The sequence below is a fragment of the Pseudochaenichthys georgianus genome, chromosome 5, assembly GCF_902827115.2.
Source record: "Pseudochaenichthys georgianus chromosome 5, fPseGeo1.2, whole genome shotgun sequence".
Classification (NCBI taxonomy): domain Eukaryota; kingdom Metazoa; phylum Chordata; class Actinopteri; order Perciformes; family Channichthyidae; genus Pseudochaenichthys; species Pseudochaenichthys georgianus.
The window spans coordinates 110,139-182,227 of record NC_047507.1 but is presented as its reverse complement, the minus strand read 5'-3'; the positions used below and the strand labels follow the sequence as shown (position 1 = coordinate 182,227).

The 72,089-nt window shown below is 43.4% G+C and overlaps 1 protein-coding gene and 1 pseudogene across 1 annotated transcript; both read left to right on the top strand.

Annotated features, from left to right (window-relative positions):
- The first annotated feature begins 23,986 nt into the window (after nt 1–23,986).
- Nucleotides 23,987–43,916, top strand: LOC117446105 (nuclear factor 7, brain-like; annotated as a pseudogene).
- A 1,452-nt stretch (nt 43,917–45,368) lies between these two features.
- LOC117446106 (zinc finger protein 436-like) lies at nt 45,369–54,381 on the top strand. The gene is made up of 2 exons (XM_034082104.2): nt 45,369–45,478; nt 53,626–54,381. The coding sequence occupies exons 1-2, from the start codon at nt 45,425–45,427 to the stop codon at nt 54,325–54,327; spliced, it is 756 nt and encodes a 251-aa protein (XP_033937995.1). The 5' UTR covers nt 45,369–45,424; the 3' UTR covers nt 54,328–54,381.
- Nucleotides 54,382–72,089: the final 17,708 nt, after the last annotated feature.

Sequence of the window (72,089 nt, the reverse complement as noted above, 5' to 3'; positions counted from 1 at the left end):
ATGGGAACCGACTGGAAGCTGAGGAGGAACGAGTCCCAGAGGAAGACCACGACCACATCTCTCTCAGCGCTAAGGTGACCAGGACAGACCTCTACCTCTGTGTGGTCTCTCAGGAGGACATCAAGCATCGGGTCTCTGCTCAGATCTTTGTGCACGTCTGTGGTGAGATGAGTTTGGATCTAAAACGATTTCAAATGTTCATGTTTAATTTAGCTTTAGAAGATGTAGATATCTTGAGTGATGTTGTGTTGTCTGTCCTGAACATGTAAAGTTACATTTATATTTTTAAATGTAAAGGTGCATATGTGTGGATGATGTTCTTCAGAGAAAGAGAGCGAGGACTGCTACAGCACAGGAGCCATGGTTATTGTTGGCATCACTTCATTCGTTTTGGGAGCTGTACTTCCTGCTGTAGTTCAGGCTTTGCTTGTATTTGCAAAGTGCATCAAAATACTCCACAACAAAGGTGAGTTCAAAACATAATTTGTATTTATTTTTCATTTGCAGACACCAACAAAGCAGATGTGTCCAGAGTGTTGTCTCTGTGTCTTCTCAGATGTGCTTCATTGCGTTAGTGTTCACATCAGGTTGATTTATTGACCCCACAAACATCAATATATAAACGATGATACGACTGAATGTGTGATCAATTTACAGCAGTGAAAATAGAGAACTACCTGAATGAGAAGTGAATATAGTATAAATAAAAGACTGCTGATGAGAGTCTGATGGTCCTCAGGGTTCATCTGTCAATCACACATTCTTGATGTATGTAATATATGTTTGTATCGTCTCTGCTGCAGGTTCTGCTCTGCGGGAAGAAGAGGAGATCCACACAGGAAACGGTTTCTCTAACGGGACAAACGGCCATGTTAGAGTTCCTTTAGAGGAGCCACTGAATTCAGTCCAGTGTTAGCGTCACATCTGATGAAAAGGTGTGTAAACAATCTGAGTTAGTGTGTGAGGATAGTTTGGCTGATCCTCACCTTGGTACAGACCTTTGTAATATATGTTTTTATTTTCTCTGCTGCAGGGAAGACAGGAGATCTACATCTACATCGATCCTTCAAAGCAGCCACTGAGGTCAGCTGAGTGATAGTGTTACATGTGAAGTAAAGGTGTGTGTCTGAGTTTCCTGAGTGTGAGGACATTGAGGCCGCTCCTCACCTTGGTGCAGACCTTCAGAGCCTTTCTGAGGAGTCAGGTTAGAATTAGGTTTGGTTGCTCTCCGGTGCATTGGATCAGATATTTAATATTAAACTCTCTTTATAAACCCAACCTTAATCCTTTGTTTCCACACAGCTTTGTGTTGTGATTGTAATTCTGTAAAGTATACAGAGAGAGCCCCCTAGTGTTCAAGGCAAGGAACCTGAAGCGTTGCAGAGACAAACACAGGACCAGAAGACCAGAACAATAGAATCATTACATGTATATGAAAGCTTCCTGTTATTAAACGTTGCTTTATGAGGTGCAGGCTGTTAACAGACACTTTAGCAGAGTGCAAGTATTCACCATGTGCTAAACTACTCAACAAGATTATTTTTACTTATTAAATTACAGTTTTATTTTCAACATCGTCAAGCAAATGAATGGAATGAAATAGCATGTTAGCTTATTTGCTAATTTAGCAGATAAAGCTGCCTTCCTGGCGTTCAGTGCACTCATGGCTCTGAAACTTGCTGCTGAAGTTAAGAAGCTTCTAAATACTTGAAGCTCGTTCTAGAAAGATGTTCCCAGAGGAACGAATGCACTTCAGTTTGAGCACATTTATAGACAAAGCTGTGAGGAAACAAGGCTTAAAATAACCTGAAACAAGATATTAAAAAGAAGATAATTAAGTAAAGGTTTTGACAAGATTCACAAATGCCATGATTTGATTTAATATGTATTATTTATTATATCCAGGCTTGGAATTTTGTCATTTTAGGGGCAAGGCCATTTGGCCTTCCCGTTCACATTTTTTTCAAGGGCACAAAGGCCACATGACAGGGCACAAAGGCCGTTTGGTTAAATTACGCTGGTTTTACCTTTCAGATTAATACCGTGACATTCTCATTCACCAAGAAACATTAATGATGTATTAAGCAGGAGTTACAGAATACAGAATACATGCTCTAAAATGTCATTTGTAACATATTCCGTTACATTACTCCATCTAATTACCGTATTCTAAATACTTGGATTACATCAGCGCTGTTTTACATTTGATCAAGTGTGAATCAAGCTGCTATTTCAGAGTTTGAATCACCCACATGATGCCAGCAAAACCCCACAACTTAACTATAGGATAAACTGAAACATTATGCATCATCTCACAGAAATGTCAGAATTTTTGTTCAAAAAGCCCAGAAAATCATATGAGAAGGATTCCAAAAGTAACCCCTACAATTCCTTCAAAGAGAGACGTATCCTCCTAACTAGTGATGATAGCTCACCAGCTATCGCTAGTCAATCAACATGACGGAAAAGTGTAGCACTAACGTCAACGCCAGTCGTGACAGCTATCTGCTAGCTTGTAGAAGCAACACTAGATGTAGACCCCTTGGAGGGAAGACGTTAGCGCTATCCAGGGGCGTTGCCTGGACCTGGAAACATTCGGGGCTTAGCCCACAGTGGCGGCGCTACAGTCAAATGTTCTACTGCAAGACTCCCCACACGCACATACACAATTGCGCCATCTGGTGTCACAAACGTGTGCCTGCATTAGCTTTGTTACGGCAAGTGATTGTGGGAGATTCTCAAAGCACGTGAGGATCTCTTGAGGGTAAGGTGCCTGTATTATCTCGGTGGACAAAATGTATGTTTTTATTTTATAAGGACAATAACGTACTGTTGTGTTTGTTTAGTTTAATGTTAATCGTTTAATGCTCACAGTCACAGCAACATGTTTTTTGTGTGATTGGCTATTTGTTTTATATGATTTATCAACGTGATCATCAATAGCTAATCGCAACAGAACCCAGCTCACGTGTCCTTTTATGCTGTCCATTGAAATGCAGGTATGTGAGTTTTGTACACCAGTTTATTTATGTGTAATGTTTCACATTGCTCCACATGATGCCTTGACTACAAAGATGATGTTTCTACGCTTCTTCCTCTGCGTCACAGTTTCGGGAATATCATGATCATTGCACAAGGCCTTGGTCTTGTCATAGACCTCATGTGCTTTCTCGTTACTTTGGTAATTTTTCAGTGTGTTCTCAACTGCTGTTTTGTAATCTACTGCCTGCACCAAGTCAATTGTTTCTTTCTGCAGGAATTTGTTCAGGCCCTGAGTGGTTGAGAGCAGTGTCTGGAACATGACAGCATGTAGATGGTACTGCATGTTCAAAGCTTGCTTTCCAGTCCCTTTGCTAGAGGGGCTGAAAGGCTCCCTAAAGTCTTGATCAAAGCAGGGAGGTTTTTGACATGCCCAGCAAACAAGTTGTTTGTCCCCTACCTCTAGCTGTTTCTGAAATGTTTGCAATCTCTGATGGTGGACAAGAGATGTGGAGAAGAAAGAGTAGAGACACTCCAGGAGATCAACGCAGGTATGTGAGTTTTGTACACCAGTTTGTATAAGTTTAATGTTTCACACTGCTTGTGAAAAATATACTACCACTATACGATCACTGATGTTTTGTTGTTGACTGGACACTTATTTTGTAAAAGAGATAGCATGAGAGGATCTCTTAAGCAATGCAGCTCACGTGTCCTTTTTATATGCTGTCCATTGAAATGCAGGAAAGTAATCACCAGGTCTGAGTGATCTGTTGCCGAGGGGACACTACACCGGAGTTACATAAGCAGAGATAAAGTGCTATTTTGGGGGGAACTCACCTCCTTTGGGGTCCCCCAGGAAGATTTTTTTTAAATGTTGAAGTTAAAAGCATCAATCTTGTGCACTTTGAGAGCAACATCAAGAGATATGATACATCTCTCAACACCCATATGTCAAAAAGAAATCAAAGAATCAGAATCAGAAACGGGTTTATTATTTAAAAACAATTCATTTTCCAATTAAATCATAAACGATGTCAAATTATTAGAAGTTGTTAGTAATCAGATTAAACAGAAAAAAGGGATGGAAGGAGGAAATAATAATCCCTCTTCTCTTGCTGTTTGCGGTTGAAATTATCTCTTTTGCTGGCCAAACATGCTGGATGGAAAGCAGTGATGTCTCACTTGCCTTGGCCCTGTATCTGCAGTCCCTAAATCAGTCAGTTACCCATTGACTCTTGTCTGTTCTGGTGTTCCTGTTCATTGTTGTCTCCATTGTCGTTCTTGTCTGTTGTATCTCCTTCTTGTGTGTCCCTTTCTCCTGTTCTTCATCCTCTACTCCGTTTGGCTCATCTGTGATGACTGTGTAGGTAAACACAAACAAGTATGTAAGTCAATCAGTTTCCAGCTCTGTCAAATAAATGAATTTCAAGATACACACATTTGTCTTCATTAAAATGAGTGTCACCACACTGTCACAAAATGTAATACTAACCAATTGAAAATAGTTACATTTACATTGGAAACCTCTTGTAGATATCACTATTAAGAGTAGTTATCTGCCAATAGGACAGAATCAGTCCTATACAAATGCAGTTTGAGTAATTCACTTAATATATTCACTTAAAACTGTAATATAGTCATTTTCACTTAATACTCTAATATAGTCATCTTTCTGCATTCAACACTAAGGAAAGCTGTACAATTTGACATGATGATGAGGAAAAAAGGCCTCCGACAATGCAGATCATCTTTTGATCATATGAATTTTAATATGGGGGTCAAGGCTTAATATTTGGGAGCATAGTGTCCCTTGCCCCTTTCAGGAGCCCCACTGGATTAGCTTTGATCTGAAATATGTGTATAACAAGCTTGTTAGCTGGCTGTCCATCTCATAATGTTCACATAGAAACTAGCTGTCAATATGAAATATCAATCAGAAGAATTATATTTTCATGCAACATCTGTCACAAAAAGAGGTTGCACATTTAAATGCAGGTGTTGTTATGGCAACGTCAGTGGCCAGACAGCCACATTTACTGCTGCAAATACGTTCAAACATGCTGTCGACACGTAAAGCAATGGCAACTATGCCTCCATTTCAGCTGACTTTTTCTCAGAAATACCGTCACATAACATCCATATATATTTCAGTGCTAGGTTGATGCTTAGCTAAGCTAACTATGAAACACTTTAACTGGCAGGACTCAGGATCAGAGATGGGGTCGTTACTAAAAAAAAGTAATATATTACATATTACTTTGAAAAAAAGTAATATATTACACTACTTTGTTACTCTCTACATAAAGTAATTCGTTACTTTACTCATTACTTTACTCGCAGGGCCGGCCTGCCCCTCCCTACAGGCAGATAACGCAGACTGCTAAAGTTTCAAATGTTCTCTTTAGTTCAGTTTCCATTGTCGCATAAGACTGATCCAGATCCTGAATGTTTTCATATCTGACCGTGGCTGTCCTCTGTCTCCTGCTATCTGTATATTTTTCGCAGTCTATCTCTGCTCACGCTGTTGCGTCAGCGTGTTCTCCTGCGTGTTGGCCATGTGTTGCACTGGAGCCAGACTGGAGCACACCGCAAAGACTTCAGCCGAGCACGTACGAACTGCGCATGCGTGAGTGGCAATAACTCTCCTTACCAGCAGGCGGCGGTAGTGTGTATTCGTCATTCAAAACAGGCAACAACCGGAAAACAGAGAAGAAGAACACACTACGTGTGTGATATAAATAAACAGCAGCTATGTGCGTTAGCTTCACCTTAGCATGTGTTCTTTGCAGGTGTTTGTTGAGGTTTGATTATGACTGATTTTAGAAAGTAACGAAGTAACGCGTGTCGGGGCGATGTTAGTAACTGTAGTGTGATTACTGAATTATAAAAGTAGCGCGTTACACTACTCCGTTACCGACAAAGTAATATTGTTACACCCAACTCTGCTCAGGATCAACTACTACTGTAAGGTAGCTTCTAGCTTCATGTCGAACACAGACAGTAAGTCAACATTTCCCAGAGAGCTTTCTTTGAAACCACCAGGTAACGCTAAAAAACACAACATTTAGATTGTATGACAAAGTGTTTATCCAATATATCTGGCTAGCTATAGCTACTTGCTAACGGTTTAGCTTACCCCCGCGATTCAAAGTAACGTCAACGTAGCTATAATTTATGCTTTGCTTACATGTTGACATAACTTGTAAGTTTACTGACAGGTACATACCTTGTTCTCCTGGCTCAGGTGGTGGCTCTGGGGTTGTTGTGTGAGCCACCACTTGAGAATTGCCGTCTTTTTTATTAAAGAAATGTCTAATGTCCATCTTCAGAATCTCTGTGTCCGGGGCTGACAGTTTAAAGTTTAAACATTGTCACAGAGGAGAGGTACGTACCGTACCTGTCAGCCAATAAAACACGTTTATTTCCATGCAACTCTCTGATTGGTCTGGTGGCGTCGTCTTGCCTCCGTGTTGCATTCACTGAACATGGGAAATTACAATTCTGCCGTCCGTCCTATAGGTAAAGTAGGTTAATGTATTATATTATTGAGGGAGAATTTGTCCGGGGCTAAAGAAAAAATATAATCAGTGGGCTTTAGCCCCGGATGCCTACCCCAGGCGACGCCCCTGGCGCTATCCAAACTAGCTAGCTAGCTATCGCTAGTTTTCATGACAAAATGTACTAACGAGTCGACTTTAAATAGGCTAATACAATGGTAATTACCTATCAATAGTACATTCTATAAACACGTAAATGTTAAGTCCTTTCAAATACTACCACATCATATCAAAACAGCTTGGTCCTCTTGCTTACCTGTGCTTCTCTTGCTCCCGCGGCTGAGGAGGAGGCTGTCGGGCACCTACAGGCATGGCCGTCGTGGCCGTCGTGATATTCCCACCCTGATTATATCCCTTAGGTTGCAGCTTTTGAAATTAATCATTAATTGTTTTTTCTTCGAATAACATATGTTCATGGTAAAGCCCCTGTCACACTGTCCCGAAATTGACACCCGATGGACACACGATAAAGGAACTGTTCAAATTCGCCTATGATCGTAGCAACATCGGGCCATTCGTGAGGGCATCTTAAGCCATCGTATGACCGCCGGTGGAGTCTCTCAGGCTCCGGCAGCAACTTCGTGAGCGGCATCTTCGTAAGGCACTCGTGAGGGCATCTTGTCAAGTCGTGTCATCTTCGTGTTATCATCGGTGCCATCAGGCATTCGCCCTCACTCTGATCGGGGCGAATGCACCGATGATAACAAGATGCCCTCACGATGGCCTTACGAAGGGCAACATTGACACATGAATTCAACACGAAAATGAACCTTCGCAAGGTCCTTCGGCAATTTGTTGGCATGCCAAAGATTTTCCCACCGCTCACGAAGTTGCTGCCGGAGCCCGAGAAACTCCACCGGCGGTCATACGATGGCTTAAGATGCCCTCACGAACGGCCCGATGTTGCTACGATCAGAGCCGAATTTGAACGTTTCCTTTATCGTGTGTCCATCGGGTTGTTCTGTTGCACAACAAAATCATGTAAACATATTATGTAAATAATCCAATGTGTGTTCTGTGAAACTAAAAAGGATATAATATATTATTTTGCAGGAGAGTTGACAGGAAGTTGTTGTTGCTATGGAAACAACATTACGGAGAAAACGTAATATCTTCTACATATAAAGACGGATAAAGTAAAGAACAAAGTCTGAAGATATCAGTACAGTATCATAGTACTGTAACATAATTGTTTTTGGTACTTTCGTTGCAGTTGTACGTCTTAAATGTAATGTAAATGTTTCCTTCGTGTGGTTCAGGGCCATCTTCGAAATTCACAATTCAATATTCGTGTGTCCATCGGGTGTCAACTTCGGGACAGTGTGACAGGGGCTTTAGGGATTACCAGACTTAATGAAAGTGTCACCAACCAAGGTTTTTCTTGTGTGTGTGTGTGTGTGTGTGTGTGTGTGTGTGTGTGTGTGTGTGTGTGTGTGTGTGTGTGTGTGTGTGTGTGTGTGTGTGTGTGTGTGTGTGTTAACCAGTGGTGTAGTGGGCGTTGGACGCAGGGGTACGCCGTAGGCCTATACCCCCACTTATTTGGAGCATGATCTTTTTTTCTATAGTCTATAAATATAAAATCATTGCCAGTGTTATCAGTTGCAAGTGTGTATTTGTTGTAATAATGACAAAAACACGATACATTTCACAGTAATTATAACAAAAAATAAAAACGATTTCCTTAAAAAATTATGATTCGTCATCACGCTCGTGACCCCCGCTGCCCGCCGATTTTGCGTGCGGCAGCTCTTTCCCTCAAGAACTCTAACGAAAAAGCTCTATAATGGCAGGCAAACATTTTTTACTTGACTTCTTCTTCACACTTCTTCTGTGTGTGTGTGTGTGTGTGTGTGTGTGTGTGTGTGTGTGTGTGTGTGTGTGTGTGTGTGTGTGTGTGTGTGTGTGTGTGTGTGTGTGTGTGTGTGTGTGTGTGTGTGTGTGTGTGTGTGAGCAGGCAAATATAGGTCTTCCCTAAAAGCTGTACCTGTAACCATGGACACCAAGATGGCAGCTGTCTTCATGGTTCAACGGAATACCCTGGTGTGTGTGTGTGTGTGTGTGTGTGTGTGTGTGTGTGTGTGTGTGTGTGTGTGTGTGTGTGTGTGTGTGTGTGTGTGTGTGTGTGTGTGTGTGAAGCAGCGCTGTCTGCTTATTTGCAATGTAGGCTAGGCCTATTCAGAATACTTTCAAGTCCAGATTCAATGTTGTTTGCATAAGTAGGCTATATTTTTCGTTTCGTTTATTTAATAAGTTAATTTCAGGACAACTTTGGGAATTGTCCATTGTTTGGATTAAAATAGCGTCCCCCCAGTAAAAAAATCCCCACTACACCACTGGTGTTAACCATCAGAGGTAGAACACAGTAAAGGTCTCACCAACATCTACATGATGCAAAAACGGGTACAAAACCAGTTTGAATTATTTTCCGTCCAAATTGTTGAACATAAATCTGAGCCTTGTGTGAAAAGGCCTTTAATATCGATCAGAAATAGGTCTAAAATGTAAGTGTAAATATTATAATTGTAATTTTGTTTTGTGAAGAGTTCCCTTATTTTAGGAAGACCTGCATCACTTTCAATGATGAAACAAAGACTGCATCTGTCAGAAAGGTTGCTGATGAAGTGAAGTTTAATGAACAGCCTGTTACTGGTATCGTGTAAAAACAGATGTCTGTCTTTTTAAATGTTTCTTAAATGATCTTTATTTGTGTGCCACTCGGGGAATGTCAATCACAAGGTAGTGTTTGGTTGATTTGAGAAAATGTCCTAAGTTTATCTGTTCTTTGAAAATTAACTCATTGTTTTGTCATTCTGGATTTGTTATGTGACTGATGTTCTGATGAATGTATTAAATATACATGTCTGGGGATAATTTAACTGTAAATCATGTCGTTACACAAGTTTCTCTCCTCAGTGACACTTATTGAGGGGATTTCTTTAAGTTGCAGATGAAATATGTGCCTTTTAATATTCTCAGCTTCTCTTTTCTTTACTCTGTGTAAGCTAGTGCTCCTGAACACGTTATAGTGTCGACATGCTGAGCGTATTATCTGCCAAAAGGAACCTGTTGTAATTGCTGCCGTTTGTAATGCCTGATGCCCATCTAAGAAATGCACTTCTGCTTTTGTTAAGAGAACTGAATAGGAATCACTTAACCCTGTACCTGTGTTATATGAGTGTGTTTCATGTGTTATGGTACTGTGTTTGTTCCGATGCAACACCTGTCTCACTAACGACTACAGAAAAATGTAATTTATATTGAATTGAGTTCGGGAAAACACGGTACATCAATAAAAACATTTACATCAAAGTAATTGACTGTTTTTCAGTAATGTAGTAAAAACAAAACTCTGAAGACATACTCGCACGATCTGTGTAAAGATGTAAGCGTTTTGAGACACAGGACAACCCTCACTAATAATAATACACTTTATTTATACCTTTCATGCAACATGCAGCCCAAAGAGCTTTACAGAGACGACACAACGAGTGAGTTATTAACAACAAGTTATAAACAAACAAAGGGTTATATTTCATTTGTTCCGTTCATGGTATGAACACTTCATGTATAATAATAAACATAGCATGTCTCTGTAAACACACCGTTAACCGAAAAGGAGCAGGGAGAAGAAGATAATCTCATATGACCCGCCCCTTTCTAAATAAATAGAAATAGATGGTCTGTCCTTCATATTTCTTTTTCACAGCCAAACATAACGGTATCTTAGGAGAATAAGAGAAACACAAGAAATACTGATTTCCCACTTGACAGTTAACGGAAAGAACACACACCAACACCGAAACCTCACATGTAAGGGAAAGGAAACACCCTCATCTGAGTCCTGCTGGAGACGGTGGAGAGCGGCGCATAATAATAATCATAATAACAACAATGAGACCTGAAAATAAAGAACAGACATCACATCAAACATGTACCGAAGCAGGACCAGAGTACATCGACTTCGTCACATTCTGCTTAGTCCCATTATTCTTAATTTATACAATTCCTTTAACTGAAAAATACAGTTTGATATCACAGAGCCATCAAACATGATCAGTGAGACCAATACAATGACCCCAACATAAAAACATGGGTCTTTAATCTACTTTAAAGGCTCCAATGGGAAGCTGCTCCATAGAAACAGAAAGCAGCCTCCCCAGATCTCTGTGAACATAAGGTTAGGAATAATAAGGTTACACTGAACGTCTACTTTGTTTATTCATACAGCACATTTCAACACAAGGCACCTCAAAGGGCTTTATAAAAGAAAGACATTAAGAAATACATTATTACATGTCATTTAGCGGAGGCTGTGGCGCAGGTTCAAACCCCACTGCAGTCAGCATGTCGTTGTGTCCCTGAGACACTTCACCCCAAATTGCTCCTGTGGATTGTCCATATATAGAAACTCTGCACGATGTTTTCAAGTATGATGCCGGCATCTCCTACAACAACAATGGTCTTCCAGGTCAGAGTGAGCCGTTCAAACAACCCACTCTCTTCAGTCTGCGTACAAATGACACGACTTTACACATTGGAAATGCAATAGAGACGCAGAAGTTTTGCGTGCATATGATACGCCACGTTTTGAGCTGTCATTTATATAGCCCATTATGGATAAAAGCATAATCTACGAAACAAATTATCTAAAGACATACTAACTATGGATGGCATTAATTTGGCCTCCAGTGAGACTGTAAGGAATCTTGGTGTTATATTTGATCAGGATTTATCCTTTAACGCCCACGTAAAATCAATTTCAAGGACCGCCTACTTCCATCTACGTAACATTGCAAAAATCAGGCATATCTTGCCTCAAAACGATGCAGAGAAACTAGTCCATGCATTTGTTACTTCTAGGCTGGATTATTGTAACTCTTTATTATCAGGGAGTACCAAGAAGTCAGTCAAGTGGCTTCAGCTGATTCAAAATGCTGCGGCTCGTGTACTAACCAGCGTTAGGAAAAGGGACCACATTACTCCTGTTCTGGCTGCCTTACACTGGCTCCCTATAGAACACAGGAGAGAATTTAAAATTCTTCTTCTCGCCTACAAAGCCCTTAATGGGCAGGCGCCATCTTACCTTAAAGAACTCATTATACCCTACTGTCCTACTAGGGCATTGCGTTCCAAGAATGCAGGGTTGTTGGTTGTTCCTAGAATCTCTAAAAGTACAATGGGAGCCAGAGCCTTTTCTTATCAAGCTCCACATTTGTGGAATCAGCTTCCAGTTTGTGTTCGGGCGGCAGACACCCTATCCGTTTTTAAGAGTGCGCTTAAGACCTCCCTTTTTGATAAAGCTTATAGTTAGGGCTGATTAGATTCAGCCCCTAGTTTTGCTGATATAGGCTTAGTTTGTCGGGGGACATCTTACTTCTTCCTTCTCTCTGTCTATACCCGTGTACTCTCATGTTCCGATTAACCCAGCTTCCCCACGTCTTTCTTTTTGGTGTCTATATACGCCGGGATCCGGAGTCATGGATGATCCTGCGGTCCTATGTCCTGGATCGCGAGCGCTGGATCTTGAGTCGTGGCTGTGGTCCTGGATCATAGGTCCTGGATGGATATCCTCGTGGATTCATCTTCCTATTATACACACATGCATTTCCAAACATTTGGACTACCTATGTTGCAAATGTATTATCTTTTCAATTTACACACGGCATCTATTGCACGTCTGTCCGTCCTGGGAGAGGGATCCCTCCTCTGTTGCTCTCCCTGAGGTTTTCTCCCATTTTTCCCTTTAAACTGGGTTTTCTTTGGAAGTTTTTCCTTGTACGATGTGAGGGTCTAAGGACAGAGGGTGTCGTATTGTCATACTGATATTCTGTACACACTGTGAAGACCACTGAGACAAATGTAACATTTGTGATATTGGGCTATATAAATAAACATTGATTGATTGATTGATTGATTGATTGATTGATTGATTGATTGATTGATTGATTGATTGAAAAGCGATTTTCACCCATTTAGTAATTACATGTTTTAAATGTGTCCACACCAATTTGTTTCCTATCGCCTAAACCTCCAGTACACAGTTTAATACTGTCAACTTCTAATTTTTCGGAACAACGAAAACGTCTTTTAAAACTACAATTCCCAGTAGAGACGTGCCATAGAGAACATGTTGCGAACTGCGACAGCATGTGTAGTTCTCAGGGGGCGTTCGAGTCCAGTTTTGAATAGTCTGCCGTGGTTTCGTTCCATTTCAAATAGTTTGACGCTCGGCGTAACCTTGGCGCATTGCCACTCCAACATCCAATCCCAGAGCTTGAAGATTAATCACGGGGTTTGTCAACGGGACTGTAGTCCCAAACAATAGCTGGGGATTATGGGTAGTGTAGTGTCTTCGGCCATCCTAAACTCAGATTTTTTTTTTCGGATATCATATCGCATTAACACCATATCCCAACGTGCATTGTGGCTAAAACATCCCGAGCTTCAAGCTGAGGATCTTGGGTAATCAGTTTACCGTCTACGTCTATTTCCGGTGACTTTATTTACGGCTAAAAAGCCCAAGATTATAGAAATAAACGAATAAATAAAAGCAAGGATAATTGTGTGTTATTTTTGAGTAAATAACAGTGTGTTATTTAGAAAAGAATAACAAATTAGAAGGAAAAAAAGATTTTTAAAAATACAGATTTCAGTATTCTGAGGCTCTGAGCTCCATTTCTTTTCCTCACAGACGGCAAAAAAAGTACGACATTATACGATTTAAAATAAAAACAATAATCGTGGCTTGGTATTGAGTAAGACGACAGCAGCCAAAGTGGAATCAACAGCTGAATCTGCAGCCTACTCAGACATTCTACTTTGAGCTTGATATTGGTGAGTACTTTTGTTGGACCTACGTGTGTCTTGTCTTTGTGGCAATAAAAGACGCTGCATTTGAATGGCCCTTAAGAATTGAATACTGAGCGTAACCATGGTTACGGTATGGTTGTAAAAATCAGCGTGACGCTATAAACATCCAATTAATTTTGCTGCCCTTCTAAATACAAATGGAAACATGTAGCTCCTTTATTTGTGGCCTGTGTGTGAATGTGTGTCTCTGCTGGTGTTTTCCCTGCTCCATTCAGAGCGTAAAACACCATTAGGAAGCAGGGAATATCTGACCAGAAATTAAGGATTTGTATTGGTCTTTCAGATCTCGTACCGATCAGGAGAAATCTCAGGTGATGTCTCTGAGCAGTGTGTGCTGCAACTCCTGTTCAGGTTCAGGTTATTTATTTGTACCCGTAGGTAGATTCTGTTTGCAGAGAAAAGACGAGGGATCCATCCTGACACTAAAAACAAACACAAACAGACACATCTCTAATAAAGGACTAGTAAAAGTACAAGTATACCCTGCTCAACCAAATCTCAAAATATTTAAAAAACATTTTAAGAAGAAAAACACTAGTACAAACATGGACATTCACAATTCACAATTAAATAAATTAATAAAATAGGCATCTGTGTGACGCTCCTATGATGTGTTAATTTGTGCAATAGCTGCTGGGATAAAACTGTTTTTATAGCGCTTCGTTCTACTCCTTGGGACATAAATGTTGTGTTTTGAGAAAGAAATACATTTTCAACAAAAATGTATGGAAAAACAAGCAAAACATGAATCCTTTATCAGTTAATGCTGAAGATGCCAAATATAGTAGCATTTACCAACGCAAATGTTATGTTGATAAAGTCTGGAAACATATTTCTGCTAATTTTCTTTGTTTGTAATGTGCAATAGGAAATGACCCAATGTGCTTCATCCTGCTCCTCCACCCGCAGCAACAGCAAAGCCTGCTAGGATCATCTGTTGAGACGCAAAGTAATCAATATCTTCAGATAACCCACATTGCAGATTTGGGGTCAAGGAGACCCATTCCAATTTTTGACTAAAAGGCCAATTATATAAGGACACATGTGTTGTGGTCTTTTATTATTTTGTCTGAAGAAAAGATTTTCTAAATGATTAAATCTGAGCACAGAGGAGCCACCTGCTCCTTCGTCCACTCTCCTTTCCCGCTGTGGAACGGCAACCTGCACGATGTCATTACAAAACATCAATTTAAGCGTGGTTCTCATGGTTCATCACATGTATTAGCTTTACGCTACTGTCAGTTACAGAAATGTAAGAACCTGTTCTATTTGGTCTGGTCCTGTGTGAACTATTCAGATATACCTGTGTATGTGTTTCGAACAGGTGTCAGAAAGTGCAGTGTGCCAGGCAGCTGCTCATCCTATAAAACAGGAGGTGGAATATACCCCAATAAAGGCAATCGTTTTTACCACATTCTCAAAATCAATGTCTGTTGTTGTATCACAAAACACATTTACCTCACATACATCTCAGCAGATAATGTAGAAAGGAAGAAAGCTCTGATTGATTTGAGCAGAATTATTTTCCCTACACAACATGCCCACAAACATTATATCCAGAATAAAATGTATAATTATTATTTCTCCTTTTTTTCAAGGTTGAACATCCATTTGAGCTCATTGGCATGGACTTGATTGGCAGGTTTAAAACTACCAATAGTGGGAATGTATACATTTGCGTTATGGGCGACTACGTCATCGAATGGCCGCAAGCATATCCTCTGAAAAACCAAACAGCAACTGAGGTGACAGAATGCATTGTGAAGATTTTCCATCAGTTTGAGGAGCCGACAAGAATCCTGTCTGACCAAGGAAGAGAGTTTGTCAATCATTTTGAAAATGGTTTAAATATTTTTTGCAAAAATATTGTGTTTTCATCTATATAAAACGTTACAGTATACAATGTTCTTTATATTTACAGATCAATATGTGCCAAGATGGGGATTGTCTCTGTTCGCCCTATCACCCTCAAACCAATGGGCTGGTAGAGAGGATGAACGGCACCATACAAAGGTGAGGCAAATGCCAGTCGGACCATATATATATATATATATATATATATAATATACAGTATATATAATGCCTATTATCAGTACTATTATCAGTACAATTCTGTTATTTTTTTTAGAGCTCTCAGGAAGCTGGTGGCAGACACACCAGAAGACTGGATGAGTACCTGATGCAGTCATGTTTGGCTTGAGAACAAAAAAGCAGATGACAACTAAGTTCTCACCATACTTTCTGATGTTTGGCCGAGAGGCTCGGTATCCAACCGAGGTGCCAGAACACTTCATGGTTGGTAAACACGTCTCAATATAACTTAAGGTATATCAAGTTAATGTTGACAACATTTACTGAAGGAATATCAAGACATGTATTCACAGGTAGACAGCAGTGCTGAGGATGTTGTGGCTGAGGAAAAGGTTTCCCAGGGCGTTAAAAACCTTGAGGAAATCAAGGACATTCTCCATGGCAATATTTCCAAGCAGGAAAAAAGCACCAGGGAGCGCTTGACAAAGGGCATTCCTAAATGCGGGTGTGGCGACAGGATGCCCCACCTGCTGCTCCATCAGCCCCACCCGCTGCTCCATCAGTCCCACCCGCTGCTCCATCAGCCCCACCTGCTCCATCAGCCCCACCTGCTCCATCAGCCCCACCTGCTGCTCCATCAGCCCCACCTGCTGCTCCATCAGCCCCACCTGCTGCTCCATCAGCCCCACCCGCTGCTCCATCAGCCCCACCCGCTGCTCCATCAGCCCCACCTGCTGCTCCATCAGCCCCACCTGCTGCTCCATCAGCCCCACCCGCTGCTCCATCAGCCCCACCCGCTGCTCCATCAGCCCCACCCGCTGCTCCATCAGCCCCACCTGCTGCTCCATCAGCCCCACCTGCTGCTCCATCAGCCCCACCCGCTGCTCCATCAGCCCCACCCGCTGCTCCATCAGCCCCACCTTCTGCTCCATCAGCCCCACCTTCTGCTCCATCAGCCCCACCCGCCGCTCCATCAGCCCCACCTGCTCCATCAGCCCCACCTGCTGCTCCATCAGCCCCACCTGCTGCTCCATCAGCCCCACCTGCTGCTCCATCAGCCCCACCCGCTGCTCCATCAGCCCCACCCGCTGCTCCATCAGCCCCACCTGCTGCTCCATCAGCCCCACCTGCTGCTCCATCAGCCCCACCTGCTGCTCCATCAGCCCCACCCGCTGCTCCATCAGCCCCACCTGCTGCTCCATCAGCCCCACCTGCTGCTCCATCAGCCTCACCTGCTGCTCCATCAGCCCCACCTTCTGCTCCATCAGCCCCACCCGCCGCTCCATCAGCCCCACCTGCTCCATCAGCCCCACCTGCTGCTCCATCAGCCCCACCCGCTGCTCCATCAGCCCCACCTGCTGCTCCATCAGCCCCACCCGCTGTTCCATCAGCCTCACCTGCTGCTCCATCAGCCCCACCTGCTGCTCCATCAGCCCCACCTGCTGCTCCATCAGCCCCACCTGCTCCATCAGCCCCACCTGCTCCATCAGCCCCACCTGCTACTCCGTCAGCCTCACCTGCTGCTCCATCAGCCCCACCTGCTGCTCCATCAGCCCCACCTGCTCCATCAGCCTCACCCCCTGCTCCATCAGCCCCACCTTCTGCTCCATCAGCCCCACCTTCTGCTCCATCAGCCCCACCCGCTGCTCCATCAGCCTCACCTGCTGCTCCATCAGCCCCACCTGCTGCTCCATCAGCCCCACCTGCTGCTCCATCAGCCCCACCTGCTCCATCAGCCTCACCTGCTGCTCCATCAGCCTCACCTGCTGCTCCATCAGCCTCACCTACTCCATCAGCTCCACCTGCTCCATCAGCCCCACCTGCTGCTCCATCAGCCTCACCTGCTGCTCCATCAGCCCCACCTGCTGCTCCATCAGCCCCACCTGCTGCTCCATCAGCCCCACCTGCTGCTCCATCAGCCCCACCTGCTGCTCCATCAGCCCCACCCGCTGCTCCGTCAGCCCCACCCGCTACTCCATCAGCCCCACCCGCTACTCCATCAGTCTCACCTGGATCCCAGACGTCCCAAAAAACAAAGTCCAGCAGGGTGGGTGGAGGGGGTCTGGAGGACGGGTCTCGGGCGGACGGCCCGGGGAAAAGGCAGAGACCATGGATGGGGTCTCGGGCGGACGGCCCGGGGGCAAGGCAGAGTTCGAGGAGGGGGTCTCGGGCGGACGGCCCAGGGGAAAGACAGAGTTCGAGGCGGGGCGAAGACCACAGCGGGCGAACTCAGGGGACCGGGCTCGAGGGCGAAGACCGGACAACTCCGGAGGCCGGGCAGGAGCCGGTGTCGACCGGACAGGATCCGGAGCCGGTGGGACAGGTGTCGGCAAGACGGAAGAGGACACAGGGCCGGCAGGACCCCCGGCAGGAGAGCAGTCGGTGGAACCTCCAACTGCACAGGACATAGGGTTGGCAGGACCCCCGGCAGAAGAGCAGTCTGCGGGACCTCCAACGGCACAGGACATGGGGTTGGCAGGACCCCCGGCAGAAGAGTAGTCTGTGGGACCTCCAACGGCACAGGACATAGGGTTGGCAGGACCCCCAGCGGAACCTCCAACGGCACTTGAGTGGGAACTCGAGAGAGGGCTTGAGAGTTGACTCGAGAGGTGACTTGAAAGGGATCTCGAGAGGGAACTTGAACGGAGACTCGAGAGGTGACTTGAGAGGGGACTCGATAGGGAACTTGAGAGGAGACTTGAGAGTGGACTTGAGAGGGAACTTGAGAGAGGACTCGAGAAGAGACTCGAGATGGGACCTGAGAGGGGACTCGAGAGGAGACTAAAGAGGAAACTTGAGAGTTGACTTGAGAGGGAACTCGAGAGGAGACTTGAGAGGAGACTCGAGAGGTGACTTGAGAGGGGACTCGAGAGGGGACTCGAAAGGTGACTTGAGAGGGGACTCGAGAGGTGACTTTAGAGGGGACTCGAGAGGGGACTCGAAAAGGTGACTTGAGAGGTGACCCAAGAGGGAATTCGAGAGGTGACTTGAGAGGGAACTTGAGAGGAGACTCGAGAGGGGACTTGAGAGGTGACTCGAGAGGTAGCTCGAGAGGAGACTTGAGAGGGGACTTGAGAGGGAAGTCGAGAGGGGACTTGAGAGGGGACTTGAGATGGGTCTTGAGAAGGGTCTTGAAAAGGAACTTGTGTCGGTCGGTACAGGGATACAGGGAGCTGGTGTCGGCTGGAGAGCCAGCAGGAGACGAGGTGTTGGAGTCGGCCAGTACGCCGACAAGACTCGGGGAGCCGGCGTCGGCTGGGGAGCCAGCAGGAGACGAGGTGCTGGAGTCGGCCAGTACGCCGACAAGACTCGGGGAGCTGGCGTCGGCTGGGGAGGCAGCCCTGTAGCCGAAACTGGAGTCGGGCCCATGGCTGCTGGGGCCGGAACTGAGGCCGGAACCATGGCTGCTGGGGCCTGTACTGGAGCCCGAACCATGGCTGCTGGGGCCGGAACCAGGGCTGGAACCATGGTTGCTGGGGCCAGGACTGGAGCTGGAACCATGGCTCTTGGGGCTCGGGCTGCTAGTCTGGCCTTGCGACTCCTTCTCTTAGCAGCCACCTGAATACTCCGTGGACCTCCATAAGCCAGACGAGTTCCAGAATACGACTCCTAGACAGGAGCAGGAACTGGGGCAGAAGCATGGGTTGACTTCAGACGGAACCCACCGAGGCGTATGGTACCAGGTTGGGAATTGGGAGACAGGGAGCTAGCATGCCTGGGGCTAGCAGGCCGGGAATCCAGCCAGGTAAGAACTTCACCAAACCTGGTTTCTCTCTAGCCATCTGGCGCGCCTCCGACAACACAGCCTCTCGCTGCTGAACTCCGGGTGCTCTCTTCCATCGATCCGAGCAGTTAGCCAAAAAAAAGAAATAATTCAATAAATCCAGCTCGAACGGATCTGCTGGGCCCATTTCTTGGTTGGTGCTTTCTGATACGCAGAGTGAAGCAGGTAGGACCCAAACGCAGATAACACTTAATAATACCTTTATTTCAAGGTCTTGAGTAAACTTGGAACAAACAAAACACTCTACGGTGAACTCGGTCACAAACAAAAGAAGCACCAACACTGAACACAGGAGGAGCCAAGACTAAATACAGGGAGGGGTAATCAGGAGACGAGAAACAGCCGGGCAGGGAGGAGAAACACAAGGCCACAGGGGAACACAATCAGACAACTAGACACACCAGGGAAACTAACGACGGGAGCAAAACACAGGGAGGAGGACCAGACGATACCCAGGAGGAAAACATGACAGCAAACATTCAAAACTACGAGTGTGACACAAACCTAGGAGTGTGACATGTAGGTGTGTTTTGATATTGAGTGTTACATTTGAATAGTAATTATGTAAACATGAACTAATTCTTTAACTATATCATGGTTGGTGCATGAATGTATTTTTTTCATCATGGGCTGGGAAGGACGTACACGTCCTCCTTTCAAAAATAGGGCCATCCAAACACTGGAACAAGGAGCTGGAGAGTGAGGTATTGCTTTGTCACATTATAATTTATCTTTTTATATTTTATATAATTCCGTTCCCTAATGGGCAATATTGTTTAAATTAAAATCACAAAACATTGTATTACAGTTTTATTGACTTAAATCATAAAAGGAAATTCAGTGACGTTACAACAATGTAGTTGATAATATTACAGTAAACATGCCTCTTTTTAAATGTGATCATTGTTCTCAAAGGTGATCAATGCCTACCTTGCTCTCATTGTAAGAACATTCATCCAGTTATTGACAGCTGCGCTATGACCGCCATCTGGAAACACACATTTGGAAAAATCCGGGTGTGTACATGATTGGAATGACTTTGCATTTGTAAATGTTGCAAATGTGAATTTAACAGGAATGTAATACTTTTGCAACTACTCTCAGGTTGATCCAATGGCACCCAGTCATCGTGGGAATGGTGAACGAGAACCGTCACTGGATGTTGGTGGTGAGAATAGGAGCATATTGTAAGCTCCAGTCTGATCTATAGTGCTGTATACACCATATATAATTAGTGATTTGCAAGATAACCGGGCCACACATACATGCTGTCACTTATTATTGATAACATCTAAACAATACATCGTACCCGCCTAATGGTTCCTGCCTAATGCATGTTGTGTTTCCATGTGAATAATAAATGTCCCCCATGAGAAGAAACCCCTCTTCTTGGATCCACTTGGAGAAGGGAAAGGCAACATGAGGGTGTGCCCAGTCTACACGGTACATTTGATACAGTGTACTAGTTCCGGAGTTGTATGAGTTTTTTGACAATGATGTGCTGCATCTTGACACATGTACTATCTACATACCGTAGAGCCTTTATGAGGATGAAAGGCTGCAAGGCGTCAAGGTGGACATGCAGCACCCTCCCCCATAATCGCCAACAAGACAGCACGTCCTGTGGTGTCCTGGCCTCTCAAACTCAAATTCAGTAGCAATTAGACTGAATATCTTGACTTGCTTTTATACATCTTGATCAAAGATGTATTGAATTGTGTCAAACTACACATATGCAACATGTCATTCTTTAAATCTGTTGGGTCATTCGTCTGTATTCCATTTGAGGGTGAAATCATAGACCATGCCGTCCAGATACTAATCAGAGTTCTCTTCAGTTTGCAGAGAACATTTGACTGGGGGAGGCACTTGAGTTTGGAAGCTCCCAGAAGGCAGTGCACGAGCTGAGGCTGGGCATTGCTACTTCTCTCCTCGGAGAATCTGGTTTGTTACCTTTTCTCAACATACATGACTTCATGTAGTTACTTTTATGAATTGTATCTCATAGGTATGCATCAATAACCTAGTATATGAATAATGTGCCAGGCAAAGTGTTGTATTGTATCACTGCTTGGACCATTGGTACTGTTGGGTTCATGTTGACCAGGGACGTTATCGGGTTTTAAAAGCAACACAGTGGCTTAAGTATAGATTAGGGTAAAAGTCACCATACAGTATATTGTGTATCTCAACTCCAAACAGATAACATATGAAGCATCGCAGGCATCTTGAACTGCAATTTCATATAGGCTGCACACGTCACACTCCAACACACCCTTTCAATTCTGCGGTTTATTTAAGATGTGAGAGTTCCCCATCGTCCTCCTCTCAACGTGCTCATTGGTGTGTATTACTTTGAACTGATATCCTCAGTTAATGTTTACCTTGAACTTATTATAATCAAAGCTGTAAAGCTAATGCATGTGATGAACAACAAAATAACCATGAGAACCAAGCTTACATTGATGCGTACAGTGCGAAATAAGTTTTGGATGTTTTGTAATGACATCGTGCAGGTTGCCGTTCCACAGCGGGAAAGGAGAGTGGACGAAGGAGCAGGTGGCTCCTCTGTGCTCGGATTTAATCATTTAGAAAATCTTTTCTTCAGACAAAATAATAAAAGACCACAACACATGTGTCCTTATATAATTGGCCTTTTAGTCAAAAATTGGAATGGGTCTCCTTGACCCCAAATCTGCAATGTGGGTTATCTGAAGATATTGATTACTTTGCGTCTCAACAGATGATCCTAGCAGGCTTTGCTGTTGCTGCGGGTGGAGGAGCAGGATGAAGCACATTGGGTCATTTCCTGTTGCACATTACAAACAAAGAAAATTAGCAGAAATATGTTTCCAGACTTTATCAACATAACATTTGCGTTGGTAAATGCTACTATATTTGGCATCTTCAGCATTAACTGAAAAAGGATTCATGTTTTACTTGTTTTTCCATACATTTTTGTTGAAAATGTATTTCTTTCTCAAAACACAACATTTATGTTTTTGAAAGATTTCGATAATTGAAGGAATGGTTAGAATGTTAGTGGGAAATACATTAGAGATATTCTATTATCATAAACAAATCCCATAATGCAAGTATTTATTGTTTTCTCAGATTTGCTGTGACATGTGTCAGCGGTGGAACCACCACCAATGTGTACAAAGGCCTCCAGCGGATCAACCGTACTCGTGCCCTGGATGCACATAATGCCCCGAAGGGACCATCATTAACTGTCCACTGTCATTTCAACCAATGCAACTACTGTTTGGCTTGTCATAAAATGCCCCCCCCCCCCCCCCCCCCCCCAAAAGAGGTTTCTATGAATCCCATCAAGCATTTTTCAGGGTATGGTTCTAGGACTGGTTCCAATAAATGGAGCAAGTTTCATGAATGTGACACTTTTATTTTGTACGCATAGCGTATATATAATAATATGCTGACAAAGACTATGTAACATTTGTAAACATATATTTTGATTATTAGATGACAACTATGTAAAATTAAACAATACAAATACAAACGAATAAAAGAACAGGGGGAAGACCAAGATGCAGCCGTGCAAATGTCTTCCACTGTCTTCCAATTGTGCAAATAAACTTTTCTGAAGCGTTTTTGTTAGTTTAACTTTTATTGGTTCAAGCTAATTTTTCTTTGTACAAATGATATGCTTTGAAAACGTGATCCAGAATCAGATGTTTCCATCAAGCCGCTTTAATGACATCTCTAACTCGTTATCTGTTCATTGACTTGTTGTGATGACTTGTTTGGCTTCTGTTGATGTTGTGAGACTCGTGTTTAACCAATATAAAATGAAAAGCTTTCTACATATTGTGATGGGAATTCTTGAAATAAACTAGTCAAAGAGTTGTCCTGAGTCTTTAATCATGTTTTTCAAAAGAGGCGCACAGCATACCGAGAGCAATGTCTCCACAGCGGAGTGCAACTACTCAGACTGAAGAGAGGGCTTTCATCCAGTTACAATGGATACGCTTATTCATGAGATAACTGACCCTATCAAAGTGCAATAGAGCCATGATCACTGGTCACCCCCTGTGTGGTCACATGACTGATCATGTAGTGATGAGACACACAATGTTATTATTTATATGTTATATATGTAACGTCATAGTATTCAATTCTCTGATAATCATAATTCCATTAGAATATAAAATAGACCTTGACAACAGTCTAACAAAACCAAACAAAGATGCAAAACTCAAATAAAAGAATAAACAACTTCTTTCTTTATCGTTGCATTATATAACTTTAACGGTTATACTCTCTGTGGTGTCTGTCTCTTAAAAGGCAGGCGCCGTGGGAAATGTAGTCTTTAAAGTCTCTCGACTACAGAACCCCCCTTTAGGGGTGACAGTATTTTCCCTTTTTCTACTAAAACAAGAGCCTGGCTGTAGCATTAGTCACTTCATAAAGTTGTGGCATCCCAGTGTAAATCACTTTTGTATTAATTAACAAAAATAATACACAGATTCAAAGGAGCTTTAATGGCATCACCATAACAAACAAATTCTTCAGAATCAAGATGAAATAAGAGTTTGAGAAATAAATAAAAACTCAGTTATGCAAAAAAAGAATGTGACGAGTCGACGTGATACATCAACAACATTAAAATAAATAAACAACAATAAAATAAAACAATAAGAAAAAACAGTGTTCCTGACGCAGCACACAGAACGAGATTTGGTCACGTGAACACAGAGGTTCCACGATATTTAAGGAGGAGGAGCACAGGGTTTATTTCACACACACAGCCGGAGCATTGAACGCGGAGTGGAGGAGGACAGCAAGACCCCCGGAGAACAAGCAGCAGCCTCGGACTCTCAGGTGAGTGTTCAACGCTTCATCCGGGGACAAAGAACTTTAAAACTAAACTTAAAACACGAGGAGAGGAAACAGGAAATACGAGAAGCGTTTTATTTTGAAAGTCAAAGAAACGTTCCTCTGTTTGCTTCGTGTCTACTGGTCTGAATTGTGAGCATTATTTATTTAAAGTTAAAGGTGAAACCTTCTTTTAAAATAATGACAGTAATTGTGCATTGTGAGCACGTGCCTGTGTAGTACATTGGAAATGAAGTCACGTGTGTACACCGAAAAAGACACAGCTAAATTCAACCAAAACAAGGTAAACATTTAACTTTATATAATATTTATAACAATGCATTAAATACTGAGGTGGGATAAGTACTCAGATCTTGTACTTGAGTAAAAGTAGAAGTACTCAGATGTTGTACTTGAGTAAAAGTAGAAGTACTCAGATCTTGTACTTGAGTAAAACTAGAAGTACCAGAGTGTAGGAATACTCTGTTACAGTGAAAGTCCTCATTCAAAATGTTCCTCAAGTGAAAGTAGAAAGTATTCTCATCTAAATATAGTGAAAGACAGTGAAAGTAGTCGTTGTGCAGATTGGTCCATTTCAGAATAATATATATGATATGTTTTATAATGATTGATCATGAAAGTGTTCTCAAAGCTGGTGAAGGTGCAGCTAGTCTGAAGTACTTTGTAGACTGCAGGGTAGCTGGTGGAGGTGCAGCTAGTCTGAAGTACTTTGTAGACTGCAGGGTAGCTGGTGAAGGTGCAGCTAGTCTGAAGTACTTTGTAGACTGCAGGGTAGCTGGTGAAGGTGCAGCTAGTCTGAAGTACTTTGTAGACTGCAGGGTAGCTGGTGAAGGTGCAGCTAGTCTGAAGTACTTTGTAGACTGCAGGGTAGCTGGTGAAGGTGCAGCTAGTCTGAAGTACTTTGTAGACTGCAGGGTACCCAGATAGCAAAAAGTAATTGAATCAACATTGAGATATGGTCACGCTGAAGATCGCAATCAACATTGATGTCAGACATTGAAAATAACATTGAAAGTGCTCGCTATGATCAGCATTGAATTTTCAATCAATCCCAACAATGAACTTCGATTCAATTACGATATGATCAACATTGAAAGAATGCAGCATTGCAACAACATTGATTCAACTATAGTATGCGTTGCATTATACATTGAAACAATGTTATTATCAGAGAGCAAAAAGTCTTTGAATCAACATGGAGATATTGTCACGCTGAAGATTTCAATCAACGTTGATGTCAGACATTGAAAATGAACTAAAATGAACAAACAAAAAAAGAGCCGTTAATTATTACGATATAATTCAATTATATGAACATTTTGTACATCTTTAGCACACAAGACATTCTCTCCCCCTTCTGTGTTATGTAGCTTTTTCTGCATGTAGACGGTCTGCAGAGTCACTGTGACGGAGCGGGATACAGAGTGACTGACTCCGCCACACACACACACACACACACACACACACACACACACACACACACACACACACACACACACACACACACACACACACACACACACACACACACACACACACACACACACACACACACACACACACACACACACACACACACACACACACACACACACACACACACCAAACATTTCCTGCTGTCTTCCGTCAAATGAACCATGCAATTTCTTATTTATAATTATTGTTGTTGTTAATTATGGGGAATGATTGTGTGAAGAGGTAGATAACCTGTTTATGTTTGGGTCTGATTTTTATGTTTAAATGTGGTTTTGAGTTGATTGTGTCACCTGTTGACCGTGAGCCTGTGGGAGGGGCCATGGGTTCAAAAGGGACGGTGTTGGTTCCTTGTGGGTGGGTTGTTTTGGACTGTGTCACTCTGAAGCATGTTGCAGTGAAGGCAACAGCTGGGACGTGTTCGGGGGTTTGTTGCAGAGAAGGCAACAGCCAGAACACGTTTACTCTGAATGAGTGAGGGACGGCCTGTTTGTGGATTTTATTTTGTTGTCTAACTTGCGCTGGTTCGCTATTTTTTTGTTTGTTGCTGATATAAATAAAGTGTGTTTGGAGCTTAAACAGCCGACTAAGCCATGTATCGAATGGACGAATTGAACCCCGTCACAGTCACAAACTCTCAAAGTGCACCCTGTAGCGAGTAAAACTCTAACACAGAAACACTGGGGTCTGTGCTGCCCCAGAACGCCTCGTTGGACATTTCTCTTTTTCCATTGTTTACTTCCCGAGTACAGTGACTTAACGGATTTACACACACACACACACACACACACACACACACACACACACACACACACACACACACACACACACACACACCAAACATTTCCTGCTGTCTTCCGTCAAATGAACCATGCAATTTCTATTGCAATTACTAAAAGGTACACAAAACCTATTACCGCCGCAGATGGACCAAAAAAGCGTTTGAAAAAAAATCGCGGGTCTGCTCGCTCTGAAACAATAACAACGAAACATGGAGGAACAAATCGCGTGTGTGTGGTTAAAACACATCAGCCTGCGGTCGCTCTTTAGCCTTACTAATGATTATTTCTGAAGGTAAACACAGCGAAGGCGGTGCGTGAAAGGTACTGCGCGGCACGCTCGTCTTCTCAGAGGCTGAGTTAACCCTCCCGCTGCCTCCTGGCGCTGCAGAGAGGTCATGAAGTGAAGGAGGTTTTCCTTCTAAAACAGCTGTGGGCAGCAGATACTGTGAGTGTCACGGATATGAATACATAGATCAAGGCAGATTGGTGCACACACTCTGCTGTCCTGTTTCGCCAATCCGGTGCTTAAACAAATCTAGCGCTACACCCCTGGCCGAAATGTCCTTAACATGAAGTCCGAGTTCGACATTTTAATGCATGACCTGCCAACACTGGCAGGACAGAAGGCGACACGCCCGTTCTAAGCCGTGTCCTCACTCCTCACATCCCAAGCTGCATCTCCAAAACGTGTATTATGTTGTTGCATCGTTTCAGATGTGATGTTTCAGGTGTGTACAGTAAACAGTAAAACACGTTCAGTTTCCGTTTGCTTTTTGTGTCTCCTGTTCACCAAAACATTCCCATCCGTGATGGAAAAAGAAAGTAATCCAAAAGTACTCTAAAAGTAATCTGATTACGTTACTTTTTTAAGACACGTAACTAACTGTATTCGGATTACTTTCAGAGCCATGTAATCAGTAACTGATTACATTTACAAAGTAACCCTCCCAACCACACACACACACACACACACACACACACACACACACACACACACACAAAAAAAAATCACTTGACATTTTCCAAACCCTCAAAAAAAGAAAAGAAACCTGAAACTGGTCCCCATGGGGGGAGGGATTTCAGGTTATGTTCGTTCAACAAAAAAAGCAATACTTGCTTGCCTTTTCAACATTAAAGATGTTCTCTCGGCACAATGTTGACCTCTATACCATACAATCAATTAAAACAATACACTACCTTCCACTGTTTAGATTTCAATAGCCAAAGGTTGAGGAGGATCATTCGACTTTTATATTTATTTCAATTTGTTTGCACTGTTTATGATTTCAAACGTTGCAAATAAAACGATAAACAAATTAAATACCCACCAGACCTGCTTTATGACTTGTTACGTTCTCTGATGATCCTAATGACCAGAAACGATGTTAAAGAATGTTACAGCTATACCTCCTGTACAAAAAAGGAGATACAAATTGAGTTTGTTTTCACAAAGCTTTTATTTCAAACGGCTGTTGAATTTTATTTTAAATATTTGTCCCCTAACATCCGACATGCCTCTCTCGCATGTATTTTAAATGATAAAAACAAAGTTACTTTTTAACTTTGGGACACAAAAAAACCAGGGTGACAATTCAAGATTAAAACTGAAAACAACAGATCGAAACGGGTAGCTACCTGTTTCCCTCTATGCCTATAGGAGGATAAAATCAGCAATGATTTAGAACCATTATTTGAAATTTGGCCATACAGCACAAACTTGTGCCTCGCCAAATGCATTAATACAACATTGCATTAAACAAGCCTACTCACCAACTGGTGTAGGGCGGTACATAGGAACTCTGAGGCTCAGAAGAGCTGGAGAAACAACACGTTTTTTAAAACACGCAGTGTAACAGTTACAACAAATCGGGTTAATGTTACGATCCGTTTATTTTCATTTTGAATTGTCACAGTCTGTCGGTTTCCTGTTTTACTTTGAAAGGTGTTCACCCTGTCTGTCATGTCTGTATTAGTTTCCTGTCTGTGTTTTCCCTCCTGTCTGATGATCTGATTCTGTTCACCTGGTCTCTTTTGTGTTCTCCCTCCCCAGCTGTGTCTTGTCGTCTTGATTGGTCTGATATACTGAATATATGTTTTGTGTAGAGTTAACTCTACTAAGAGTATAACTTTCACTTTTAGCTATCAACTGGTGTGTTGGCATTAAGGAGATTGATAGTAAGATAAAAGAACTAGATAAATGCACCAAGACAGACAGTGAGTCTCTCTCTCCAAGTGAGGTTCGTACCCTCATTACCTCTGCCCGTCCTACCACCTGTCCTCTGGACCCTATGCCTTCAAACCTCCTTCAGACTATCGCTCCTGATATTCTACCTTTTCTCACCCATTTCATCAACACTTCTCTAACTTCTGGTCACTTTCCAAACAGTCTCAAGGAGGCGAGAGTAAACCCTCTCCTAAAGAAACCCACTCTCGACCCGTCTGATGTTATAAACTACAGGCCTGTCTCTCTCCTCCCGTTCCTGTCTAAAACACTTGAACGCGCTGTCTTTAAACAACTCTCCTGTTATCTCCATCAGAACAACCTTCTGGATCCGCACCAGTCTGGTTTCAAGGCAGGGCACTCCACAGAAACTGCTCTCATTGCTGTCACTGAGGAACTGCACACTGCTAAAGCAGCCTCCCTCTCCTCTGTCATCATCCTGTTGGACCTGTCTGCTGCATTCAACACGGTGAATCATCAGATCCTCCTTCACTCTCTCCAAGAACTTGGAGTTTCAGGCTCTGCACTTTCCCTCCTCACCTCATACCTCAAAGACCGTACCAACAGGGTAACAGGGTAACGGTCGGTGTCCGACCCTTGTCAATTAACTACAGGGGTCCCTCAGGGCTCTGTTCTCGGTCCCCTCCTCTTCTCCCTGTACACAAACTCGCTCGGGTCAGTCATTAGCCCGCTTGGTTTTTCATACCACTGCTACGCTGACGACACCCAATTAATTCTGTCCTTTCCCCGCTCAGAGACCCAGGTCGTCGCACGCATCTCTGCTTGTCTAGCAGACATCTCTCGGTGGATGTCTGCTCACCACCTCAAGCTCAACCTTGACAAAACTGAACTGCTTTTCCTTCCGGGAAAAAATGGTCCCACTCTTGACTAGGGTTGGGTACCGAGAACCGGTTCCGGTTCCAACATTTCGATTCCAATGGTATCATTTAGACATGTGCATTTCGGTTCTGCTTTTCGATGCCTGAGGAAATGTTTCTCGCCGCTCTCCGTAGCCTACTGTATGGCTGCGGCAGGGCGGGAAATGTAGCGTTGTACCTACACTTCCTACAGCATAACCAGGGCCAGCCCATCCGGGACCGTCGCACTGGCGTTATAGATGTTCGCCTAGGGCGCCAGATCTGGGGAGGCGCTGCGCTGGCAGCTCTGGGAGGAAAAAAAAAAAGTTGACCGTTGGTGCTCATCCTAATTTTCGGCCTTGATGTAACAATATTCATAATTAAGTAAATGTAACACCCTTTTCATCCCGGTTACACTTTTTTTTTTTTCATTTGCCCTGTACGATGGCCGCTGTAAGTGATGAAAATGGGGGATGTTGGCTTATCTGGCACCCGCAGCTCACAGCCAAAGGGAGAGTCCTCTCCAGTCAGACTGAGAGGCTGATAACTACAGCTCAGTGAGGTAAAGGACTCTGAGTGTTGAGATAGTTTAGTCTAAGTTATCTCAGTGGGTCTCAAACGTTTTGATCACAATTTATGTAAACGCATATTTCCAAGGCACTCCTTTTTAATTATTGGGATAAACAGGTTTGAAATCATTCCAATGTATACTATAGGACAGTAAACCAGACATATCGTTTTAAACTGGAGAGATACAAAAAATGCATAAATAAAATAGTAAGATATGAATGAACAACACAAATAAAATACGTTCCATGTATTTGTTATTGGCTATGGTAGGTTACTGGTTATGTTCACATACTTATTTGATTATTCAAATGTAAACCAATCTTTTTCATATGGGTGTTTAGAGTTGTACCCCCTAGATCTAGTCTCTAGTAATTCTGCTTAAAGTGCACCAGATTGAAGCATTTTACTTTGAAATGTTCAAACATTTCTTGCCCGAGAAGGCAGATATGCTTATTTTTCTCAACAAGAACTGTTTTTAAATGGGGGGGGGTTTCCTTTAAAAGTTGGACTATTGTAGCTAACAGCAGACAGTTTACACACCTTCCGGCGCAGACTGAAAACTCATCTCTTTCGACTCCACTTCGAGCGATAGAACTATTAACAAAGCACTTGTATACTAATAAAGGACTGGCTTATCTAAAGCCAGTTGAGTAGCACCTGAAATGTTTTGCTCTATGAAACCTGATGTACTTTATGATTCTGTTTTCTTCAAGTTTGTATTTTTGTTGGTCGAACGCACTTATTGTAAGTCGCTTTGGATAAAAGCGTCGGCTAAATCCAATGCGAATGAATGACAGGAATATGTGTGTGAAGAAACCAATTGTCAATATATGTAAATAGCTCATATTTTGTAAGTTGTCTCATTTAATTATGTAGGTCACATGCAGACATCAGAAGTGAGACAGCTTTATGACGAGTTGAACGTTTCTCAATGAATTATTATTTTTTTTCTCTTTTTTTTCCAATTAAATACTGACATATTGTATTATGTTTTAATACTTGATTAACACTTACTAATCTCTTGGAAGCTGCAGGTAGCTCACATGGTAGTTCTGGTGTTGAGGATGTCTCCCCCTCTTGGTTTGGACTTCCTGTAGGCTAAACATCACAGATGGAAGCATTTATCACCATTTCTCCAGAACATGAGGTTTACAAAGAGCCTAAGAGCATTAACACTACACTCCTAAACACATTTTCTTTATTGAAAACTCAAAAATATGATGTAAGAAGCCCACTTGTGATAATATTGAATCGCATTTGAAAATCAGACCCATCATCCTTACCTGTTTTAAGTGTTCCATGTGCCCGGATAAGCATTTCTTGTGATGCTCCCTCAGGCGTGTTCTGCGTGCCTTCCACCTGGTGGATTGTGCTCTCCGACTGTAGGTGTTAAATAAAAAAACAGTGGATGTAACATCTGTGTCCTGCACCTACAGTACAGAGCTTAATCCTCAGCAAAGCTAGACTGAGAGCCAGGGGCGGACTGGGACTAAAATTCAGCCGTGGAAACTGACCCAGTCTGGCCACATGAAATGTCAAATGTTAGAAATCCGCTGTTTATTATTTAAGGTTTTACGTCCGATTCGCTCCTTTTTCCCTCTCTGTACACAGCTCCAGTTTGGGCATTGGCCTGTCATCAGATTTCATTTTTAGTTGCTGCTGTAGCGGAAGTTTAGTAAAATTATTTTTAATGAATTACTCCAAATCTCCACCCTTCATAATTGCACTTGCTTCAGTTGCTTGCTACTTTTTAAGGGCGGTGATGACAGTTACAGTATGAACTGAAGTTGATGCGATTTGATTGGATTGTGAGGCATGACGTGAGCCTCATCTGATTGGTCAATTCCTAAAAAAAAAAATCACCAAGGGAAGCCAATTTCGGCGAGCCTCCTCTCGCAACAGAGTGCAATCTATGTTTCACCATAACATCTAGAGGGGCGCTGTTTCACTCTTTGTAAAATACTCAGAGAATGGGGGAGAGACGGGCCGGCAGAATAATTACCGAAACTAAACGAAGTGTTTTTATTTATTTATTAATATTATAACTACAATGCAAAAAAAACAGGGGAAGCCTGGCGTCCCTTGGCCTCCAGGAGAAAACGCCACTGAGTTCAAGGGATAATTCTCACCCACCTCTTGCTCTTGTCCTGCACGTGTGCCAGTTGAGCTGGTTCTTCCAGCAGCTCAACTCTGTCCCTCATCATGAACGCAGGAGGCTGGCTGTATATCTGAACTGGCGCCCTCATCATTCTCTTCATCATGTTGCACTTGTTCTAAGCTGCTGCTGATAGTGCTTGTAGCAGCGCTGCTGCCAAAAAGGTCTGTCAATTTGCGACATTTATATGCGTCACCTGCGAGTGACTTAACCTTTTTTTCTCTTGCCTTCTCGGCCCCACCTTTTTTCTTTTCGTTTTCTTAGATTTGTATCCATGTGTTTTCATTCTCCCTGTCTGCCGCGGCGTCTAATCCCTTCTCTTCCTGTGGACGGTGTTAGAGCTGCTGAATTAGCGGACGATTTTGTGTTGACACATAAGGGCAGTTTTACTGAGAAGTGTTCTAGGGGTAATTGGAAACGTGGAGAAGATGTTGGCTATGCCCGAGGGGGCCAAAGTGGGCCTATGTCATTATTGCAGAGGAGGGGGTCATTGGAAGGAACAGTGTCCATTGCGGGAACCTAAGGGGAAGCCTCGTTTTTCATCACATGCTCCAGCCATGTGTTGTTCTGCCGTGTTGGATAAGAAACCGTTAGGTGTAGGCTCGGGCATGGTGCCTGATAAGAAGCCGGTTTATGCCGACCCGGATGTGGGTTCTGGTTTTGAGCCGTTCATCACGGAAGCTGTTGTATCAGTAGTCGGTAGTGACAAGTATGTTCCGATTAAGGTGTTGCTAGATACTGATTTATTGTTGAGTCAGTGTTGCCTTTTTTTGTCAGACAAACGGGGGATTTTGTGCTGATGAGGGGCATGGAGATGGGCTTGATCCCTGTGCCACGGCATACAATAAGTGCTGGATTGTGAGCTGGTGCGGGGAATTCTGTCTATTGGCGTGCGTCCTGTGTTGCCACTTGATGGGATACATATGATTTTTGGCAACGATCTCGCTGGTAGTGCTGTGTGGGCTGGTGTGCCACCGCCTGTGGTGGTTTCCAGGCCGGTGGTATCTGGGGAGCCAGATGAGAGCGCTTTGCCGTTTCCAGTTTATGCTGCGACACGTGCACAGAGCCATAAAATGTCTGCTGACCCACCTGTTTTGGATTGTAGCAAAAGTAATGTTGTACATGAGGTCTCACTGCCTGATCTCCCTTCGTCGGTGTCTAAGGAGGACTGGATGAGGAGTCAGAAGGACGATTAATCTCCTTCTGCTCTGTGGACTGAGTTGTTGCCGGCAGAGAAGGTCAGAGACATAGCCCAGGGTTACTTTGTTCAGGGGGACTTGCTGGTGCATACATGGGTGCCCTGTGTTGGTGATGCTATGGGGGAGGCAATTTTTCAGATGGTGGTGCTGAGTAGCTTTCGTGATGTGGTATTGCAAACTGCGCATGATAGTGGTGGACATTTGGGGATAAAAACGACCTATGACCGTGTCCTACGCTATTTTTTTTTTCTGGCCTCTGTTAAAGCGCAATGCTGCAAGTTATATTAAAGCATGCCACATATGCCAGTTCACTGGTAAACCAAGTCAGCTGGTGAAGCCTGCGCCCCTCAGTCCCATTCCAGCCCTTGGTCAACCTTTTGAGCATTTGATCATATATTGTGTGGGGCCGTTGTCTCCATCTAAGTCCGGTTGAGCGTACATGCTTACTATAATGGGACAGACTGCAAGGTATCCTGCAGCGTTTCCCTTGCGCTCCATTTCAGTGAAGCCAGTAGTTAGGGCTCTAACCCAGTTCATCTCCACATTTGGTTCAAAGCGACCAGGGTACCAACTTTACTTCCCATATGTTCAAACAGATCCTACAGCAGCTGGGGGTCAGGCATAACCGTGCGTCGGCCTACCATTCCCGAAGCCAGGGGGCGCTAGAGCGGTTTCATCAAACATTGAAGTCCATGCTGCCTGCTTATTGTATAGAGATGCGGAAGGACTGGGAGGAGGGACTTCCATGGCTCATGTTGGTGTCCAGGGAAGTCGTTCAGGAAAGTACAGGGTTTAGCCCTAATGATTTGGTCTTTGGGCATACGGTGCGTGGTCTGTTAGCTGTTCTCCAGGATGGCTTGGTTGAGGGTGAGCCACCTAAGAATTTAGTGGACTATGTACAGGGCTTTCGTCATCGCCTGTATGTAGCGGTGGAAATGGTAAGGAAAAATGTAGCTGGTGCTCAGGCTAATATGAAGAGATTCTATGACCGTAAAAGCAGAGTACCGTGAATTCAGCCCAGGGGATCAGGTGTTGGCTGTAATGCCACTGCAGGTCTCACCATTCAAAGCTAAGTTTTCCGGCTCGTACACTGTTGAAAGTAAAGTGTCAGATCAAAACTACTTTATTGCTACTCCAAATCGGACAAAGTTGTCTCAACTGTGTCATGTCAACCTCCTTAAGCCATACTATGCGTGTGATACCGTTGGGGATAGCTTCATGGCTAAAAAGTTGAGTGTTGGCCCTATAATGATTGTTTCTGTGCTTTCCGGTCCAGGGTTGGCTGAGGAGTGTAATGTTAAGGCGCCAGATGAACCTGGTAGGCTGAGGAATTCGGAGTCGTTACGCCAGTTGGACCTCTTGTTGAGTCACTTACCTGCAGCACAGAGAGATGAGTTGGCGGCTTTAATCGGGAAGTTTGTGGTACTGTTTGGCCATACGCCATCGCGCACTAGTGTTGCACGGTGTACCGATACTTGAAAGGTACCGCGATACCCTGCCGTTAAAAACGGTACGATTCCTCCGTTTCATTAGTATCGGTACTTTAAGAATGACGGGGAAAAGTACTCCTGTGAAAAAGCGCCGTTTTAATAAGAGCCGTGTGTGTTTAGCGCTCTGCTTCCACTCCCTGCACTGCAGCTGTGCCTGCAGTCCCGCTCCTCTCAAGCACGTTCTAAGTCCCTCCCCTCTCTCTCGTGCATGCGGCCACGCGCTAGCTGCCAGAGCATGTGAGAAAACAAGAAGCATGGCCGCTGCGCCTCGGTTTGTTGACAAAAAAGACGCCAGAAGTCTGTGAACGGGCCGTTCAGGTGTTCAGAGCAGAGCTCCCTGTCGGAGCGGCAGAGGGTGATGTGCACTGAAAAGTTTTTCTGTCGCAATATATCGTTGAGCAAATGTAACTAGCAAACTAGCATCACTATCTGCTAACGTTAGCTTTAGCCTTCGTTTTCTATTAGTTTTTTTCATAGGCTATAAACGGAGGTGGTATAAGTATATATCTTGTACTTGAGTAAAAGTAGAAGTACCCAGGTCTTGTACTTGAGTTAAAGTAGAAGTACCAGAATGTAGGAACAATCCTGCAATCAAAATGTTCCTCAAGTAAAAGTATTAAAGTAGCGACAGTAAAAGTAGTCATTGTGCAGATTGGTCCATTTCAGAATAATATATATGATATGTTTTATAATGATTGATCATGAAAGTGTTCTCAAAGCTGGTAAAGGTGCAGCTAGTTTGAAGTACTTTGTATATATACTGCAGGGTAGCTGGTGGATTTACTCCAGGTGGAACTAAAGTCTGATTCAACACTTGGTTAGATTTCACATCATTCATCCAGATCTGCAAAGTAACTAAAGGTATTAAATACATGTAGTGGAATAAAAGTACACCATTTACCTCTGAACTGTAATGGAGTAGTACCTCAGAATTGTAATTTAAGTACAGTACCTGAGTACATTCAATTTCACCTAAATCAGGTTTCACTTTAAACCAATCACAGCCCTGATTTGACCTACATTACATTTAGCTGACGCTTTTATCCAAAGCGACTTACAATAAGTACATTCGACCAGGAAGACACAACCTTGAAGAAAACAGAATCATAAAGTACATCAGGTTTCATAGAGCCAAGTATTTCAAGTGCTACTCAACTGGCTTTAGATAAGCCAGTCCTTTATTAGTATATAAGTGCTCTGTTAGCAGTTCTTTGTTAGTAATTCTATCGCTCGAGGTGGAGTCGAAAGAGATGAGTTTTCAGTCTGGAAGATGTGTAAGCTTTCTGCCATCCTGATGTCAATGGGGAGCTCATTCCACCATCTTGGAGCCAGGATAGCAAACCCACGTGTTTCTGCTGATGGGAACTTGGGTCCCCCTCGCAGCGATGGTGCAGCGAGTCGTTTGGCTGATGCAGAGCGTAGAGCACGTGCTGGGGTATACAGTTTAACCATGTCCTGGATGTAGGAAGGGCCAGATCCATTCGCAGCATGGTACGCAAGTACCAGTGTCTTGAAGTGGATTCTAGCAGTTACCGGAAGCCAGTGGAGGGAGCGGAGGAGCGTGGTGTGGGAACATTTAGGAAGGTTGAAGACCAGACGAGCCGCTGCATTCTGGATGAGCTGCAGAGGTCGGATGGCACATGCAGGTAGACCAGCCAGGAGGGAGTTGCAGTAGTCTAGGCGTGAGGTGACGAGAGCCTGGACCAGAACCTGCGTCGCTTTCTGGGTCAGCTGGGGACGCATCCTCCTGATGTTGTAGAGCGTGTATCTGCAGCAGCGGGTTGTAGCAGCGATGTTTGCAGTGAAGGACAGGTTGTTATCTAGGATCACACCCAGATTCCTTGCAGTCTGGGTCGGGGAAACAACAGAGGGGCCGATGTTGATCGTCAGGTCAAGAGAGGGACAATCTTTTCCCAGAAGGAAAAGCAGTTCAGTTTTGTCAAGGTTGAGCTTGAGGTGATGAGCGGACATCCACTGAGAGATGTCAGCTAAACAAGCAGAGATGCGTGCGACGACCTGGGTCTCTGAGCGGGGGAAGGACAGAATTAATTGGGTGTCGTCAGCGTAGCAGTGGTATGAAAAACCATGCGGGATAATGACAGATCCGAGCGAGTTTGTGTACAGGGAGAAGAGGAGGGGACCAAGAACAGAGCCCTGAGGGACCCCTGTAGTTAATTGACAAGGGTCGGACTCGGACCCTCTCCAAGTAACCCTGTAGGTACGGTCTTTGAGGTATGAGGTGAGGAGGGAAAGGGCAGAGCCTGAAACTCCAAGTTCTTGGAGAGTGAAGGAGGATCTGATGGTTCACCGTGTCGAATGCAGCAGACAGGTCCAACAGGATGAGGACAGAGGAGAGGGAGGCTGCTTTAGCAGTGTGCAGTTCCTCAGTGACAGCAAGGAGCGCAGTTTCTGTGGAGTGCCCTGCCTTGAAACCAGACTGGTGCGGATCCAGAAGGTTGTTCTGATGGAGATAACAGGAGAGTTGTTTAAAGACAGCGCGTTCAAGTGTTTTAGACAGGAACGGGAGGAGAGAGACAGGCCTGTAGTTTATAACATCAGACGGGTTGAGAGTGGGTTTCTTTAGGAGAGGGTTTACTCTTGCCTCCTTGAGGCTGTTTGGAAAGTGACCAGAAGTTAGAGAAGTGTTGATGAAATGGGTGAGAAACGGTAGAATATCAGGAGCGATAGTCTGAAGGAGGTTTGAAGGGATAGGGTCCAGAGGACAGGTGGTGGGGCGGGCAGAGGTAATGAGGGTAAGAACCTCACTTGGAGAGAGAGGGGAAAAGGAGGTCAATGTGGGGGTGAAAGGAGGGTCTGGTGACCCAGCGGTGAGTAAAGGTGAGTCAGAAAAAGAAGAGCGAATATCATCAACCTTTTTTCAAAGTGGTTAACAAAGTCGCTTGACAGAAGTGAGGAGGGGCTTTGGGAGGGTCCAAGAGGGTGGAGAAGATGGAAAATAGTTTTTTAGGATTGGAATAGGAAGATTGGATCTTATCTTGAAAGAAAGTGCTTTTTTCCTGAGAGATGGAAGCAGAGAAAGAGGAGAGGAGAGCCTGATGGGTTAGGAGGTCGTCGCAGTGTTTGGATTTCCACCGTTTCCGCTCTGCTGCCCTAAGGACGGTTCTATTAGCACGTAGTGCGTCATTTAGCCAGGGAGCAGGAGGGGACTGACGAGCCTGCCGAGATGTGAGATGTGAGAGGACAGAGAGAATATACATAATAACAATATACATATAAAAGAGACATCACATGCTTCTTTAAAGGTGCCATGTTCTCAAAGCCCATGAGTGTCTTTACCCCTTTGTCTGCACTGATGAGTTTTTGGCAACATGTTCCCTCTATACATGGAAAACAATGGTTACAAAATAGCTTATCCAACAGGTTTAATCAATATAAAACTGGTTTACTGTCAGCAGTGTAAAATGTGTTGTTTTCCAATGTTATGTGATTTACACACGCCTATATGGTTCCAGAATTGGCCGTTCTGAGGAATGAGTTTTGTGCTTCTATACTACACTGAACAAAAATATAAATGCAACACTTTTGTTTTTGCTCCCATTTTTCATGAGATGAACTCAAAGATCTAAAACATTTTCTATAAACACAAAATAACCATTTCTCTCAAATATTGTTCACAAATCTGAAAGAATGTGTGATAGTGAGCACTTCTCCTTTGCCGAGATAATCCATCCCACCTCACAGGCGTGGCATATCAAGATGCTGATTAGACAGCATCATTATTGCACAGGTGTGCCTTAGGCTGGCCACAATAAAAGGCCACTCTGAAACGTGCAGTTTTGCTTTATTGGGGGGGTCCGAAAACCTGTCAGTATCTGGTGTGACCACCATTTGCCTCACGCAGTGCAACACATCTCCTTCGTGCTCTGCTATGATTAGAAGGCCAGGGTGAAGAAGTGAGTTTTTAGTTTTGATTTAAAAACCCCTAGGGTCTGGGCCGACCTCACATGGAGGGGCAGAGTGTTCCAGAGCCTAGGGCCAGCCGCCGCGAAGGCTCGGTGCCCTCTGGTTTTTAGCCTGGTTTTAGGCACTACCAGTAGCAGCTGGTCAGCAGACCTTAACGCTCTGGCTGGGGTGTAGCGCTGGAGGAGTTCAGCTATATAGGCCGGAGCCAACCCATTTAGTGCTTTAAAAACAAATAAAAGGATTTTAAAATCAATTCGGAACCGAATTGGAAGCCAGTGCAATGAGGCCAGAATTGGGGTGATGTGGTCACGCTTTTTGTGGCCAGTGAGGAGACGTGCCGCTGCGTTCTGCACTAGCTGCAGGCGTTTAATTGAGGCCTGGTCCATACCCACGTATAGAGCGTTGCAATAATCGAGTCTCGAGGTCAGAAAGGCATTGATAACTCTCTCCAGGTCTTTGAAAGATACAAAAGACTTGGTTTTGGCCAATACTCCTAATTTAAAAAAGCAGGATTTCACTACGCTGCTGACCTGCTTGTCGAATTTAAAAGTGTTAGTAAAAGTCACTCCAAGATTCATGACCGAGGGGAGGATGTTTGTTTTAAGAGGACCCAGAATGTCAACAGAAGAGGCTGGAGGTTGGGGTCCAAAAAAGATGACCTCAGTCTTGCTCTCGTTGAGGTTAAGAACATTTCTGCTCAGCCAGGACTTCATTTCTGTCAGGCAATCCATCAACTGCTGTAGTGAGTGTTTGTCATTTCCTTTGAGAGGCAGATAAATCTGAACATCGTCAGCGTAGCAGTGGAAGGGAATGTTACGTTTTCTGAGGATTGAACCTAGGGGCAGTATATACAATAAAAAGAGGATGGGGCCCAGGATAAAGCCTTGGGGAACCCCACAAGTAAGAGGGGCCTTTGCAGAGGAGAAGGCACCTAGCTGCACTGAAAAACTGTGGTCTGTCAGGTAGGACCTGAACCATGCAAGGGCAGAGCCTGTGATGCCAGCGGACTGTTCAAGCCGTGACAACAGGATGCTATGGTCCACAGTGTCGAAGGCAGCTGTTGGGTCTAATGGCACCAGGACAGCTGGGCTACCTGAGTCGGCGGCTAGGAGCAGATCGTTAAAAACTCTTAAAAGGGCTGTTTCAGTGCTGTGCATTGGTTTGAAGCCAGACTGAAACTTTTCATGGATTCCATGTGAGATTAAAAAAGACTGCAGATGGGCGTAGACTACTCGCTCCAGGGCTTTGGATAGAAAAAAGGTAGCTGGGCGATGGGCCTAAAATTTGCGAGAATGGAGGGGTCGAGATTTTTCTTTTTTTAGCAGTGGCTTGACCACAGCATGTTTGAAGGCAGCTGGGACGCAACCTGAGCTAAGAGAGGTGTTTATGACTAATAAAATACTTGCTCCAACTGAATCAAAAACATCTCTGAGAAGGCGAGAGGGAATGCTGTCTGAGGTGCAGTCTGTCGGCCGCAGGTGCTTGACAACATCCGAGAGAGAAGTGAGGGATACAGGCTCAAAGTGGTTGAGGACAGCAGGGCACAGAAAAGGAGCAGAATCTGGGGTAGCACTAGTGTGGGCTAGCCTAAGAGCAGATACTTTGATCACAGAGAGTAGTCGATGGCACAACCAAAGAAGCATCACAGGGATTTATGATCGAGTTGAGGACATTAAAAAGAACCTGAGGTTTCTGGCTGTTTTTAGAGATTAACAGAAAAATGTGCTCTGGTAGTCGGAAAGACAAGCACGAAGGATTTCTAGGGAGACATGGAGTTTATCCTTTTTCCATTTTCTCTCTGCACGCCTGCAAGCGCGTCTGAGAGGATATTGGCAGGAACTGGAACACGCTGTCGTATACGCCGATCCAGAGCATCCCAAACATGCTCAATGGGTAACATGTCCGGTGAGTATGCTGGCCATGCAAGAACTGGGATGTTTTCAGCCTCCAGGAATTGTGTACAGATCCTTGCAACATGGGGCCATGCATTATCACGCTGCAACATGAGGTGATGGTCGTGGATGAATGGCACAACAATGGGCCTCAGGATCTCGTCACGGTATCTCTGTGCATTCACAATGCCATCAATAAAATGCACCTGTGTTCGTCGTCCATAACATACGCCTGCCCATACCATAACCCCACCACCACCATGGGCCACTCGATTCACAACATTGACATCAGAAAACCGCTCACCCACACGACGCCACACACGCTGTCTGCCATCTGCCCTGAACAGTGACAACCGGGATTCATCCGTGAAGAGAACACCTCTCCAACGTGCCAGACGCCATGTGAGCATTTGCCCACTCAAGTCGGTTACGACGACGAACTGGAGTCAGGTCGAGACCCCGATGAGGACGACGAGCATGCAGATGAGCTTCCCTGAGACGGTTTCTGACAGTTTGTGCAGAAATTCTTTGGTTATGCAAACCCATTGTTGCAGCAGCTGTCCGAGTGGCTGGTCTCAGATGATCTTGGAGGTGAACATGCTGGATGTGGAGGTCCTGGGCTGGTGTGGTTACACGTGGTCTGCGGTTGTGAGGCCGGTTGGATGTACTGCCAAATTCTCTGAAACGCCTTTGGAGACGGCTTATGGTAGAGAAATGAACATTCAATTCACGGGCAACAGCTCTGGTGGACATTCCTGCTGTGAGCATGCCAATTGCACGCTCCCTTAAAACTTGCGACATCTGTGGCATTGAGCGGTGTGATTAAACTGCACATTTTAGAGTGGCCTTTTATTATGGCCAGCCTAAAGCACACCTGTGCAATAATCATGCTGTCTAATCAGCATCTTGATATGCCACACCTGTGAGGTGGGATGGTTTATCTCGGCAAAGGAGAAGTGCTCACTATCACAGATTTTTTTCAGATTTGTGAACAATATTTGAGAGAAATGGTTATTTTGTGTTTATAGAAAATGTTTTAGATCTTTGAGTTCATCTCATGAAAAATGGAAGCAAAAACAAAAGTGTTGCATTTGTGTTCAGTGTAATTCTACTGTGGTGCAATTTAACCAATAGAAACTAACAAATACTAATAAAATGGTGAGGAATAGTTTCTGATGTACTGAAATAAGACCGTCTTTTAAGGGATATATTCTGGCAAGAAGGTTAAAAACAACACAGGCCGTCTGCAGAGGATTTTATAGAAACATTTTGGACTAGAATTTTAAGAAAACTATATTTTAATTTAAATCCGCCCTGGTTTCCTCAATTAAAAGCCAATTGGGTTTTTCCGTTGGATTATTGCAGAAAATAATCATGTTAAACAAACGTTTAAGATACTTACACATTTTGTTCATCAGAATTATCTCCACATATTAAAACCACTTATGATTTGTGAAGTAAAAGTTGGGCTATAAGGAACTCCAGCACGGTCACATGACTTCACGTCACCACCGCTAAGCTAAAGGCGGCTAATGTTCCAAGTCACAAAAAACAAAGGTAATTCTTTTGAGGAGCTGAAAGTCCTGCTACACTTTAGAGGCTTCATTAAGACTGTACAACTGAATGATACTCTATGAGCTACTTTAGGGTTAAACTGTCCCGTACTGCAGAGATGAAATCAGGTTAAACCAGTTTACAGAGGGCTGATGAGTGGTTGGTGTTTGTGGAAGGAGACTCACCTGTGTGTTGCAGGTGAACAGAGATACTAACCAGGAAACACTTTTTTTTTATTCTTCCTCACTGCAGAGAGACAGACGGACTGAGAGTCAGACGATCAGACGGTGACTGACTGAACTTCCTGTCTGCTGTGTTTCAGCTTCACTCTGAGACAACATGGCTTCCAGGTTAGAGGAAGATCTCTGCTGTCCGGTCTGTCAGGACGTCTTTAGAGATCCTGTTGTTCTGTCCTGCTGCCACAGCTTCTGTAAAGCCTGTCTGCAGACCTGGTGGACGGGGAAAGAAGTAAAGGAGTGTCCAGTTTGTAAGACAAGATCATTGATGGATCATCCTCCCTGTAACCTGGTGTTGAAAAACCTGAGTGAGACCTTCTTACTGGAGAGAGGTCAGAGGCCTCCAGAGGCTCTCTGCAGTCTGCACTCTGAGAGACTCAGACTCTTCTGTCTGGACCATCAGCAGCCAGTGTGTCTCGTCTGCAGAGATTCAGAGAAACACACCAACCACAGATTCAGACCCATGGATGAAGCTGCTCAGGATCTCCGAGAGGAGCTCCAGGAAGCTCTGCAGCCCTTTCAGGAGAAACTGAAGCTCTTTGAAGAAGTTAAAGTGGAGTTTGATCAAACAGCAAGACACCTGAAGGTCCAGACTCAACGCACAGAGACACAGATTAAGGAGCAGTTCAAGAAGCTTCACCAGTTTCTAGAAGAGGAAGAGGAGGCCAGGCTGGCTGCACTGAGGGAGGAAGAGGAGCAGAAGAGGAGGAAGATGGAGGCTGTGAGCAGAGAGATAGCAGCTCTTTCACACACAGTCAGAGCCACAGAGGAGGAGCTGAGAGCTGAAGACGTCTCCTTCCTGCTCAACTACAAGGCTGCAGTGGAGAGGCTGCAGCGCCCCCTGCTGGAGGATCCACAGCTGCCCTCAGGAGCTCTGATAGACCAGGCCAAACACCTGGGCAACCTCAGCTTCAACATCTGGAGCAAGATGAAGGACATGGTGTCCTACTCTCCTCTCATCCTGGACCCAAACACTGCTAGTCTATCACTCATCCTGTCTGAAGATCTGACCAGAGTGAGAGTAAGAGGAGAGGAACAGGAACTTCCTGATAATCCAGAGAGGTTTGATTATGAATGGTCTGTCCTGGGCTCTGAGGGCTTTGACTCAGGGACTCACAGCTGGGATGTCCAGGTTACAGACGGTACATTCTGGTCACTGGGTGTGTTAGCAGAGTCTGTCCAGAGGAAGGGACGCATACGGTCTGGATTATGGAGAATAAGTTTATATGGAGGTGAATACTCAGCATGGTCACCATCAGGTCCAGAAACTCCTCTCCGCCTGAAGAAGGAGCTCCAGAGGGTCAGAGTGGATCTGGACTGGAACAGAGGAAAGTTGTCGTTCTCTGATCCTGACACTAACACACACATACACACCTTCACACACACTTTCACTGAGAGAATGTTCCCATACATTAACACTGTGGAGGAAGTGAAGATATTACCACTGAAGGTGTGTGTGAGACAGTGGATCAGAGCAGGTAGAGATAGAGAGGATCATTAACTCCATATTTCTTATCTCTTAAAGGGAAAATAAACTGCATGTAACCTCTGCACCTCCTGCTGTCTCATTATAACAAACATGTGTGTATCTTTGTCATATTTCCGTTTATCAGAATCAGATTGTTTCAGTCCCACAGGGGGCGGAAATGGTGTGTGGGTAACAATGCACATTCCTTTATTCTATATTTACATTGAATATCATGTTTTACAATTGTGCAAATAAACTTTTCTGAAGCGTTTTTGTTAGTTTAACTTTTATTGGTTCAAGCTAATTTTTCTTTGTACAAATGATATGCTTTGAAAACGTGATCCAGAATCAGATGTTTCCATCAAGCCGCTTTAATGACATCTCTAACTCGTTATCTGTTCATTGACTTGTTGTGATGACTTGTTTGGCTTCTGTTGATGTTGTGAGACTCGTGTTTAACCAATATAAAATGAAAAGCTTTCTACATATTGTGATGGGAATTCTTGAAATAAACTAGTCAAGAGTTGTCCTGAGTCTTTAATCATGTTTTTCAAAAGAGGCGCACAGCATACCGAGAGCAATGTCTCCACAGCGGAGTGCAACTACTCAGACTGAAGAGAGGGCTTTCATCCAGTTACAATGGATACGCTTATTCATGAGATAACTGACCCTATCAAAGTGCAATAGAGCCATGATCACTGGTCACCCCCTGTGTGGTCACATGACTGATCATTTAGTGATGAGACACACAATGTTATTATTTATGTTATATATGTAACGTCATAGTATTCAATTCTCTGATAATCATAATTCCATTAGAATATAAAATAGACCTTGACAACAGTCTAACAAAACCAAACAAAGATGCAAAACTCAAATAAAAGAATAAACAACTTCTTTCTTTAACGTTGCATTATATAACTTTAACGGTTATACTCTCTGTGGTGTCTGTCTCTTAAAAGGCAGGCGCCGTGGGAACGTAGTCTTTAAAGTCTCTCGACTACAGAACCCCCCTTTAGGGGTGACAGTATTTTCCCTTTTTCTACTAAAACAAGAGCCTGGCTGTAGCATTAGTCACTTCATAAAGTTGTGGCATCCCAGTGTAAATCACTTTTGTATTAATTAACAAAAGGAATACGTAAATTCAATTTCAAAGGAGCTTTATTGGCATCACCATATCAAACAACTTCTTCTGAATCAAGATGAAATAAGATTTTGAGAAATAAATAAAAACTCAGTCATGCAATAAAAGAATGGGACAACGTGATACATCAACAAAAGAAAAACAAATAAACAACCATAATAATTAAAAAAATAGTTGTTGCAGCCCAGTGTAAATCACTTTTGTATTAAGTAACCCAAATAATAGAAAAACAGAAAAAGAAATACCAGTGTTTCTGAACGCAGCACACCGAACGAGATTTGATCACGTGAACACACAGGTTCCACGAGATTTGAAGGAGGAGGAGCACAGGGTTTATTTGACACCACACACAGCCGGAGCAGGAGCCCTGCACGCGGCATGGAGGAGGACAGCAAGACCCCCGTAGAACAAGCAGCAGCCTCGGACTCTCAGGTGAGTGTCCAACGCTTCATCCGGGGACAAAGAACTTTAAAACTAAACTAAAAACACGAGGAGAGTAAACAGGAAATACGAGAGGCGTTTTATTTCGAAAGTCAAATAAGCGTTCCTCTGTATGCTTCGGGTCTACTGGACCGCGGTGAAGTTAGTTTTAGGTTTGATATTCGACAGTCATTCGCGGACCCGCCAGCAGCGTCAGTTTCCCCTGCTGCTGGCTGTATTGCGACAGGGAGATCTTCTTCGCGAAAAGAGGCTTTCACTTAGGGACCATCAACAAATGACTTGTACAATTACACAAGAAAAATGTTCTTTTTTAAGGGTGTGTTCACACCTAATAGTCCGCTCTCTGGTGCGCACCAGACCACAGTTTGTTACATTGTTTCATTTTTCAGAAGGTTCGGTTTGCGTTCACATGGGCAAAAGTCAAACAGACTATAAACTTTAAACACAAGTCATGTGCTCGGAAATGCTGTTCAACCATTGGTCAGACATTAAGGGGGTACAAACGCAAATCCCGGCAATTTCTAGCGGAGCCTCCGCCATGGAGCATCGGCACTTTCGGCAGGTTATTCTCATGCTGCTTTTAGTCTGGAGATCAACAGACACTAGCGGCCCGCGCATATGATTTATAATCAGACCACGTCCGTTAAAAAACATTATTTCATGGCATTGTTGAATACTCGATTCTGATTGGTCAATTCAAAACACGTGACACGTTTTTAATCCAGAACAGACAGACCGTTGTTAAGGACGCTCACATCTGCACAACGAAGTCCGTTCGATTTAACTGTATACAGTTTGGCTGAAACTGACAAGACAAGAGCGACAAGAAAACAGCGGAGAAGTAACGGGCAGAAACCCTCCTTTTTACGCAGCAGTCCAGACATAGGTCAGACGGCGACACATATTCAGTTGCCAGATCCTTTGGCATTAGGGCAGGGATATCTAGATACTTTCCAAGGTTTGACATCATGAATTGTGCTACTTTTAAAGCAAGCAACGATGTTTTCAAATCTGTAATCAAAAAGCTCCTCAAAAACGCTATTGAAGCAGTTCCTGCCGTTGCTACTCAAACAGTAACAACGGACTATTTTTCTTAGCGGATGCATGTCAATTTAAATCAATACATACAACTATTTTTTAAATCAATACAATCATTTTCTAAATCCACAAAAGCATTTCAATTAATATTGGGAGTCATGTCGTTACTTTGTTGAGAATGTGGCCGTGTAATAAGCGGGATAATGTGCAGCAGCGCGGTCATTATGGGGAATCCGACAGGATCTAGATCCCTCCGCTTCGCGTCGGGCTCCTGATCAGCCTGTCGGTGTTCTTTTCCCCATAATGACCGCGCTGCTGCACATTATCCATGAGAGACGTTCTGCAGAGGAGGGGCATTTCACCGAGGACAGGTGTTCTTACTTTTATGTAGCTGACGGAGAATTTTTACTTTACACGACACTGTTCAACACTTAATTCTGCTTTACTCTTTAACTAAACAACCGCGGATGTCTTGAAAGACTCTTTCGCTAAAGATTTTTGAAGATATCCGCGTTCTTGTGACGAAATGTTTTTGTTCCTATGTTTTGGTGCGGACTGCGTTCACACCAGCAATGAACCGCTCCAGAGTTCGCAAGCAAGCGCTCCGAGACCACCTATTTTAGCGGACCAGAGTCCGGTTGTTTAGTTCACTTAAGAGGTCTCGGACTGCGTTCACACCGACCCAAATGAACCGCACCAAGCGGCTAAACGCACCAGGGTTCGATTCAACCGGACTATACAAGGCAGGTGTGAACGCACCCTAAGAGTATTTTCTCGATTTTTAAATGTTTTCTTAAATTACCTTTTTTAATGTATTTCTTCTAACATGGCACCCCATTTGTTACATATCAAAATGTTCAGGGCAATCTCTGGTCTTGCTATATATACATATTACTCACCTTAGAGCACTGTTTGATGAGATAAGTAGCTCAAAAGCTTAAAATTTGACATCCGATTTTCGGAATATCTTCAAAACTCTTGTGAAAACACAAATTTACTCATGTGATCGAATTGTTTTGGTCTTTTAGATTTGGTTACCAAAGTTCTAGGATCACAAAAGTAGTAAAATATTTGAATTACACTGTATATAAATGTGTTATTCATGTCTAAAATGAAAACAAATTATTTAGAATTTTGAGTAAAATAGGTGTTTATCACTCTACTTTCACCACAGCAGGGACTGAGATACATTAGGACTGAATAATGACTTCATATTACATACCAAGGTTCATGTGATGTGTACAAATACAAATTGAGCATTCAACCTTTTTTTTTTCAACCAACAATTTATTATAAATATGTTTTTTTCAACCAACTATTTATATAAATATAAGAAACTGAAAAATCTAACTATTTACAATATTGAACATCAGAACTTTCAACCAACTATTCATTATAAATGTCAAGACAGTGTCATGGTCTTTGTCTGTCTTCCAAGACAGTGGGTCTGGCTGCTGTGTAGGTGGGCGTGATGGTGCATGGGCTGCTGTGTAGGTGGGGTGTACAAGTGCTATACGAGACCTCCACGAGACCTCCTTGCTGCATGGGTTGAAGGTGATGGCTGTGGTGGAGCCTTTGTGCTGAGGTGTATCTTGACCTGGTGGCAGCCGCAGATGGAGGTGGAGGCAGCTGTAGTGATGCTGGTCTGCTGGTCCTTGGTGGTGATGGCTCTGGTGAAGGCCCTTGAGCCACAGTAGATCTTGACCTGGGGGCCGGCACAGATGGATGTTGTGGCTGCTGGATAAACGCCGCCTGTGGGCCACTAGGCCCAGGCAGCTGTGAAACATCTCTGTAAAACAAATTAAAATGTAGGACAATAATTACAACTAATTTCATTGAAATAAAGTTCGAGTAAAATGTTGCTCAACCACAAATAACAATGCACACATAAAAATAAAGTTTGGGAGGTTGGAGAAGGAGTCTCTCTCGATCTCTCACACACACACACACACACACACACACACACACACACACACACACACACACACACACACACACACACACACACACACACACACACACACACACACACACACACACACACACACACACACACAGGTATTTCCAGTTACTTTACATTCAGTATAAAATCACAGACACACATATACATAAGCTACATCTGATTACAAAGTCTCATCTGTACAGGATAATAACAGGCACACATATAAATAAATCGATGACAAAGTCTCATCTGTACAGAACAGTATGATAAAATAATCGATGGCAAAAACATGTCACTGTAAATGTCTCTGTTGTGGGACGAATAAATGATTAATTTAATCATCTACACATGTAATCTCACTTTTACACACCAAAATAACGTTAACACAGAGTAAACGTTTGCTAATGGTGTCTATTTTGTCCCAATAAAAAGTTCATGACTCTCGATAAAAAATATATATCAATAAACCTATTGTTCATTTTCGCGGTATTCCCCACACATTGCCAGTACACTATTACTGTAATATTTACACCTACCCATGTCCAAATGGATCCTTGTTGTTGTCTTTGTATTCTTCTTCTTCAGAAGAGTTGAAAACTTCAGGTTCTGAGGCTCTATCTTCACTGCTGCTAGCGGAAAAAATCTCTAGCGAAGTCGGCAACTGTAATATTTTTTTTTAGCCATTTTCTCTGTCTCTCTCGCTCTCTCTTCATAGACGTAAACTGATGGGAGACACGTGGTTTATGTTTTTTTTACTTGGTGGGTAGGTCCTTAGTGATTTCTCGATGTCCATTGGTCATTTCAGACCATGATGGCTGCCGGCCGAGATTTCCTTGACGGACACGTGAATCCACCAATCCCACACAGTGTAAAGTCAAGCTGCTTTGAGCGGCCATATTGGCTGCTGTGCCCTGGTTACAGTCTCACAGGAGATACCACTGGAAAGCTACTCTTCCAGTGATTCCGCGGATATCTGAATCATATTTCTACTCCTTATAATTAAAAATATATGATTAATTACGTAAAATTATGCGCACCTGGACGCGCCGGCGCGTCCACCGACTCCAGAGGGTTAATAAATCGACACAACTGGTGGTTCACGACCAAAAAGTGGGTAGCGGACCCGTTCCGTGGGTCATAGATGTGTGAGTGAAGAACAAATATATTGGTTTTTTTGGGAAAAAGTCAAACTTTTATTTTGAAGGCACGATTTTCCAACTGTGCATTCACTAGGCGTTGGACTGGAAGTACCAGAGACCATAAACGGTTTTGAAAACTTCTGTCACGTAGTTTCATCTTCTCAATAAAACATCTTTGCTGATTTGTTTGAGTCTTCTGGCCAATCAAGATTGTTGCTGGAAGTCCCCACGGAAAATAACTTTGATGTAGAACTACTCTTTATACATCCATGGGTACAACTTCAGATAGAAATGAACACATAATGAAATATGACTCCCGGTCTGATGATTGACAGGTCACAGAACAATGGGGGCTATCTACCCTTACCCACAATTTAAAGTAATTCACACAGACTATCTCCTCTTTGCTCCTCTCTCTGTGAGGAGCAACAAGCTGAACAAAGTGAAAAACAAACAATGGCATAACATATTATTAATATGTCGGGTAGTAATAGATTTATTTATTTTCTTCTCAGAGTGTACCATAATGCTTAGTTTATATGTTAGTATTTCTAAAAAGCTCATTTTAATTAATATTGTATGCTGAAAAGCGTATAATTAATGCACGATTTTTTTGTTGAATAGATTTGAGTGGTTAAAAATGTTGGGTCGCGACCTTTTGACAAAGGAAAAAGTGGGTCCTGAGGCCTGACCAGTTGAGAACCACTGCTCTAGAGCATACATGTATTGAACACACCTCTTTTTATTGCATTTTAATACTTTTTAAATAAGTTTTATTAATATTTTGATGGAACCATTTGCATATTTCTTCAATAACTGCTAGGTCATGTGACCTAATCACTCAAACTCAATGCTGGATCAAAGAACTACACTGGCTGCATAGGACACACCTCTTTCTATGGCATTTTAAAACTTTACATATTTTTATATTAATATTTTGATGGGAAATGAGCATATGGGTTGAAAAGATGATGTTGATGCACAACTCTGCATCTTGCACAGTTGATACCAGTTAAAAAGTAAGAGATAACTAAACTGAATTAATTATCAGTGGATAACTAAATCAGTAGGGATAAAGATCCACTGATAACTAGTGGATCTAGTTATTAGCTTTTATTTATTATTAGCTGTTGAGTTCGAAAGACTTCAAACTCTAAATTTCGAAGAACTTGATACAGTTGAAAAGATGCACAACACTCCTATGGGTTGTGCAGCACGTGGCTGGTCTGAATTGTGAGCATGATTTATTTAAACTTGAATGTGAAAACTTCTTTTAGAAAATAATCACAGTAATAATTGTGCATTGTGAGCACGTGCCTGTGTACATTTGAAGTTAAGATAAGGTAAACATTTTACTTTATATAATATTTATAACAATGCATCAAATACTGAGGTGGGAGAAGTACTCAGATCTGGTACTTGAGTAAAAGTAGAAATACTCAGATCTTGTACTTGAGTAAAAGTAGAAGTACTCAGATCTTGTACTTGAGTAAAAGTAGAAGTACCAGAGTGTAGGAATACTCTGTTACAGTAAAAATCCTGAAATCAAAATGTTCCTCAAGTAAAAGTAGAAAAGTATTATCATCAAAATATAGTGAAAGACAGTGAAAGTAGTCGTTGTGCAGATTGGTCCATTTCAGAATAATATATATGATATGTTTTATAATGATTGATCATGAAAGTGTTCTCAAAGCTGGTGAAGGTGCAGCTAGTCTGAAGTACTTTCTAGACTGCAGAGTAGCTGGTGGATTTACTCCAGGTGGAACTAAAGTCTGATTTAACACTTGATTAGATTTCACATCATTCATCCAGATCTGTAGAGTAACTAAAGGTATTAAATACATGTAGTGGAGTAGGGGTGTTGAAAATAATCGTTTCTACGATGCATTGCGATGCGGACCTGGACGATTCGGTATCGATGCAGTGACGGAAGATAATCGATTATAGCGTAGTAACGTTGCTTCCTGATTTTCCGGCGGCGGCTTTACTATAACGTTTTTTTTTCTGTCACTTTAATTTCAAATCGGTCGGTGACGTAGAGATCAGGGAACAGACGTGACAGCGGCACAGCAACACCAAACACGGAGCAGTCTGCTTTATCCACCAACACAAGAACACCAGTCCAGAACCAACAGCAGAAGGACCCGCTCTGGATCAGTCCGTGTCGCCGCGGCTCAGAGACACAGGGATTTATGTTTTTCAAAAATAATCGCGTAACAATCATGTCAGGTGTTTGGTGGATTTAATTAAGTCTTGTATTGCAGAGTATGAATGTCCTCTAGCAATTTTCAGACGATACGTTTGTGAAGGCAGGAGGAAAAAAGCTTCCGTGATCACCGTTTCCTCTCCGTTCCTCCAAACCCCGCCCCCTCCCTGAAAATAATGAGTGACAGGCTGATAGTGACCCGATAGAAACTTTATTATTCACTTAATCACTGAGATATAATGAAGCTAACTTAATCTCATACATTCATGGGATTTATGTAACAGTAAGACAGAGAATGTAAGTGTGCACCCACATGCAGTATTTTTGTTTATATGCTATTGTAAATACTCCTGTGGTCTGCTGTGTTCAAATTCAGTGTCCTTTTTTTAACAGAAGACTGTTGCTAGAAGCTGCAGCTAAACTGCAGAAGCATTATTTTTTTGTTTTTGAGGATGGAACAACTTCACACACGGAGGCTAGACCTATACAATTCATTTATTTTGGTTTATAAATGTATGTCAAGACATTTATGTTATTGATTTCTGAAGCACTTTCTAAATAATAAAAAGAGAGTTCATATGTATTTACTGCATGTATGCATTGATGACAAATAAGCCATGTGCAGTAATATAGAAAATTGAGGATGCAACGCATTGGTATGAATCGTGATGCATCGTGATATCGAATTGAATCTAATCGTTGACAGGATAATCGTAATCGAATCGTGAGACCAGTAAAGATGCACAGCCCTATAGTGGAGTAGAAGTACACCATTCACCTCTGAACTCTAGTGGAGTGCAAGTATAGAGTAGCAAATAACTGAAATACTCAAGTGAAGTAGAAGTACCATAAACTTGTACCTGAGTACATTCATCCATCAATCTTCTCCCGCTTATCCGTGGTCGGGTCTCGGGGGTAGCAGTTCCAGCAGAGAGCCCCAAACTTTTTTTCCCTGGCGACATCAACCAGCTCTGACTGGGGGATCCCAAGGCGCTCCCAGGCCAGCGAAGAGATATAATCCCTCCACCTGGTCCTAGGTCTACCCCTTGGTCTCTTCCCAGCTGGACGTGCCTGGAACACCTCCCTAGGGAGGCGCCCAGGTGGCATCCTAACTAGGTGCCCGAACCACCTCAACTGGCTCCTTTCGACGTGAAGGAGGAGCGGCTCAACTCCGAGTCCCTCCCGGATGACCGAACTTCGATCAGAATTATCTCCACATATTAAAACCACGTTATGATTTCTGATGTAAAAGTTGGGCTATAAAGGAACTACAGCACGGTCACATGACTTCACGTCACCACCGCTAAGCTAAAGGTGGCTAATGTTGGGCTATAAAGGAACTACAGCACAGTCACATGACTTCATGTCACTACCGCTAAGCTAAAGGTGGCTAATGTTGGGCTAAAAAGGAACTACAGCACGGTTCGCTTATGCAAATATTGATAGTCGCTGGTACTACAACACTTTTATAGCGCTTATTTGAATCATTAGGTTTTAAAAGTTATCAAATGTTTTTAGAGCTGAATCCATGTATCTTCTCTCCATTAATTCTACAGGGTGGGAGATCGGGGGCGGGGCTTACGGGGAAACTCAACTGCGCATGCTCTCGAGAGCAAGGCATGATGGGTAATTTGTGACGATTTGCTCTCGAGAACGTCAGGCCATTTTGGCTTACTGCACCAATGAGCAACTCTCATAGGATCGAATGAGCTGTTTCCAGTTCTTATTATACATCCATACTTATATTACACTGACATTCTCTAAATGTTATTTCTGGCACCTAACTGAGTCTCTCTCTGTCTGTTTTCTTTAGAAACCGAGAACAAGAGAGGGTCCCCGAAGTCACAGCTGTCAGCACTGTGACAAGTCCTTTGCAACGTCTGGATATCTATTGATTCACCAGAGAGTTCATAGCGGAGAGAAACCCTACAGCTGTGACCAATGTGGGAAAGCTTTCAAACAGAAGTGTCACCTCAACAGACATAACATATCCCACACTGGAGAGAAACCACACATCTGTGGCCAATGTGGGAAAGCTTTTTCATTAGCTGATGATTTAAGAGCCCATTATGGTATTCATACTGGAGAGAAACCATATAGCTGCGACCAATGTGGGGCGGCTTTCTCCAAAAAATCTCATTTGAAAACTCACAATTACATTCACACTGGAGAGAAACCATTCAGCTGTGACCAATGTGAGAAATCTTTCACCACCAGTAGTGACCTGAAGAAACACAGACGTATTCATTCTGGAGAGAAACCATACAGCTGCAACCAATGTGAAAAATCTTTCCCAAGGCTATGTGCACTAAATCGTCACCAGCGTACTCACACTGGAGAGAAACCGTACTGGTGTGACCTTTGTGGGAAGACCTTTGCTCGGGCCTACATCCTACAGGTCCACCGACGCCTTCACACCGGAGAGAAACCCTACTGGTGTGAGCAGTGTGAGAAAACCTTTATTACGAGTGGTGCGCTGAGTGCCCACCAACGCATTCACACTGAGTCCATCTAAATAGCTTGTTGTTATGTTAATGTGCTGCTATTAAAGGTATTATTATTATTACAATGTTTTCCATCAATATATTATTGGTCTCACATATATACAGAACATGTCTCTGGAGTGTTTGTCTGAAATACCAAACAGATCATTGCAGCATCCCATAATCCCCTCTGTTTCAAAAGTGATGATTCTCTGTCCGTTACTTTAGATGAAAATAAGGAGCCACTCCCCACGCCCCTCTGAGAGATATTTGGTTAAAAATAACTCAATGGTACTCTAGGAGGAGATTCAGGGGGGCGTGGGAGGGGTTACCTTGGTTGGTGATTGGCTAATGGTTACTCAAGCGGCCAAAATCTGATCAACTGATTCTCAGACAGGTTTTTATATAAATGGATCTGGACAAAAAGAGAGAGAATCTTTGTTCCTGAAACTTTCAGAGTCTCTTTCCACAGAGGGGACACATGTTGATGTAGAAGATACATGGAGAAGATGATTATGCACAATAGGTCCCCTTTAAGTCATGTGGTTACTACTGAGAACATCAAAGTGCTACCTTTGAAAGCAAAGAGATGCATTTAAAGATGGTGCCCGCTGAAGTGAAGACGTGTCAGATTTTTTCTTCATCAATTAACAGAGAGTAAACGTAAAAAGCGTGAAAACCGAGGGGAGAAATTGAGTCCTTGTCAAAACTGAAATCAAAGTTTGACATATTTTTTATTTACTTTGAGACACGTCATGTCAGTGAGGAAATAAACATGAATAGAATGAGGAAAATAAGCAACTTGTTTTCAGTCTGAAGAATCCTCTGTTCTTGTGGAACTAATTTAATCAGAAAGTTTGTTTATTATTTGACAGCTTTGTAACATCTGTTTGCTCTTTTCTCATTACATGTGATTGTTGCTTCTTTAATAATCTGAGTGATATCATTATTAATATTAATGCACAACTCTATTGTAATCAGAGGTTGCGCTAGCATTTTTGACGGGCAGGATCGTAACATTTCCGTCAAAATCCATTATTACCCGTCGGTCGGCCTGTACACAACTCTGCCGTGGGGGGGGGGGAGCACGCTCGTGAACTGTCAACAGGGGACTGTTAGCGCCGTGTAATGCATGTCCACTGCACCTCGCGGGAGCGTGCACAGCGTAAAGCAAATACTCCCAGACATTTCAATTAACGGTATAATTTCCTTTTGGGCGGGCATGCATAACACGGCATAACACCGGAGCCTCGCTGCGGGGAAACTGTGGCGCTGTTCTGAGTTTGTTCTAATCCGTCAAAATGACGGACAACTTTCAGATTTTTCCGTCATTGTTAAAAAAATCCGTCATAGACGAAAAATATTCGGTTAACGCAAACTCTGATTGTAACATACATGTTTTTATATATTCATGTAGTGCACACATTACTTTATCTTCTCCATTACATATTTTACCTTACTATATATTATTATTTTGTATTAAACATCTTAGCTGAATACTAAATTCTGATTGGTCAAATTAGAAGTTTAAGAGGTTGTTAAGACTCGATAACACACCGCTGCCAAGAAATCAGTATTTTAGATTGAGATTAAATCCTTTAGAGTTTATAAATGTGTGCATTTGATAATCCACGCTAAACAGCAATGGGTCGTCCTCTCTGTTGTGGCTTCTCCTGGGACATTTGTAGAAATGCGTGTGTGCACCACGACAACAGAGCCTCATTCACTTTACATTGTTTGTTTTTGGTGCCGACATGTAAATGTAGCAGAATGCGTGACTCCACCACGCAATGCGGTGTTAAGGAGTCGTGGTGGAGTCACGCATTCTGGTGAGATCAGGTTGATTCAGACTGCTGCAATAAGTACATTAATTAACTGTCTCGTCGATGTTTGTCTAAATGAATATGATACTATTAACAATCATATTATTCCTATCGGCTGTCAATCACTGTTATGATTCACATATTCAGTGTTATTATTAAATAAACTATATTTTTTGGAGGAGTTAATGATGAATGTTCCACAAGATGCTTGCTCACCCTCCTTCACATTTGAAAGACAAGTAATTACTATCATATATCAACAGAATCAAAGGAACAGTTCAGTGCCCCACAACTTCATTGCAAACACTTGACTTTACATCAGAAAGAACAAACATTAAAGAAGTGAGTAACTGCATCAGTTAGGGTTAAAAAACGTATATCCAGCTAAAATATATACATCGCTGCAGTTATGATCCAGTGGAAAGTCCTTACCTACTGGCCTAGTTAAATCAAAGTGGTTACCTTTTTTTGGCTGGGCAGTGAAGTTGTACGTCTTATTTGACTTTCTCAGGACTTAAAACTGTTTTTTGGGGGCAGACCCCCACAAAGATTTTTTTTTTTTTACATGTATGGTCATCGTCTTAACAGTTTATTATGCTCATCGAGTCATCCGTGAGCAGAGCATCAAGTTGGCATGCCTATAACAGCTGAATGCGGCGATTACCATCTTGTACCAACTTATTAAGATTTAAAGCTGGTGCGTTTTGATTCAATGCTGAGTACAGCCTGAATAACATATCGAGGATTAAAAAACTAATGTCACAACAGGACTTAGAAAAGCTTGTCCATGCTTTTATCATTAGTAGACTTGACTACTGCAATAGTGTATTCACAGGGCTGACAAAACAATCCATCAGAAAACTGCAGCTGATTCAGAACGCTGCTGCACGTGTCCGCAGTTCGATGTGTGTAGAGCTGTGTGTGGGGCGGACTGGCCATCTGGAGAATCACAGAACGGCCGGTCGTCAAGGGCCGTTGACGGCCGGCTCGGTTCACTGACGGCAGGCACTGCTCTTACATTTTTATGTTTTTAAACGGCATCATTGAAGTGGCGCTGACAGGCGACAGAGGTCCACCGTTTCCCCGCAGCGAGGCTCCCCCCGCATTGACAGTTCACTAGCACCCCCCCCCCCCCCCCCTCAAATTTACTGCAAGTAAACAGTCTGCAATGACATGGTTGTCTCCTCCTGTGTGCTCCACTTCCTCCTTGGCGCAGCGGTAACTTTCTCCAAAAAGAAAAGTCAGGATAACGGGTTAGTTTCTTGTGCTCACGAGATTCTTCCTCATGCCCACAAGACTTTCTTTCTTGTGCGCGCGAGAAACGAACCCGTTATCCCGACTTTTTTTTCTCTCTCTTTTTTTCCTTTTTTCCCATGTCCCTTAAGGGCAGGGGTCGGCAACAGGCAGACCGCGGTCCGGATCCAGATTCCTATACGGACCCGGACCTATAATCAATATTTCAATTTTGACGGGGCGATTATATTTTAACCGCTGCCGACAGGGGGCGAAAGAGACGAGTGAGTGATAGAGGGAGAGAAACACAGAAGAAGAGACGAGAGCGCGGCAGAGAGAAGCGGAGAGGAAAGTGAGTGAAGAGAATAATTAGTGATACAGGGAGAGAAACGGAGAGGAGAGTGAACAGGCGTGTTAGCGGCAGACAGGGAGAGACAAATAATTACACATGGTGCTCTACAAGAAGAGGAAAGTGGACGGTGAGAACAGAGCTTTTAACCCTGAGTGGACTCATTCATGTTCATCCTGCCCACTGGGAGCACAGAACCAGTGTGTCTCATTTGTTCAGAGACCGTGGTGCTCATTAAAAGTGCCAAAACGCCACTATGAGACAAAATACAAAGTGTTTGACCAAACATTCCCTCTGAGGTCACAAAAAATAAGCAGTCTCAGAGCCCGATATGATCAGTCCACCAGGATCAAAATAATTAAAACTAAATATCATTCCAGCGCAGGCTAACCGAGGCTAACCAATGAGCGCCTGCATGTGTGTGTGAGAATGGCCCTGACACAATTTCAGCCCATATTTAAACTCCTGGCAGGACAAGCTCGAGCTCAATTCTCGCACTGAATAAAACAAAGTGAGTGAGGGACTGCAATATAAATCAAATCAAGTTTTATTTATATAGCACATTTATAAATGATTTTTGGTCGAGCCAAAGTGCTGTACATATAATAAAAATAGCCTACAGTAGAGACACTTTACAGCAAATACAACAGCACAGATTGTTCAGAATATCAGTATGAGAAAAACGACACCCTCTATCCTTAGACCCTCTGTCCTCAGACCCTCTGTCCTCAGACCCTCTGTCCTTAGACCCTCTGTCCTTAGACCCTCACATCGTACAAGGAAAAACTTCCAGAGAAAACCCACAGTTTAAAGGGAACATGGGAGAAACCTCAGGGAGAGCAGCAGAGGAGGGATCCCTCTCCCAGGACGGACAGACGTGCAATAGATGCCGTGTGTAAATCGAAGAGATAATAAATGTTACAGCATATAGACCGGATGTTAGGAAATGCATGTGTCTGTAATAAGAAAATGAATCCACGAGGATGTCAGCTACAATCCTGTGGAAGCCATCAGGGAAGCAGCATGACGAGACCCAAGGCAGGACCTCACAGGTTCAGCCACGACCCGAAGTCCACGACTTAATCCAGAACTCAGGATAGAGGATCCAAGACACAGGACTACAGCAAGAGGATCAGCTTCGACTCCGGATCCCGGCGTAGATAGATAAAAAAAAAGAAAAAAGATTTGGCTGGGTTAATCGGAACAAGAGAATACACAGACACAGACAGAGAGGGAAAAGGTCATTGGATAAAGGTTATTCATGATAACCCTATAGAAAGATCTCATGAACTTCCCCACTCAATCTATCAAGTGGTTCTATTAGATATAGGATAAGAAACAGAGATAGGGAGCACAACAACCTATCTCTTCGTCAGATACACTCACCCGCTTATCTAAGCGACTCTGTACCCCGTTACCCTCTACAAGGCCATAGACCAGCAGAGGGAAAATGGGGGGTGGGTAAGGGTAAGGGTTTTTAAGAATAAACCGCAAGGGTCTAAAGGGAAAAAAGATGAAATATAAGGTACTATATTTTAAGTAATCCTATCTACTATTCATATATTCGAATAATGTATAAACTATTTTAAAAATACTTTATGAAATCCTATGTTATGTTATAAATATTAAAATAAAGAACTAAATGAATAAATAACTAAATAAATAAAGTATGCAGATGAATTTGTAATTGTTAGTAGGCTCCAGGACAATGAGTCCAGCCACGGCCCTGTCATTGAGGACTTTGTCAGGTGGTGTGAGGAGTCCTATCTACAAATGAACATAAGCAAAACCAAGGACATGATCATTGATCTTAGAAGACAACCTCGCATACATGAAGTCTTAACCATCCAGAATCAGAAAGTAGAATTTGTGCAATCATACAAATATCTCGGGACAATTATTGACTCAAAATTGAGCTCTGATCCAAACTGTGAAGCTGTGTGCAGAAGGGGGCACCAGCGTTTGTACTGTCTTAGGAAACTGTCCTGATGATCATGTTTTATCGTGCTTTTATCGAGTCAATTCTGTCTTTTTCACTAATATCATGGTTTGGTAACTTGACTTTAAAGAGCAGAAACTCTCTGAGTCAGATCGCAAAGCGGTCCAGCAGACCGATTGGTGAGCCACAGCTAAACCTGGAGACCCTGTACCTCAGGCAGTTACAGCTAAACCTGGAGACCCTGTACCTCAGGCAGTTACAGCAGTTATCCAGCTCCATATTAGACCGTGACTCCCACCCTCTGCACTCAGAATTCAAGCTTCTTCCTTCGGGCCGGAGGTTACTTGTCCCAAGGAGTAGAACGAAGCGGTATAAAAACAGTTTTATCCCAGCAGCTATTGCACAAATTAACACATCATAGGAGCGTCACACAGATGCCTATTTTTATTTATTTATTTAATTGTGAATGTCCATGTTTGTACTAGTGTTTTTCTTCTTAAAATGTTTTTTAAATATTTTTGAGATTTGGTTGAGCAGGGTGTACTTGTACTTTTACTAGTCCTTTTATTAGAGATGTGTCTGTTTGTGTTTGTTTTTAGTGTCAGGATTGAACCCTTGTCTTTTTCTCTGCAAACATAATCTACCTACGGGTACAAATAAATAACCTGAACCTGAACCTGAAGAGCACACTCCCCTCTCATGCAGGGGGGCGTGGTCAGCTGCAGCTCATTTGCATTAAAGCTACGTCACAGAATTAGCCCTTGCAAAAACAGGGCTGGAAAAGAGCAAATAGAGGGAAATGAGGCATGGCTAAAATGCATGATCTGTTTGGTATTTTGAAAAAAAAACTTCACAGACATGTTTTATATAGGTATGGCCCTACAATATATGTTTCAAATATAGCATGATAGGTCCACTTTAAGAAAAGGGCCGGATACTCCTTGGACCTCTGAGTGACAGTATATGGTAAATGGACTGTACTTATATTGCGCTCTATCCAGTCTTTAAGACCCCTCAAAGTGCTTTACTGTACATACTACATGTCGTTCACCCATTCACATCCATTCATACAGAGCAGTGTATGTTACTCTAGAAACTAACATGCATACATACTCACACACCGTTGGCCATGCCATCGGGAGCAACTCAGGGTTAAGTATCTGACATGTTGACTGCATGGGCTGGGATCGAACCCACAACCTTCTGGTTGAAAGACGACCGCACTCCCCCGCAGCCACAGTCTCTCCACTACCAGTATATCAATGTGTTTCTGTGCCTGCTTTGTTTAATTTAACGGATGTATGTGCAGTATTTGTTAAAATCATTGTAAACTGTAGATTAATCATGGCTTGTATCAGAGAACAGAACAAAAATAAATGTGTTTGTGCTGTTACAGTGCTTTGTATTGTACGTTCAGTGTTGCCGTAGTTATGCAGAACTCGTGTCTTACATGTATTGAGACGCACATTTTTACTCTGCATTGTTGTCTAAGAAAACATATGCTTGTAAGTGTTTCTATGCTCTGTTGTTTCAACATTGTTAATGAAGAGTATGTGTGAGGGTGTGGTGATTGACATTATTCACCCACGGATCTATAAGTTGGGGTATTGTTCCGCACAGACATTTTATTGAACCGGACATTTTATTGAACCGGACATCCTGTTTCCGTCGGTCTTCGCTTCCTGGGCATGAAGTTGTTTACATGTGTGTTCAGATGCTAAATACAAGTCTAGCTTGTACTTTTGATACCCCGCCTCCCGTCTCTCGGCACTACATTGGTGACCCCGACATAAGTCTCGTTGAAGGATCCGAGACTGAACCGAGCATGGCGAATAACGCCGTTTTTTTCAAACTGCCGGAGTTTTGGGAGACATCTGCGGCTGCATGGTTCGGTCAGGCGGAGGCTCAGTTCGCCCTCCGCGGAGTGACTGATGACGCAGCACGCTATTTTCACGTTGTTTTGGCGCTGGGGAGCTCCACTGCGACCCGCACGGTGGGCTTTATTACATCTCCCCCTGCCCAGGATAAATAAGCAGCGTTCAAGGCTTTCCTGCTAAAGACTTTCGAGCTGTCACGGTCGGAACGGGCCTGACGCCTGCTCACTATTCATAGCCTGGGGGACAACAAGCCTTCCGACCACATGGAGATGATGCTCAGCCTGCTGGGTACGGAATAACCTAATTGTTTGTTCATAGAACTGTTTCTTCGGCACATGCTGCCGCATGTACAGACAGCGCTCGCTAACACGGCTATTACTGAGCCCCACGCTTTAGCCGAAGAAGCTGACCGGTTCTTCCTGGCAACCCAGCGTTTTACCCCTGAGGTGCTGGCCCCGACATGCAGCGGCACCTTTCCTGGTACGGGCATGCCACCTAGCAGAAGCTCTGGGGTCGATGTCAGCAACTCCAGCCCTGGCCTCTGTTATTACCAAGCACGCTACGGGGCGAAAGCGAAGATGTGCCGTCTCCCCTGCACCTACAAGGTAACGGGAAATGCCAAGGCCTGCGCTCGGTAGTGGCCGCGAGCGTGCGCACATCCAACTGGCTCCTGTTCATCAGGGACACCCTCTCTGGTCGCAGACGCCTTTGTGACACAGGAGCCCAGCGGAGCGTCCAGCTGGCTACTGTGGAGGACGCCGGTGGGGGCCACGGCCCACCTTTAACGTCCGCTAACGACACCCCTATTCGCACCTATGGCACAAAGACAGTGGACCTATGCTTCGAGGGCCAGCGGTTTAAGTGGGATTTCGTCACGGCTGACATCTCCTTCGCCCTCCTCGGCGGACTGCTCATGGACTGCTGGTGGACATCAAGAACAGCTGCCTGGTGGACGCACTGACGTTTGCCTCGTTCACATGTACCCGCGGCGAGGCGTCATTCAGCGGGCTCTCCAGCTCACTCTCAAAGGGCGACAAGTTTCAGCACCTTCTCAGTGAGTTTCCCGACTTGACGCAGCCCACCTTTTCCGCTGCCACTACCAAACACGGGGTGTAGCACCACATTGACACTGAAGGCCCCCCACTCTATGCTAGGGCCCGGCGGCTCAACCCTGACATGCTGGCAGTCGCCAAGTCGGAGTTTGTCAACATGGAGCGTCTGGGCATCATCCGCCGCTCAGACAGCCCTTGGGCTTCACCGCTTCACATGGTCCCTAAATCAGCGGGTGGCTGGCGACCGTGTGGTGACTACCACCGCCTTAACGACGCCACTACGCCAGACCGCTATCCGGTCCCTCACATCCAGGACTTCTCTGCACACCTGGCGGGCAAGCTGGTCTTCTCCAAGGTGGATCTGGTGCGGGGCTACCACCAGGTTCCGGTGCACCCCTCGGATGTCCCCAAAACTGCGGTAATTACGCCGTTCGGGCTTTTTGAGTTCCTGCGTCTAGGACCCAAAAGCAGACTACAAAAAATGGAAAAAGGTCTTGAAACAAAAGCGAGCTTTATTTAAAAGCTGATTAACAAAACATGGCATAACTTGAAACGGTAACAGAAAACTGTGAGGAAAACTTCTGTGCAGCAATGCAGAACCAATGCTCAGGAAAGGATGGAAGCTGGGAAGTCTTTAGTCAAACACTGATATTTATTGAGAGAGAATAACGGCCGGAGAGTTCACAAGGTATATTCACATCTTTCTTGTGCATCAACCAAATCAACTCTGGACAAAGGACGACAGGAACACAGATCTATGCAGCAGAAAAGGAGGGATCTAAGACCCCGCCCTTTCTCTAATCAGTACCAGACATTTGGAACAAAGCACCTCTGTATTACAACTTATCATGTGCCCAAACCCCTCACCCACAGGAAAGGAAAAAGACCTCTTGACCTGTGTCCTCCTGAGAAATTACTTGCAGGAACATGCAAGAAAGACTGAGAATCTCTAAATACACAGATCGGATTAAAATATTCTCTTACAAAAACAACTACACAAAAACTGACCGTGAGAAACATGGAGGAATACCGGAGAGACAACCAAGAAACATGACGTGAAGGGAGGACAAACAAACAATGAACCGACACCGAATACAGGAAGAGACAAGAGGGAATGCTCCGGTTTTGGGACAAAATTAACATGGGATCACTCCGGTCATTCTACGTACTTCATCTCACTAGAATATTAACGGTCAGATTGAATACAACATCGACCCAATTTCTCCGGTCAATGACAAAGTTGAAAGTGACAAAACACTGTTTCACACATTTAAAAACACTTAAACAATTAAACAATGTTTACCCAGGATTCAGGCACCTTCCCTGGCTTGTAAAATGCGGTGATGTGCCCTGGAGGTATCAGACTATTTCAAACATGTATACCCAGGATTCAATCACTTTTCCTGGCTTGTAAAGTGCTGTGAAGCAGCCTGTTCTCTGGGTGCAGTCTGGGTGCAAGGGCCATGCGCTGCAAGGATCTCTCTGGGTGCGCTCTGTGAGTCTCACAGCCCGCTTCTCTCTGGCTGCTCTCTCCCTCTATTCACAGCACTTTTCCCCAGCTTTCAAAGACTTATTGCGGGGTGGAATAGCCATGTGCATCACCCTGGGTCTCTGCCTGTGAGTGTGAGACCCTGCTAACAACAGTGACTCTGCTGTACTTATTAACACTATTAACACTCATCTACCCACGATTCAAGCTGCTTTCCTGCGTTACAAAGAGCTGTGAAGCAGCCTGTCCTCTGGGTGCAGTCTGGGTGGAAGAGCCATGTGCTGAAAGGAGCTCTCTGTGTCTCTGTGTGTGAGTCGCACACCCCACTTCTCTCTGGGTGCTCTCTCTGTATTCACAGCACTTTTTCCCAGCTTTTAAAGACTCATTGCTGGGTAGAAAAGCCTTGTGCATCACCCTGGATTTCTGCATAGGTGCCTGTGAGTGTGAGACCCTGCTAACAGCAGTGAACCTGCTGCCAGCATTACGAACATATTAATCAAGCGTTTTAACACTTTTTTTCCATGAAAATGATTTTTATTCACTATCATGGGGCTATACAAATCAAATTCCGGGTAATTCGGAGCACAATTGTAGCTTTTACTATTTAAATGTATCTTTATTATATATTTTTGGGCTATAAAAATGACATTTCTGCGTGACTTAGACATTTCTGGGTGACTTAGCCTTATGGAGCTTAGCCCACAATTCCCGGAGGTTCCAGGCCGAATTTGGGAGCTCATAGGCGGCCTGCCATGCGCCCCCCCCCCCCCCGTGGAAAGAAGAAAAAAGTAAAGAAAATGGTCAATTATATCTTAAAATAATCAAAAATGAAGTTTGAAAAAATTCTCGAAAAAACGACAAAGTGCCAAGGGGCTCAAAAAAGCTCAACCCTTCGGCGCTTCGGGCCGAAGCCCCGGACACTTTTCCACTCCCCCGTTGCATTTTACAATGGAGAGGGGAATCCAGGCCTCCCCTCCTCCGTCAAAAAAATGCATTCGTCAGCTACCATCGAAAATCGGAAACCCGGTTTTTGAGAGGACTCAAAAAAAAAACGGCTGTCTCACTTCGTGGAGGAATGTATCCGCTCCATGTGTGCTCTGGCTCGGATACAATTGTTGCATGGAGACCCCCCAGCATGGTTCTTACCAAACTTTAAGTTTTTGAACTGGTCTCTGGAGGAATGTAAGGGGAGTTGTCAGAGGACTCTATCCGCCTTATGAGACACTATTTTTAGATACTTTTCTTCCATTTTCATCCCTTTTCTATGGATCTCCAAAAAGTTAACTCAGACTTTTTCTGACTCTGGAGGAATGCAAGGGGATTTGACAGGGGCTCATGATGCACTATTTTCGGATACTTTTTTTCATTTTCAGCCCTTCTCCATGGATGAATTTCAACTTATTTTTTAAAATGTTGGTCAATTTGACCCAGTCTGGTACCGCATTGCCTGGAGGATAGGACCGAGAGATGACAGACTCTCTGGTCGCCTCACAAGTCATTATTGTCGGACACTTTCTTTACTTTACCCCGGTTCTATCACTCTTTCCTCCTTTGACCATAAAACGTGTTTCCTGCTGGGGTACTGCCTGGTTCCGGGGCACCCCAAACCCTCTCATGGTCGGGGCACCATGAATTGATGCATCGGACCCAATGTTGCCATCACCAGCCCCGCGTTGGTGCGGAGGTGGGACCATGTTACCAGGGGCATGAGAACATCCTCCACAGGAAGTGGAAGAAGGCCGAATATGGATGCCGATGGGCGGACAGTAAAGCACCGCAAAATCCACCCCCCTTTTAGGTTTACCAGGGGCATGAGGTTCTGTAGGGTGTGATCATCTGGGTTTAGTCCGTGGGGGAGTGCTTAAGTCCGGGGGCCCGGGGACTCACGGTGTGCAAGGTTATGAAAGTGCGCATGTGAGGGAGACATGCTGGAGGTCATTAGTCCGTCCTTTGGGGTTCTGTGACGGGCCACATAGAGGTGCCATTACTGGTCTCTCTCCTGGAGGTGTGAAATAAGCAGAGTGCTCATGTGAGGGAGACATGCTGGAGGTCTGTTGTCCGTCCTTTGGGGGTCTTGGAGGGGCCACAGAAAGGTGATTTCCCCAGTCTCTGTCCTGGATGTGTGAAATAAACAGAGTCCCCATTTCAGGGACACATGCTGGAGGTCTGTAGTCCGTCCTTCGGGGCTCTGTAAGCCGGCAAAGTGAGGGGGTTTACCCGTCGTCTCTCCTAGAAGTGTGAAATAAACAGAGTCCCCATTTCAGGGACACATGCTGGAGGTCTGTAGTCCGTCCTTCGGGGCTCTGTAAGCCGGCAAAGTGAGGGGGTTTACCCGTCGTCTCTCCTAGAAGTGTGAAATAAACAGAGTCCCCATTTCAGGGACACATGCTGGAGGTCTGTAGTCCGTCCTTCGGGGCTCTGTGAGCCGGCAAACAGAGGGGGTTTACCCATCGGATTCCAGACGTCCCTAAACAAAGTCAAACACTTCCAACTGGGTGGATGGAGGGGGTCCGGAGGACGGGTCTGGATCAACAGCCCAGGAAAGGCATTGAGGGGTTCTCGGGCGGACGGCCCGGGGTTAAGGCAGAGTCCATGGTGGGGGTCTCGGGCGGACGGCCCGGGGGCAAGGCAAAGTTTGAGGAGGAGGTCTCAGGCGGACGGCCCGGGGGCAAGGCAGAGGTACCCTTGTGTTCGCTTTTTTGCTGGGATTAATTGTCAGCCCGCATGTCGGCAAAACTGACAGATTGCCTCCCAGCAATATCTCTGTTCACTTCGGACATTCGGATGGTGGAACCTCTGGAGCGCTGACTCCATCGGATAGTTTTTACCAAAAGCTGATGTTTCATGGCACGAAATGCGCTCTCCCGTATGCCCTTTTTACTCTGGACTCGCTAATATCGAAGGATCCGAGCAGCCCCGCCCCCCTGAGGAGCGACGCGTCCAGAGCCCATGTGAAAAAATCATCTTCCAGACTGTTAATATTGTTACTGCTTTTACTCTCTGGTAACGTTAACATTAACCCTGGTCCTGAGTGTTTCTCTGCTTCCCTGCATCATTTGCCAACTCCGAATGAGTTTAGCTGTAGGCAAGGATTGGGTTTTCTGCATGTTAATGCTAGAAGCCTAGTGCCCAAATTAGATGTTTTCAAGACCTGGTTTTTAGTTGCTAAGCCTGATATTGTTGTAGTTTCTGAAACCTGGTTTAAACCGTCTGTCACTGACACTGTTATTCACATTGATGGATATAATGTACTCAGAGCAGATCGTAAGGGCAGAGCTGGTGGTGTTGCAATATACACTGCTGAGAAACTACAGTGCTCAGTCCTTCACTCAATTTCAATTCCAAGGCAATTTGAGTTTCTAGCAGTCCAAATAACTATAGCAAACGCTCCTCTCACTGTTATTGGCTGTAATAGGCCTCCATCGGCCATCATGGATGCAACTACTAGCCTTACTGAATTGTTGTCTACGTTTTCTTCTGAAATCATATTATTGGGTGATTTAAATTGGGACTGGTTGAGTGATAAATCTTCACAGTTTAAGCAGGTTTGTGATTCTTTGAAATTAACTCAGCTTATTGATAGTCCCACTAGAATATACCCTGCCAAACCCAATAACGATACCCTTATAGATGTCATTCTAACAAATGCAGCTCATAAGTATGTGTCTGTTGGTGTTTTTCCTAATGATATCAGCGACCATTGCACTATTGCTTGCGTTAGGAGCACAAAGTTGCCCAAAGCCAAGGGCCTTATTGTGCTCAGGCGCTGCTTCAAACACTTCTCTGAGCAGGCTTTCCTACACGATCTGGCAGAGGTTAAATGGCACTTCATAGCGTTAATTCCATCTGTCGATGTTGTCGTCCAATTTGTTATTGATCACTTTTTATCGATTATTAATAGACATGCCCCCCTTAGAAAAGTCAGAGTTAAGAATAGGAATACTCCATGGTTTACTAGAGAACTATCGGATCTAATTCATGATCGAAATAAGCAATGGTCCTTAGCTAGAAAGTCTAACACTAGTGATGACTGGCTTCTCTTTCGTGTCCTCAGAAATAAATGTTCAGCCCACATATAAAAAATGTACTCCAGAGAGTACCCAAGACGTTCCGCCTGTAGCATCAAAAAAGCTGAATCTGCTGAGTCCAAAGCTGGTCTGTTCATTCTGTTACGGTATGGGAAAGGTAGGACCCAAAAGCAGACTACAAAAAAAAGGTAAGTTGGTCTAGAAAACAAAAAGCGAGCTTTATTGCAAAGCTGATCACAAAAACATGGCATGAATAAAACGGTAGCTCAGGAAAACAATAACATAAAAACTGACCGTGAGAAACATGGAGGAAGACCGGTGAGACAACCAAGAAACATGACGTGAAGGGAGGACAAACAAACAATGAACCGACACTGAACACAGGAAGAGACAAGACTAAATACAGGGAGGGGTAATCACGAGACGACAAACAGCCGGGCAGGGAAGGAGATACACAAGGGCAACAGGTGAACACAATCAGACAATTAGACACACCAAGGAAACTAACGACAGAGAGGAAAACACAGGGGGAAGGACCAGACAAGAAACAAGAAGGAAAACATGACAGGGAGAACAGAAAAGTAAAATAACCCCACAACTAGACACAACAAAACTCAAACCCTGACACACGTAACTCTGGATTTGTTTTAATGTTTGAGGTGCAATAAACGACACAGCAGCTTTTTGGCATGTTAAAACTATTATGTTCTGCCTCGCTCATGAGAGTAACAGCTGGCGAAATTACAGCCTCGCCTACTGATTTTAATTTAACCATATATCGAGCCCGATCGTCGATTTGAAATGTGTGCTCTAAAATGATATTTATAAATGACTATTATCATTATTATAAGCAAGACAATAAATGGCAAAGATATGTAGAATATAAACGTATTTAAGATACGTTCATAACAAACGTAACGTGGGACAAAATATGTTTCTAGAAGATATGTAGAAAATAAACGTATTTAAGATACGTATTTAAGATACCTTCACATGGGAGAAAATACGTTACTCGCTAAACGTAATTGAGAATACAGTTTAGTTATGTGGGAACGTAATTTTTAGGAGATAGGGTTGTAACAGCACTCGATAGCAGCATCCATGGCAACCACCCTAGCAACCATGAAAACATTGAATGTGTACAATTTCCTCAGTAATCTTCGTAATAACTAGTAAACTAAAGACCATGTACATCCACTGCACAAATAATCTGAAATAACAACTCATATTTCTCGCATCAAATGACATCAAAACGCATTTTAATGGCCAAACCAACCTTAAAATAGGCCTTTTCCACCAAGAATAAAACGAAGGTCGACCATGTTTTTGTTTTTTTTCTGCGGAGAGAAAGTTTAAGATCACGTGACATTGGAATTGAATGGTGAAAAAAAACGTAGGGATCCTACAATTTCAGAGGCGTTTTTGTAGAAATACTACGTCCCAAATTGTGGACCAACGTAGTTATTACACGTTTAGATGTGAGACTGGGTTGGAACTGATTACCCAAGATCCTCAGCTATGGTTTAAGCTCGCTGATTGGATGTTTTAGCCGCAATGCACGTAGGGATATGGTGTTAATGCGATATGAAATCCGAAAAACATTACGAAGTTTAGGATGGCCGAAGACACTACACTACCCATAATCCCAAGATATCGTTTAGGACAGGGGTTCTCAAAGTTTTGATGAGTGAGGGCCTATTTAGGTACCCAAATTGGATTGAGGGCCGCCCACGAAAAAACGGAACACAAAATAATTCCAAAACAAATCCTTTCTTTATTGTACTAACCAATTATACATACATTATACATTAAGAACTTGCAGAGGACACAAAGTTGGATTATCTACAGACAGTGACTAGCTAAAATCGCTAGCTAACTCCCGTTTCTGATTCTGATAACTTACAACAGATTTTCCGCTTAACCGCAACTCGCGAGATGCCTAGTTGCCATGCAACCAGTAGTCTAGCAAACTTTCCACAAGCTGTCATTCATAATTTAGGAATGACAACCCAGGGGCGCAGTTTTACCATTCTTAAATTCCATTCAAATTCTTACTAGATACGAACCATGGAGGATTAAAATATAACGCATGCATTTCAGCGTGTCACATTAACTATCGCGGGCTGCCAGAAACATTTCCGAGGGCCGCCATTGGCCCGCGGGCCGCACTTTGAGAACCCCTGGTTTAGGACTACTGTCCCCGTGATTAATCTTCAAGCTCTGGGATTGGATGTTGGAGTGGCAGTGTGCCAAGGTTACGCTGAGCGTCAAACAGCTCTTGGAAATGGAACGAAACCACGCCAGACTATCCAAAACTGGAATCGAACGCCCCCCCCCCCGAACTACACATGCTGGCTATTGTGTTTCGCAAAATGTTCTATGGGACGTCTCTACTGAACGTTTTCGTTTTTCCCACAATTAGAAGTTGCCAGTATTAAACACATTGGTGTTATCAAATGTAAAACATATAATTAATAAATGGGTGAAAATCGCTTGTGTCCATAATGCGCAGCATTAATATATAGCATTAATATATACCCACATGACAGCTCATTGCTACTTTGTAATTCTACTCCACTACAATTCAGAGGTTAACCTGGTATTTTTAGTCCACTACATTTATTTGAGTTACTTTGCAGATTCTGATTAATGATGTGAATTATAAACAACCCTTAAATCAGACTTTAGTTACACCTGAGTAAAATTCAGATAAGGTGATTGTCAAGTGCCAACAATCAGGAGAGATATTTGATAGTTGGTGCTTGAGAAGACTAAACATGTATCTGCAATTGACATGAATGGAAACGAGGAATAAAGTATTTCCAGTACTCGTTATGCTCTACTAATAGTTAATTAAAGACTGTATATAATGGCTATTTTGCACATCCCTTTCAAGATTTTCTAAGGTTTATTGACATATCATATACACAACTATGGTGTAGTTATGCAATGAATGAACAACTTGGGTCGCAGCTGAGGTTCCTCAACAGTGCATTACAAGACATCTATCAATATGTGTGTACCTCCACCATTAAACTGTCAAATTCTGCACATTTATTATACTATCTACATACATAAGAGTATAATTCATATGTATAATATCAGTTAAAATAAGTGCTTCAACATAGTTGCAGAAAAGCAATATATTAGACGTTAAGTACTTTGTCAGGCTTAATATTTATCTGTTGATACCCCCAAAGCTTTTTTCTTATTTAAAAGAAGACCTTAATCTAAAGTATTATTTAATGTTTAAATAAAGGTTAATTCGTTTTTCTGTTTTGCACCTCCTATTAATATCTTTCTACATCCTGCACTAAACTGTTTTATTGTAGAGATCACATATAGTATCTTCTTGATTTTTTATATTCTATATTTCTATCATTGACCTTCTACTTTCCCCCTATGAAAGTATGTACTTTTTTTTTCATCAAATATAACACATAAAAACAATAATTCAATAACGTGCTTTAACCACTAGGCGGTGCACACAAGGTACACACAGCCATAATACCTTTGTATTATTAGTGTAGGACACTTATGCATGTACAACATCTGAAGATGTGTAGTTTTATTCATGTTTTCACATAATTTTACAGCATATTGCTATACTATTTCAGACTCAGTATTTACATTCTTATATTCAAAGAAAACCAGTAATATCTTTAAAAACTACAGTCCTTTTCTATCAGCTGTGCACCGTTATGGTGTAAATATAACCTATCTATGAATTAGATCAAATGTAAAAGTCAGCCGAATTAGTGTTGATACTGCAAGGAGACATATTGTGTGAAGAGAAATTGAAGATGTTGTTTAATTGTTGATATATTTATGATACACGTCAAGTATTCAGTTTCGTCGGCATTTCTTCCAGTTTTTCCAAAGGTCTTCTCATCAGGGCTCTATAAATAAAGAACTACGGCAGATCTGTAATATGTAATGCAGCCGAACCGTGTATTACAATGCCGTTATGAGATGACTTTCAAAGAGAACAGCAAGAACACTCG

Bases quoted from the DNA above. Each gene is read 5' to 3' on its own strand.
- LOC117446106 (XM_034082104.2), top strand. From the start codon at position 45,425: ATGGAGGAGGACAGCAAGACCCCCGTAGAACAAGCAGCAGCCTCGGAC. The intron at 45,479-53,625 runs GTGAGTGTCCAA...TGTTTTCTTTAG, and splicing joins CAGCAGCCTCGGACTCTCAG to AAACCGAGAACAAGAGAGGG.